The sequence below is a fragment of the Malania oleifera genome, chromosome 11, assembly GCF_029873635.1.
Source record: "Malania oleifera isolate guangnan ecotype guangnan chromosome 11, ASM2987363v1, whole genome shotgun sequence".
Lineage (NCBI taxonomy): Eukaryota > Viridiplantae > Streptophyta > Magnoliopsida > Santalales > Ximeniaceae > Malania > Malania oleifera.
In genome coordinates, this window is record NC_080427.1 from 40,476,527 (window position 1) to 40,548,615 (window position 72,089).

The following is a 72,089-nucleotide window of genomic DNA, read 5'->3' on the forward strand; positions in this document are numbered from 1 at the left end:
AAAAGAGAGATCGCCCGTTTCGTAGGGAAGTGCCTAACATGTCAGCAGGTGAAGGTCGAGCACCAAAGGCCAGCGGGATCGTTGCAACCACTTCTTATTCTTAAGTGGAAGTGGGAGCACATTTCCATGAATTTTGTCACAGGATTGCCATCAGCACTTCACAGACAGAATGCGATTTGGGTAGTGGTTGACAGATTAATGAGGACTGCCCATTTCATCCCGATTAAAGTCAGTTATTTCATGGATAAGCTGGTAGAACTTTATGTTCAGGAGATAATCAAGTTTCAGGGGGTGCCGGTGTCGATTGTCTCAGATAGAGATCCACTATTTACTTCTCGATTCTGGAAAAGTCTTTAGGAAACGTTGGAATCTCAACTTACGTTCAGTACTACATTTCACCCATAAACTGATTGTCAATCAGAGAGGACCATCCATATTTTAGAGGATATGCTGAGGGCTTGTGTATTGGATTTCAGTGGAAGTTGGATCAAATATTTGCCTTTAGTTGAGTTCGCCTACAACAACAGTTACCAAGCTAGTATCAGGATAACATCGTGTGAGGCACTGTATGGCCAGAGATATCGATCTCCATTGTACTGAAAATGAGGTTGGTGAGTGACATATTTTGGGGCTAGATCTAGTCTAGTAGACCTTAGAGAAGGTCAAGCTTATCAGAGAACAGATTAAAGTAGCTCAGAGTCGGCAGAAGAGCTACGCAGATACACACGGGAGCTAGAATTCGAGGTAGGTGATGCTGTATTTTTTAGGATTGCTTCGATGAAAGGAGTGATGAGGTTTGGTAGGAAGGGCAAGCCGAGCCCTAGGTACGTCGGACCGTTCGGAATTCTAGAGAGAGTCGGTTCGGGGGCGTACATGATAGCATTACCTCCCGCATTATCTTGGATTCACAACTTGTTCCACATGTCCATGCTTAGAAGGTATGTTCCAGATCATTTGTAGTGACTCGAATAATTATAATATTTAAATAATAATAGAGAGGGACGAAATAAAAAAGGCTCGTCGACGAGGGTGTGTTTCGTCAATAAGAAAATACCGAGAGAGGGTTTTGGGTGATTTTGAATTTCATCAGCGAGGAGAGAGTTCATCGACGAGTTGTCTTTATGACCTCGTCGACGAGGTGACATGGCTCGTCGATGAGGACCACAATTTAAATAGTGTTAAACACAATTTTTTAGCTTAATTTAGCCACAGAAACTTTCTCTCTCTCACTCCCTTTGGTTTCCCTCTCTTCCCTCTCAATTTCTGGGCTGGATTTCCGCCGGTTCGACAATCTGAAGCCACCACGACACTCCGAGGAGAGTTCTCTTCAAATCTACTGGAGTGGATCATCGGTAGGGCTGAGTTGGAAATCATCCCAAATTTAAGGTAAGACTTTCTACTCAGTATTTGACTTATTGAAAGTTGTAGGAAGTGTAGTACGCGTAGAAATATTGAACTTTAGTTTTGGGAAATGTCATTTTCAGGGTTTTGAGTGTGGAACACTGCGGGTGTGAGACTATTTTCTTAGGGGGCTTTTTTCAGGAATTAGGTAAGGGAATAAACTAAGTTAGTTATTTTATGAAATTGTATGTATGTTATTACAACATCTGATTTTAGAAAAATAAATATATTTATATATGCTTTATGTTTGGGAAATTCAGCTGTAAAATATGATATCTTTAAATATGTATAAAACCTGTTTCGTGTGGCATGAGTAGAATTTATAATGAAATACTATTTTCTAGGAATATGAAAAAGATATGAATATTGTATAATGAAAAATCGGCGTACGGGCCGAGTTATGAATATGTTTGCCGGCGTACGGGCCGAGCTATGGATATGTTTACCGACGTACGGGCCGAGTTATGGATATGTTTGCCGGCGTACGAGCCAAGCAATGGATATGTTTGCTGGCGTACGGGCCGAGCTATGGATACAATTTGCCAGCGTACGGGTTGAGTTATGGTAAAATATGAAATACTGACGTATGGGCCGATGATTTTCATGATATACGTATATATGCAAAATGATATGATGATATTGATTTGGTAATTAATGGTATGAAATATTCATGTATCACAGTTTCATTATATGCTATATGTTATCAGAACCTGGTTGGTTTGGTTTAGCACTTGCACGGTTCCGATGCTATGTGTTCATGATTTATCATGATATTTGTGTTAACGCTGTTGTACGGAGTGACGTGAGGTTGGATGGTTGATGTGGTTTTAAGAAGTGTAAGCACCCTTGGTGTACAGACCAAGTCTGGCAGACCTATCAGACTTACAGACTGTACTATTGACTTGGAAGTGGTTGGCCAACCATTGTCAGGTCCCGCCTTCGGGCCACTCAACCGAGTCATGTGGGGGTAATACATGACAACAGCCAGCTAACCTACCAAGGTTGTTTTCGTATTATATTTATATGAGATGAATTATGCTTATGAAAATTATGTATGTTCTTCCATGATATGAGAATATATGTTTCCTAAATATGATATAGACAGTTATATTGATATGTTTATGTATGATTTTATATAGAACACGGAAATATTCATGTTGCCACATACTAGTATTAGTTTATTTCCCTTACTGAGAGGTGTCTCACCCCGAATTATATGAACTTTTCAGGAGCCCCTGATAGGAGAGCAGATAATGTTCCTTTGAGATAGTACTGTTGATCTACCCTCTCTAAAGGGTAAGTTTTGGTGGGGACGGTTAAATTTTGTAGGGATTGTCCCTTGGACTTTCTTTTTGGGATGTATATACTTAAATACAATGGATGTAGTAACTCTGGTATCGAAAATGGATGGTTTTGTGTTTATGATATTATGATTTTATGTTTCTTGCTGCTTAATCTTCCGCATTGTGTTTCTAATATATCCCTAGTACCCATGAGTTCAGGTAGATTATGATCTGCTGGATTTATTATATTGATTTGTATTATTTAATAAAAAATGTAGTAACCCGGGAGAAATAATGGTATTTAAATAATAAAAAGAAAGGGAAATGGAAACAAGAACAGAAGGAGGCAGTCGACTTCATCGACGAATGCAACGTTGCATTTTGGATGGGATAACTGAAATTATGAATAGCTTCCCAAGAGGGGAGGGGGCGTGAATTGGCATTTTAAAACTTTCTTCTTAGTTCTTTTTAAAGTCCTTAACTTCTTTTTATATTTAACCAATTCTTGACTTATTTGTTTAATTCTTTAATCAATCAAGAACTTAGTTCTTTTATCCAATCAATAACACAATTAAACAACCAATCAATTAAACACAATCTTCAATCCAAACAATCAATTTATTTGTCAAGCACAAGATAAACAGTAAACAACCAAACCAAGATATAAAGTATTCAGCACTTTGGTAATATAAGATCTTGAGATAGTTTGTTTGTTTATATAAGCCCTGTGGTTATGAATTTGAAAACCTTGTAAAGAATGTAATATAATATTCAACAATCCTTTCACAAACATAATAAAGCTTTTTGTTGTTAGCCCTATATATAAATTTGAATCAAGCCCTCTATATATGGATTTGCTTAATATGATGTTCAATACAACATTCAATCACTCTTTCCAAATATTCAAAACTCAAATAAACTTTCAGTTAATTTATCTTTGAGTGTTTAACCAAGAAACGTACTCCCATATGGTTTCCACAAGATATGGTTTAACCAACGTACTCCCTTTTGATTTCCGCAACCCAAATCAAAATTAAACTTTAAGGTTTACTTGATTTCCAAATATACGTAGTTTATATGATTCTCAAATTTAAACCATCCACGCAATTTAAATATGTACTCAAAATAAAGAATAGGGAAAGAGAGAGTGAGACCGGGATTTTTACGAGGTTCGGCTTATACCTAGCTTACGTCCTCGCCTTTGGTAAACCACCAAAGGATTTACTAAACCTGTTACTTTAACAGGAAGAACCAACCTTTACCTTGGGTAAGGCTAGAGCCCGCCTTCTCCAAACGATATCCCCTCGTCCGATCACTCCTTAACTAGGCTAGAGCCCGCCTCTCTGAGCAATATCCCCTTGCTTAGCCAACGATCCAAAAAACCCTTGGAATCGTCAATCTACAAGATACAAATCAAATAGATGCGTACAAAGAACTTGCTCCTCAAAGAGCTGGTTAGTACAACAATTATAGCACAACTAATATACTTCAAAGTAAATCACAATATGGAAATTAACTTGAAGCTCAAGGAAGTATATCACCGATTAATTCTTTCAATGATTGAAAGATTTAGAATTTGTAGTACAATTCCGGTGGAAGAAGATCAACAAAATCTCAGTTGAATTCGTGCACAATATGTGAGCTTGAGAGCAAGAGAGAGCCTTAAGAATTTGAGAGCAATTTGAGAGAGACTTTGAATTTTTTTCAGAATTTGAATTCTTGGTACCTTGATTCAATGATATTTGAGGCTTATTTATAGACTTTAAAAACTGTATAACTTGATCCCAAAGTGTGTTGAAGTATCCTCCAAGTTTCCATAAATTTTGAGCCACAAACAACCTCATTTAAAAATTTGACCGTTATGAGAAAATTCATAACAGCCGTGTGACAGATGACTGTCCATTTTGGGCAGTCATCTATCCAATTAAAAAAAAGGGGCAGAAAGGTGGCAGTTGTCTGTACAAACCCACATTGATGCCTCAAAGTACGCTGGCAGTAGACTATCCAGTTCTTGACAGTCGTCTGTCATGCTGTCAGCTTCAAGCACCTTTCAGGTTTTTGGTCATAACCTTTTATATATAACTCCAAATTTGATGATCTTGGTTTCAAATGAAAGATAAGAGAAAATACTAAAACTTTCATGTTGAATACATGTTAAAATAAGGATTTTTTGATGGACAAAAATGCACATCAATGCAGATATAGAAAAATGGACAGCATTTGAGAAATCCTCTTTTTGGTGCTTTTCATTCCAAAACTGATTCTAACCTTTTTAAAACAATTTTTGACCTTATAAAAATATTTTCCAAGTATGTTCAAAGGTATCTAGGTCCAAAAAATTAACCTAAGAGTTTCATGCATCCATATTGAAATTCTTTGAAGTACTTACATGAAATTTCCTAGACTCTTTCAAATTTTCAATCCTTGAATTCCTTGAGGTCTTTATGCTTGCTTCATCTTTCTTTGAGCTTTCCATGTTGATCACTTTGGCTTTCATTCTTGAAGCTTTTTCTTTAATATCAATGCTCTCATGATCTTCAAGTTTTAATCTTTAAATCCATGCTTCAAGCTTGATATAATCATCCTTATCTGAGGTACAAGCTCTCATGAACTCTTTAACCTTGCATTCTTCATTTAGTCCTGAAAATACGTTAATTAACATAGCATGTTAAGATCCACTTGTTTCTTAGCATCAAAATAGGATATTAAGCCTTGTAAGGCCAACAATAACCCCAAGAAATTCTCCAGGCCTCATCGACGAACACAGGGGATTCGTCGACGAGGGTATAAGAGGAGCTCGTCGACAAGGACAGAATTTGCTGATGAGAAAATATCGAGCAAGGGTTTGAGGGATTCTGAATTTCATCGACGAGTCTTCTTCATGACCTCGTCAGCGAGATGACGTGGCTCGTCGACGAAGGTCACAGTTTAAATAAGCCTAAAACCCTTTTTTGGCCGAAATTTTCTACGCAGAATATCTCTCTCTCTCATCCTTCAAATTCTCCTCCTTCTCTCTAAGATCTCGGGCCGATTTTCTGTCGGTTCGATGATCTGAAACCACCACGACGCTCCGAGGAAAGTTCTTTGCAAGTCTGCCGGAGTGGATCGTCGGTGGGGCTGAGTTGGAAACCATCCCAAATCCAGGGTAAGACTTTCTACTCAGTATTTGGTTTTTTGACAGTTGTAGGAAGTGTAGTATGCGTAGAAATACTGAACTTTAGTTATGAGGAATATTGTTTTCAGGGTGTTGAGCGGGGAACTTTGCGGGTGCAGGAGTATTTCTCTTAGGGGCTTTTTAGGACTCAGGTAAGGGGATAAACTAAGCTAGTTCTTTTATGAAAATGTATGTATATTATTACAGCATTTGATTTCAGGAAAATAAATATATTTATATATGATTTATATTTGGAAAATACTACTGAAAATGATGGTATGTTAAATATACGAAAAACCTGTTTCGTGTGGCATGAGTTGAAATTGATATGAAATACTGTTTTTTGGAAATGTGTTAATGATACAAATTTTTATAATGGAAAACTGGCATACGGGCTGAGATTTTGATATATTTGCTTGCGTACGGGCTGAGCTATGTGTATGATTTGCCGGTGTACGAGCCGAGCTATGGAAACGATTTGCCAGCGTATGGGTTGTGCTATGGATATGATTTGTTGGTGTATGGGCCGAGCTATGGAAATGATTTGCCAGCATACGGGTTGTTCTATGGATATGATTTGTTGGTGTATGAGCCGAGTTATGGTAAAATGTGAAATACCGGCGTACGGGCCAATGATTTTTATGATATATGTATATATGCAAAATGATATGATTGATTTGATAAGTAATGATATGAAATACTCATGTATCACAATTTCAGTATATGTTATATGATATTAGAACCTGGTTGGCTTGGTTTAGGCTAGCACTTGCACGGTACTGTTGCTATGTGTCCATGGTCATCATGACTATGATATTTGTGTTAACACCGCTGTATGGAGTGGTGTGAGATTGGATGGTCGATGTGGTTTTTTGAAGAAGTGTGTGAGCACCCCTGGTGTACAGACCAAGTTTGGCAGACCCATCAGACTTACAGACTATACTTTTGATTTGACAGTGGTCAGCCAACCATTGTCAGGTCTCGCCTTCAGGCCCCACAATCCAATCATGTGGGGGTAATACATGACAACAGATAGCTAACCTACTAGGAATGTTTTTGTATTATATTTTATGAGATGAAATATGATTATGAAAATGCAGTATGTTCTACCATACTATGATGATATATACGTTTTCCTAGATATGACCTGATAGTTTACTAAATATGGTTCTATATGATATATGTATAACATGGAATACTCATGCTAGTATTAGTTTATTTCCCTTACTAAGAGGTGTCTCACCCCGAATTTCATAAACATTTCAGGAGTCCCTGATAGGAGAGCGGGTAAAGCCCCGCTGATCTAGTACGGTTGATCCGCCCTTCTAGAATGGTAAGTGTTTTGATAGGGTCAGATGTATTTTGTGGGATGACCCTAATATATCTTTTGGGTTGTGTACTGTGTGTATATAAATACAGTGGTTATAGTAACTCTGGTATTGTGATGTATAGTATAATGAGATGTATATGATTTCATGTTTCCTGCTACATAGGCTTCCGCATTGTGTTTCTGATGTATCCCTGGTACCCACGGGTCTAGATGGATTATGATCTGTTGAGTTTTGTGATATTGATTTTATTATATATAAAAAAAAGGTGAAAATTAAGCAGGTCATCACAAAAAAAAAAATATATGGAAATTAAGCAAGTCGTTACATCCTTCGCATGTGATCCATTATGAGTCATTGGAGTTCGGGGACACGTTAGCATATGAGGAGAAACCAATTCAAATCCTAGACTATAGAGAGCAAGAACTACGTACGAATAGGATTCCACTAGTAAAGGTATTGTGGCGTAATCACGCAATAGAGGAGGTTTCATGGGAACTAGAGTTAGAGATACGTTATAAGTACCCATAGTTATTCAGAAACGCTCAGAGCTAGACAGGTAGACAGAACGGTAAAAAAGTGGTATGTATGTATTATAGTTATAGTAAGTTTGTTTACGGTTTAGAGTATATTTGGTCTTCGGGAGAGTTTTGTTTGGATATTATAATCTCCCGAGACGTTATGTGTAACAACGGTATTCTTCCGCCATAAGTGAGGGCAGAGAATAAATTTGGGACGGGGCTGCTATATGGATGGACGCCGACTCTTTCTAGAGTCATAGCAATGGTGGTTTAGATGATGTGATAGAAAACAGTTAGCAAATTTCAAGGACAAAATTTTTATAAGGAGGGGAGATTGTAGAGACCCGAACTAGGAAAATAAGGAAATTAAATAAGAATAAAGGAAAAAGGAGATTTCAGTAGGCTTCGTCAATGAGGTCTATGTTCTCGTCGATGAAGGCCCTTATGTGGTTCGTTGTTGAACTTCAGAGCATTTTCGACGAAGAGATGCAGAACGACCAAAAATATCAGGCTTAGGGTTCATCGACGAAGCCCTTCTTTCATCGACGAACGACCTTTTGTAGTTCATTGACGAATGCCCCATTTTGTCGACGAAGCTGACCGAGTCAAAGGTCTATAAATAGATTTTCAATTGCTTCTTCATTTAGAAATGGAAATATCTCTCTCCCTCTCTCTCTAACCAGCGCCCACACTCTCTCTCTCTCTTGACCTTTCGCCGATAGTTGCCTGTTTCGACGATCGGAAGTTACCACAAGGATTAGGTAGCGAATATCTACAACTCTAGTGGAGTGGATTCTTGATCTTGGGGAAAAGGTAGGGTTCGATTTTTGAGCGGCTCAGGTCATTTTTCAGGAAATAGGTAAGGGGATTATATTATGTTAGTTATGTTTATGAGTTCTAATCGAATGGAATGTTAAAAAGGTTTATATATATATAGTTATGACTTTTTTAAGGTTTTTGGGCCTTGGGTTCGGTTAACCAACTTTATTTTTGAAACCAACAGTGTGAATTTAAATATGATACTTTGAAAGTATAGTATTGGACTTTATGAACATTTTCATTGGTTGGGAAATTGTTATTTCAAACCATAAGCTTGTTTTAAAATCAACCAAAGACGGTAGGGTTGATCATCTCCATTTTCCCTATATTTAGCTATATGTCTATATTCAATAGAATAACAATCTGGAGATATTCATACCCCAGTTTTAGCAGTAGTATTTACTTTCTCAAGCAGATGATCTATTTATGAGTTACCAATGAAAAATTGTGTGGCATGAGTATAATTTTAATTGGCATTAAATGAGCAGGTTTTGTGTAATACTGAAATGTAACGGTTATAAGCCGAGATATGAGATATGATGGCTATTTTCCAAGAGATGAGATATGAAGGCTAAATGCCGAGTTTATGAAATGCCGATTTTACCAAACCAATTATGACAGATATTGTAATGACCTGAAAAATAATGGTATTTAAATAATAAAGAGAGAGAGAAATGGAATCAGTAACAGAAGGAGGCAGTAGACTTCGTCGACGAACGCGTTGCATTTTGAGGAAATAATAATTTCAGGAAAACTACCAGGCTTTGTCGATGAATACAGGGATTCATTGACGAAGGTCTTCACGATTTCGTCAACGAGATCCTATTTCGTCGACGAGAAAATACCGAGCGAGGATTTTGGGCTACTTTAAGTTTCTTCGACGAATGGTAAGGTTCATCGACGAATTTTCTTAAGGACTCGTCGACGAGATGATGTGGCTCGTCAACGAATCCGACAGTATAAATAGCCCTAAACTGATTTTTATCGCAGAATTTCAACCGAAACCCTCTCTTTCTCTCTCCTCTGCGGCTCCTCCACCTTCTTCCTTCGATTTCGGCCCCGCCAGTCACCAAATCGATGATCCGAAGCCACCACGATGCTCCCGGCAAAGTTCTCTATAAGTTTGCTAGGACAGATTATTGGTGGGATCGAGTTGGAATTCATCCCAAATCCAGGGTAAGGTCTTTTATTCAGTTTTTGGCTTCCTGACAGTTGTAGGAAATGATGTAGGCCAGAAAATATTGATTTTTTGTTCTGAGATTTATGGTTTTCAGGGTGTTTAGTGGATAACCCTACGCGTATTGGACCCGTTATAGTAGGGGATTTTTAGCAGAAAACAGGTAAGGGAAATATGCTATGCTAGGTTATATGAATATGTTTTCAGTATGAAATTATAAATGTTTCACCAGAGTATTGTTCTACAACAGAAATTTATGCAGTTTATCAAATATGATTAATATGTTTAAAAATTACTGTGTGGCTTGAGAATATAGATATAGTATAGAAACATGATTTACAGTATTTTCAGAGATGTGTTTTACAGAATATATAGACAGTGAATGTATTTTACAGTAATTACAGAAATACCATGATTATACAGTTTTACAGTACCATGACATATAGAATTACAGTTAATTACAGAAACACAGTTGATATAGAGATATAGTTTTCCATAGCGTCATGATTTATACAGTTATTACAGAATCATGGTAAAACAGATAATTGTATATAGAGGTGTATTATATAGTATTAGACCCTGTTGGACCATACAGTTACAGAGCATGGTACCATAGCTATATACAGTTTATAGAGTGCAACCACCTATTCAGATAATACGTGGTATAAAGGTCGACTGCATAGAGCCCACGAGTGGACAGACTCCCCATCAGATATGGGTTGAGGAGGGATGATAAGACTATGGAGTATAGTGATTTATTCTTAGTTGGCCAGCTAGGGTAAATCCCACCTACGGGCCGCACAACCCTATCATGAGGGTTAAATCATGACACACAGTTATCCACAGAGAAGTTTACAGTTATTATTATGTTAATACAGCTTTACAGAAACAGAAGATATATACATATATTAGCAGTATTTTGAATAGAAACCTAAAGTACAGAAATGCTAAGCAACAGGAAAAGATGAAGACTATATTTCTAGTATTGTGCTTTACAGATTCGGTGATATATGATTATATGAAAAAAAATTTGCATAATATGGTAGCTCATTTGCCACACACTAGTAATAGCATATTTTGTCTTACTGAGCTTTGGCTCATCCCAGTGTTGAATTATTTTTCAAGTGAGCCAGTTGGGCAAGCGGACCAGGCTTGCAGGTAGAAAGAGTACAGTACTGCCCTGTCAGAGAGAGTGAGTGTATTTTAGGAATATTTTTGTATACCCCTCATCGGTTCAGGATATTGGGGGAACAATGATATGTGTATATTTTGGGAAACATGTTAGTACTCTGGTATGATATTGTATACATTTTTATATCAATATGTTTATTTGATTTCCGCTTCTTGTTGCTTAGGTTAATGATTGAGTTCAATCCATTATGGTATCAGAGTGTGTTAAATATCATAGTACAAAAAAAAAATCCAGTTAAATAGCAGGTCGTTACAGATATGATACTCCGGTTTTTACCGAGTCAGTATCTAGCAAATGTTTTCACATAATTATGTACAGCTTATGTTACATACAGTTTTATGAAATGAATTATGATTATAGTTTTATACGATGTGAATTGTCATATATGATAGTAGAGCCCCGTTGTTATGTTCTCATGGTAAGAGCATGGTATCGTAGCTATATGTATGTAGGGGTGCAACCACACGTCTCAGATAAAGTGTGGATGGGAAAGGCGATTAGTAGCCTGGGTAAAGTACTCTCCAATGCAGAAAAATCGGGGCCCTGTACGATGTAGTAATTTAGAATGACTCAGCCTTCGGGCAGCCTTTGAGCACAAAGAGAGTAGGCACCATCGTATTACTTTATGTTTGACTTAGTATTAGTCGGCTGGCTATTTGCTAGGTCCAGCCTTCAAGCCGCACAACCCGTCATGGGGGGAAGCATGTTGCGCGTGTATGTGATGGCATAACGACGCTAGTACTACAGACCAGGTTGTATCTTCTAGGCATATATGGGCATATTTACTATAGAAAGGGTTATATTGAGCCAGCAGTATGTTAGTATGAAAGTATGTATTTTTAGATCTACAGAGTAATACAAATTTTAAAATGTTAATTAAATGTATTTAATTGTTAGCAATATATGTACACATAAAATCTCATGCTAGTCACGCACTAATGATAATATAATCCGTCTTACTGAGAGGTGTCTCACCCTAACATACAAATGTTGTTTCAGGTCCTCTGAGGGATTGAGACTAGCATTCTGCCGGGCTAAGTTGAGATAGTAGACAGTCCTTGCCAGAGCTGGTGAGATATTAGACAGTGTCTATTTTTTTTGGGGATTGTAATAGTAGATTATGTCTTAGTTATGTATGTATGTATGTATGTTGAGAAACAGTTAGAAACTATGGTAAGTTTGTAAGAGGATGTTTATATTTCCGTTGTGTATGTTTATGCAGAACAACATGGAACACCTGTATTTCCCTTGTTTGGGCGGGTTGTATATGTATGGTATCAGAGAGGCGTATGTTATGTATGTTTAGTAACACTCCAGACCCACCTAGAGGGTTGGGGCATTACACTCACTTTCATTGAGATAACAAACATGTGCACCTCAATTAGTATGTCATCATCAACACTCCTCTAATTAATCTCTCCATGATTGTATAATCTTATGAACGTGTGTGCAAAAAAAAAAAAAAAATTATATGTAGTTTTAAGATTAAATACATCAATAATGGGAGATGTAAATGTATACCCCAACCCCGAAGGATCTGGGATATTTACTTTTTACCATTGAATTATAACGGAAGTAAATAAACTCGATTATTATTAAAACAGAGTGCTAAGTAACCATATTACAATCATTGATTCCAAAAGAAGAAAAATTACACAAGCATAATCATATGATATCATACTAATATTTCTAATCAAATTTTATTTTTCTATCCCCACCCACATGCTTGTTATGCCTGATTTCCGATATGCCCTTCAGAGTTATCTGAAATGTAAAATATGATTGGGGTGAAACGACGCTCAGTAAGTAAATAAGATTATTATTAGTGTGTGACCAAAATGAGCTTTTAAAATTTCGTAAAACAATATTTAATACTATAACTTTAAAACTGCTTCTAAAATAAATGTAAATAAAAAAACTTCTGCATAAAATTTTTACCATCAACTGTAACAGTAAAATTTAATAACCATATACTATAACTGTTAAATTAAACTTTTAACTTTAAAATTGTAAAAATATTTAATTTTATATATATATATATATATATTTGTTTATATATTTCTTTTAGATAATCATTTAGGCACAAGAATGGTCATTTTCATATAAACATATACTTTTCCTTTAAATAATTAATAACTCTGTACATGTAATTAAATATGTATAAACATATATTGTAAAAACCGCCCTTAGGCCTATTAGTCATAAGTCATGTTTATCCCCATGACTAAGTTTTGTGGTCTAAAAACTGGACTTAACTGGCTGACCGACCAAACTAAATCAATGTACATAATCATTAAGTGAGATTTTTCTTATTAAGTCTTGGTTTGTAACCAAGTGTGCAATTAGGAGAAATCCATTACCAAATATAACCACTTTGTAAATAGTGTGGATGCACTCTGTAAATAGTGTGGATGCACTCTGATCCGTTCAAATTTTAAACTGTGGTACCGACCATCTATAATTTTGAACTTCCTTTGCCATAAGGGGTTTTAAAACCATCTTATTATAATTTATGTAATTTAAAATAATATCATGAACATCTCATCTTTACTCATATTTTCATGAAACATGCAACGTAGAAATAAACTCATGCCACACAATTTTTATATTAAAAATATTTTTTTTAATAGAAAGAAATGCTGAAAATTTTTCGAGTGTATTAGAACATTTATTAACCCAAAAATAAATGCAAGTATATTAAAGATAAAATTGGTATAATTAAATATGCTTAAAATTAAACTCAATGGAATTTTATGAAACTAACTAACACAATCGAAATTTACTTACAAAAAAAAAAAACTCGAATATAAATTTTAAATAAAAATCTAACATAATCAAATTTACTTATCTCTTCCTTTATCTTGTACTACGAACACAATGAATATCTCTAAAAAAATGAAATCAGAAAGAGTGGGTGAGTGAGAATTTACTTATAATAAAAATTCTTTCTCTACCACTAATTCTTTCACTCACTAATCCTTCTTTTCCTTTGAAATTTTTTTGTGAAAAATGAAGGTTGAGAGCTTCCTATTTATAGGAAAATTTTGGGGCAGAAAATGAAATTTGTAAAAGTATGGGGAGAGGGGTTAAGTTATAATTTTTAAAAAATTAAAGAATGGGCATGTGATGGGTATAGGTTAAGTATGAGATGGGGATGAGGATCATGTGGGGAAAATGGGAGTGCTTGCCGATACTCTCATTTAATTAATTTTTAAATTAATTAATTCATTAAGTTTTTTTAATTTTTTAAAAATCATTATTATTATCATTGTCATTATTTTAAGCTATGTTTTATTTTTATTTAAAAAAAAAAAAAATTAAATTCGAATTTTGAAAACTCATGTGGGCCCCACATGGTCTTATGGACCCTACACAATTTGAGACCCAAGTGGGTCCTACGTAACTCCAATAGTCCTCATACGATTTTATGAGCCTTACACAGTTTCAAGATTTATGTGGACCCCCACACGGCTTCAAGACTTATGCCCCCACACGATCTTGTGGGTCCCGCATAGGATACCTATACTATTATTATTTTATTATATATTTCTACAAATTATGTGAGTCAAAACATTATTTTGTGCACATATTTATGTATACAAATAGTGTCTACCCTGTTTATCTTATGAAATTCCATTTTGACCAAGCTGGCCTCCAAGGAACAACTGAGCCGCAATGGTCTCTGAGCACTCGTTTAGATAAGGTCTTTCCTTAGACATCAAACATGGAATCAAGGATCTTAACAGATAAACACTTTCCTTTTGATACTAACTAAATGACCATTATTATTATTCTACACATTTTTTTTTTTTGGTTGTTACAGTAAAGGTGATAGCAAAGCACATAATCCAAGAAAATGTATATTTTTTTTCTTGTTTAAGCCAATGATAATTAAAATAATTAATAATAAAATGAGAAGTAATAACCATCAATCAATACAAAATTAGTCACTCACACATGAAATTTTGCAGAGCGAAAGAAAAATTATGAACAAAGCATTGATTTCAATCTTTGATTATATATTATTATAGAATTATAATGTAGGATTATAGTGAGTCCTTTCGTAGATAAAAGTAGATGTAGACATTAATCCTAATGAGCAAGAGGTATAAATTCTTGGCACCAAATCTAAAGAGAATTATTAGTTATTAGGTGGAATTAAATTTGAATGAGGTATGGATAGGTCTCGCCCAAATATAGATGTTGGTGGTTGTGGTAGTTACAAAACTTACTCGATAAGGGAGCTTCAAATGACAATAGTATTGTCATTTGAAGTTTTTATCTCAATTTTTTCTTTTTTTTTTAAAAAAAAGTTAAAAAAGTATACAGAGGACCTCCCTCTTCACGTGTCCATGTGCATGTTTTCTTAATTATATACTTACTGAAAATGAATCACTCTTTGATATTAATAAATGTTGGATCAATTTGTCACATGTCTAATATTAAGAATACATGCACACGTACACATGGAGGGAAGGTCCCCTCTATAATTTCTTAGTAAAAGTTGGATTTATTATGTTTAGTAAATAACTTTTTCAACTTTTAAAAATTAATTTTTAACTTTTTTGAGAAATTTTTAAAAGTTGGGAATTTAAAACTTTTAAAAGCAAAAAATTGACTTTTTGTTGGAAGATGATTTTATTCCATAAATGTCCCTAATAATTTTTTAAAATTACAATTACCCACTTATCTCTTTCGCTCGCACTTTTTTCCATCTTTTTTCAAAACTCAAATAAAAAACTTAGGGCCCGTATTGATAATGATATTGTCGCAACGTCCCGGCGCGCGGGGTGCCTCGGGGTGGCGAAATAAAAATGTGATTTTAATTTTCAGGAAAAACAAGGAATTGTCGGAGTCGCCACTAACCTTTTAGTGTGGTTAGAACACATGATGACTACCTTATTAAGGGTAGAATGGATCTACGTTACCAGAGTTAGGGTCGGGAGTTCGGTTATGCGAGGAGAAGGTACGAGCACCCTCTACACGCCCGTTTTTATGAATGGTACCTAATTAATTTGGAATTATCCCTAAGTTAGCTTATAAAGTCTTTAAAATTACTCCTATAGTGAATTTACTAATACACATGCAAAATGAATAAATAAATAATACGAAAATATACGTAATATATAAATATATACATATGCTCTCAGAACTAAAGGTACGTGAAACTCGAAAGCTCATACCCTCGGACAAAAATCAAGAGAATATTTTATGAAAATAGCTCCTAGATTTATTAAAAAATTTATAAAATTTTGCTAAATATTAAATAATGCTTTCAAAACTTTCTGGGGTTTTTAAAGATAATAAATGTGAAAGATAAATAATAATAATAGGCTAAAACATGGACGCAATTTTAAAATACCACAATATTCATAATAATAAATATCTACTAAAATATTACAACTACCATAATACGTAAAAAAAAAAAATACCATAATACTATATATACTAAGATACCAAAAATATTATAACAAATAATACCATATATAAACATAATAAAATACCATAATAATATAATATAGTAACATAATGCCAAAGTACTAAAGTTACCAAAATACATAATACTGTGTATATTAAAATACTAAAAATATCATAATAATAAATATGTAATATAATAATAAACATAAATACCATAATAATATAACAATAACATAAAAAAAATATTTATCTCAACCTAATAATAAACATAAATGATATAATATAAACACAACAATAAACAAGAAATCCTAATAATGATATCGATGTGATGATAAATATAAACCTAGAAATGACATAATAATAAATAAAACATGATAATATAAACATCAAAATAAATATAAACACAAAGTCCTAATATCATAACAAAGATCATAGTAAACATAAACAATATAATATAAACATCACAATAAACTAAACATAATAGAAAAATGATAAATGAAATAAAGATAATAATAAAGAGCAACAGTCATGTACTCCCTGGAGTGCTCTAAAATTGATGAACTTAGGAAGAGGGAGACCCCTGTGGTGAAGAAGTTCCTCATCAAATTCCCGAATAGCAAAAATTAGTTCCTTCAACCATAAAACACAATTTCACCAGCACCCATAATCAATCCATCTAAAAAAAAACGTTTCCTTGGCCTGAAACTCAAAAGCAAACAACGAACATATAATAAGCATCAGAAGAGGGCAAAGCAAACTCATGAAATCATCAATAAATTACGTGAGATCCTGAAGATGGAAATTTTAACATTAACAGTGTGTCAGAGGAAGGAAGGAAAAGTAAAAAGAGTGAAGGAGAGTGGTGGCTGGTGTGTGTTGTCGTGTGTGTGACTGTGCGTTTTGTGGGGCGGAGTCTCTGTTGCAGCCAAGGGAGGAGCTGATGGTGAGGTTGTTGTGGTGCTCAAGTGGCTGCTGCTGAGAGGCCTGGGAACAGGGGGTGGCTCACGGTACGTGGCCAGAGCAGTGGGAATGGAGTTGCAGGAAATCGTGGCGGTGGTCTGGTGTTGCAGCAGCAGAGAGCACGACCGGCCAGAGCAGGGGGTTCAGCAGGGGCTGGTGGCTCGGGTCTCGACTGGTAGCAGACATGGTGGTTGCTGGAGGAGGTCGTGCAGCAAAGCAAGGGAGGGTTTCATGATTTGGGCGTTGCTCGTGAATCTTTGGGTGACTGCGGAGCTGGAGCCAGAGTAGTAGAGTTGTGTTGTGGTTCCTGGCGGCTGGTATGGAGATGGTGGTGGTTGTATGACTGGGAGAAAGGCGGCCGGTGATGGTGGTGTTTGCTCAGCTGGGAGTAAGGTGGTCGAGGTTATGGTGGCTGTTAGCTGAGAACAAGAGTAAGAAGAGAGGGCTGCAGTTGCACGAGGGAGAGTGATGGAGGGATAAGGAGAGGGAACATCGAGAGAGAGGGAGGGAGCCAAAGGGAACAGCGAGATGGAGGCTACCTTTGCGCCCAGAGAGACTAGTTTTTTTTTTTTTGTGTTGTTCTTTTTTGTTTGCGCCTCTCCCCCAAAGTATGCGAGCCTAAAGCCTCTTTTATAGGCTCCCCCCAAACCCTAATACTACTACTACTACTACTACTACTACTACTAATAATAATAATAATAATAATAATAATTGTAATAATAATAAGGTAATAAAAATATTAAAAAATACTAAGAATAATAATAGTAGGAATGATAATAATAATAATAATAATAAAACTAACAAAAATAACAATAAAAACAACAATAATAATAATTATGGTAATAATAAAAATAATAATAATAGTAATAAAAAATAGCGATAATAATAATAATAATAATAATAATAATAATAATAATAATAAATATGTCCAAAATAATAATAGTAAAGTAATACTAATAATACTACTAGTAATAAATAATAATAAATAATAGAAATAATTATAAGAAAGTAATAAAGATAATAAAAATACTAATAATAATAATAAGACTAAAAAATAATTAAAATACTAATAATAATAATAATAAAAAAAAAAAGGTAATAACAATAATAATATAATGAGAGGGGACCCTTGTTCTATTTGGCTAGGGCAATAATAGGGTGTTTACAGATATTATTTTACACAAATTTTTTTTTTATAAACAATTAAATTGTCATTTTAAATCATATTATTCGTATTATGCTAATTTCCAAAATTTATGTTATTAATATAATTATGAATAAATATAGTTTTTGATAAATAATTTTACAAGAAACACTCATAAATTGTCACACCTATTTTATTCATTTCAAACATTTCAGTCAGCTTATAACTTGTTTGCTAAACCCTCTGTATCAATTTTTTCCCTTTTTCATTAGCTCCTTTTCCACAAAATAGCCAAACAATTTTTGTACTTATTTAAAAAGTTATATTTCATGAATTCCTTTTAAAAAGTTATAAAAGAAATCAAATTAAGTCTTAGTAAGTTTAAGGCTTCACTTTTGTTATGCATGCTATGCAACGACCTGCTATTTATTCAACATTTTTTTTTAATATAATAAATATCATCTGTCTGAAATACTGAAAATAACATCCTAGGCTCAATGAGCACTGAGGAAACTCCGTTTGTCATACATAACTAAGTAGCGGTACATAAAACTAGGAACTGCTAAATACAATACAATATACCAAAAAACTATACTCCTCTACAATATATTTACAATACAAAATAACCAGTGATGTCACAAAAATCTGATAACTATCCCATAACACGGTTATCTCAAAAATACCTACCCTTCCTACAAAGGCAGCTCAAGTCAATCTCTACTCGCGAGCCTGATCTGCTCACCTAACTGGATCTCCGAAAAAATGGTAAGTCACTAGGATGAGACAACGCTCAGTAAGTGGAAATATGTTATTACTAGTGTGTGGCGGCTGAGTTAGACAATTAAAATACTGAAATAATACTGTAATATGAGAAAAATGATAAACTGTACAGAATAAATCTATCTATCATGTAATCTTTAAAATATGATTGTGTATCTGAGTTTACTATCTGAAGGTACTGCTAGTATAATAATATAAATCGCTGCTGTGTGATATATTTGTACATAGGAACTTCTGCTATACCCTGGAATCTGTATATCATGATATATCCCCTCATGATAGGGTTGTGCGGCCCGTAGGCTGGACTTACTCTGGTCGGCCCTCCAGGTAAGTCAATCTCTATCATCCGCCAATCTGTGATGATCTATGTAGATCCTGGCCCACTGCAATCACTCTGAACTATCTCAAACGTCTATCATCGTCTAACCGGTTACCTCAACCCAGCATGCTAGGGAGACTGCAAATCTCTCCTAGCACGGTTAGACGGAATCCACAAGCTATCTAAGTCATGTGGTTGCACGTGTCTGAAACTAGCAACGGTCCCGTGCTTTGCTGTAATTATATCTGTCTGTAATTTCCACATGGATTTGATGTCGTGTAATACTGCATACATATATATATATATAATATATACTCATCTTGTTGCTTTTAACATGATTTCAAAAACAACCATAACACTATATTTCTGAGCTATATTATCTGAGATATATGACTGAAATATATATATATATATATATATATATATTTTTTTTTCTATCTATATCATCTATGCTTTCTGTCTGAACTATCTGTAATATCTGTATAAAATATCTATATAAAATATCTGAATATTCTGTATATGATATCTGTGTGCTCTGTATATAATATATGTATGCTCTATATATAATCTCTATATGCATTGTATATAATATGTATACTCTGTATATCTGCTGTAGCATCTTGACGCTATCATTATATAATCTGTTTGAGTGTTATGGTCTAGAAATCATGTTTTTTTCTAAAACTAGTGTAAGTCTCATTCATTTATAATATTCTGAAATATTTGAATATTTGTATATCTGTAACACTATAAAATCTATATATACATGGTACTGTAATAAACTCATGCCACACATTTGAATAAACGCAGTCTCATGCTCAACTTCTATAATTTTGCTATAAAAATAATATTCATAATTCTCTGAAAAATAATTTGATATACTTGCTTGAAACACTCATTCATAATCTTCTGTATACATAATAAAAATTGCTAGCATAGCATATTTCCATTACCTTAATTCTGAAAAGTCCCTATTAAATTCTGGCCCTATACCCGCAGGGTTCCTAACTCAACATCTTGAAAACAATATCCCTCGGAACAAAATATCAGTATTTTCTTACCTACAAAATTTCTCATAACTACAAAGAAGGCATAATCTGAATAAAATACCTTACCCTGGATTTGGGATGAATTTCAAATTAACTTTCCCCACGATCTGCTTCGGCAGACTTGCAGAGAACTTTGCCAGGAGTGTTGTGGTGGCCTCGGATCTTCAATTCGGGGAGAAATGGGGCCAAGATCAAAGAGAGAAGGGGAGGGAGTCGTAGGAGAGAGAGAGAGAAAAAGGGTTTGGTGCGCTGAAATTTGATTAAAATTCGAGTTTCAGCTATTTATAGGGTTGGATTCGTTGACGAAACACGTCACCTCGTCGATGAGTCCTTCAATAATTTGGTCGACGAACTCCCTCCCTCGTCGATGAATTTCAGACCGTCCCAAAAACCCTTCTCGGTATCTTCTCGTCGACGAGGCGTGGCTTCGTCGACGAGGTCCCCTTATGCACTCGTTGACGAATTCCCTGTGTTTGTCGACGAGAGACCCTGTGTAAGAATCCTGGGTTATTCCATCCAAAGTGTAATTCGCGTTCGTCGACGAAGCCTACTGCCCCCTTCTGTTACTATTTCCATTTCCCCTCCCTCTTTATTATTTAAATACCAATATTTTTTTTTCGGGTCGTTACATTCTCCCCTCCTTATAAAATTTCATCCTCGAAATTTACTATATGTATCTCCATTTATCATCCCATAAAGGAAAATGGTCTACTTATTTTATTACTTGCCCTCACTTATGACGGAGGAATACCATGGTTTCATACTATGTTTTGTAAGATTACATTTATAAAACTAACTACTACTTTTATCTATTTAATACATGTACCAGCAAAAGAAACACTATCTAGATACTATACTTTACCTAATTCTCTCTACACCTCTTGAAACCATTGCGGGTATCTCTGTGTGATCTGTTCCTCGAGTTCCCAAGAAACTTCCTCTATAGCGTGATTCTTCCACAAAACTTTTACTAACTGAATTTATTTTGTACGTAATTCTTGTGTCTTTTTGTCTAATATCTGTACTGGTACTTCTTCATAAGCTAATAAATCCTTAAGCTCTATCTCTGCATAGCTAATGATGTGGGACGGGTCTAGGACGTATTTTCTTAAAATGGTAACATGAAACACGTCGTGTATTCTGGATAAAACTAGTGGCAAAGCTAGCCTGTAGGCAACTGACCCTATTCTTTTTGTTATCTCAAAATGGCCAATATACCTAGGGCTCAAGTTGCCCTTCTTCCCAAATCTCATAATCCCTCTCATAGGAGCTACTTTCAAAAATACCCGATCCCCCACTTTAAATTCTAACTCTCAGCGGTGAGTGTCTGCATAACTTTTCTACTAACTCTAGCCGGTACTGATTCTTTCTTTAATTAGTCAGACCTTGTCACAAGCTTGCCGAATGATCTCTGGACCCCAAACTCGCCTCTCTTCTACCTCATCCCATAAGAGAGGAGAACGACATCTCCTACCATACAGTGCCTTGTATGGAGCCATGCCGATACTAGACTGATATCTGTTATTATAGGTAAATTCAACTGGTGGTAGAAATTGAGTCCAACTACCCCCAAAATCTAGCACGCACGCACGAAGCATATCTTCTAAGGTCTAAATTGTCCTCTCAGTTTGACCATATGTCTGAGGATGGAAAGCTATACTAAATGCTAACTGTGTACTCATAGCCTCCTAAAAGCTTTTCCAGAATCGTGAAGTAAACTGAGGATCCTAGTCTGAAACTATGGATACTGGTACACCAAGGACGCGAACTATCTCCTGAACATATATCTCTGCCAGTCTGTCCATAGAATAACTGACTTTAATAGGGATAAAATGGGCAGTCTTCGTCAAACGATCAACAACTATCCTCTACCAACTATATGTTAAGTTTCTCCAAATCCATCAGCATCGAGTGCTGAATCTCCATGGCTGCTAGTGCTGGTCCCACTGATTTTCTGCTCAGTGCATCTTGTGACGACTTGCTTAATTTCCACATATATTTTTTTTATATTACAAAATCACAAAACTCAACTCAGCCGATTATAATCCACCTGGACCCATGGGTACCAGGGATACATCAGAACACATAACGGAAGCCTAAGCAGCAGGAAACATACAATCACAATATTATAAATACGAAAACATCCATCACATCACCATAAATACCAGAGTCACTATATCCACTGTATTTCAGTATATACATCCCAAAAACAAGATCTAGGGACATTTCCCACAAAATCCAACAGTCCCCACTAAAACTGACCCTTTAAAGAGGGCAAACAAACAACACTAGATTAGCGAGGCTTTTCCCGCTCTCTTATCTGGGGTTCTTGAAAAGTTTATAAAATTTTGGGGTCAGACACCTCTCAGTAAGGGAAATAAACTAATACCAGTGTGTGGCAACATAAGTATTCCGTGTTATACATATACCATACAGAACATATTCAATAACTGTTATGTCAAATCTGGGAAAACATATATATCATCAAAACATGACAGAACATACTACATTTTCATAAACATATATTATCTCATATAATAATAATACAAAAACATTCCTAGTAGGTTAGCTGACTGTTGTCATGTATTACCCCCACATAACTGGGTTGTGTGGCCCAAAGGCGAGACCTGACAATGGTTGGCCGACCACTGCCAAGTCAAAAGTATAGTCTGTAAGTCTGATGGGTCTGCCAGACCTGGTCCGTACACCAGGGGCGCTCACACACTTCTTATAAACCACATTGACCATCTAATGTCACACCACTCCGTACAGTGGCATTAACAAAAATATCATGATCATGATGACCATGGACACATAACAACAGTACCGTGCAAGTGCTAGCTTAGACCAAGCCAACCAGGTTCTGATATCATATAACATATACTGAAACTGTGATACATGAATATCTCATATCATTAATTATTAGATCAATCATATCATTTTGCATATATATGTATATCATGAAAAATCATTGGTCCGTACGCCGGTATTTCAAATTTTACCATAGCTCGGCCCGTACACTGGCAAATCATAGCACAATCATACACATAGTTCAGCCCGTACACCGGCAAATCAGACACATAGCTCGGCCTGTACGCTGACAAATATATCAAAATCTCGGCCCATACGCCGATTTTCCATTATAAAAATCCGTATCATTCACACATTCCCAAAAAACAGTATTTCATAACAATTTTTACTCATGCCACACTAACAAGTTTTTTGCATATTCAACATACCATCATTTTCAACAGTATTATTCCAAATATAAATCATATATAAATATATTTATTTCCTGAAATCAAATGCTATAACAATATACATATTTTCATAAAATACTAGCTTAGTTTATCCCCTTACCTGATTCTTGAAAAGCCCCTAAGAAAATTTGTCCCGCACCCGCAGGGTTCCCTACTCAACATCCTGAAAATAACATTCCCCAGAACTAAAGTTCAGTATTTCTACGCGTACTACGCTTTCTATTCAAGAATTCAAATATTGAGTAGAAAGTCTTACCCTGGATTTGAGATGTCTTCCAACTCGGCCCCACTAACGATCCACTTCGGCAGATTTGGAGAGAACTTTTCCAAGAGCGTCATTGGGGCTTCAGATCATCGAACCAGCGAAAATTCGGCCCAAAATCGAAAAGAGAAGGAGAGGGAACCGAATGGGAGAGAAAAAGAGGGTTCTGTGCTGAATTTCCATAAAAAGTCCAAGTTTTTCACTATTTACAGGGCTGGATTCGTTGACAAGCCACGTCATCTCGTCGATGAGTCCTTTAATAATTTCGTTGACGAAACCCACTCCTCGTCGACAAAATTTAGACTGTCCAGAACCTCTCTCGGTATCTTCTTGTCGACAAATCCTATCCTCGTCGACAAGCTCTTGTTATACCCTCCTTGACAAGTCCCCTGTATTCGTCGATGAGGAGCTAAAAAATTCCTCGGGATTATCCTTTCCAAAATGCAACATCGTCGACTGCCTCCTTCTATTTTCGATTTCCATTTTCCTTTCTTTTTTTACTATTTAAATACCATTATTCTTCAGGTCGTTACACATCTGCTACTACATTCGCTTTTCCTAGCTGGTAATTAATAGTACAATCATAATCTTTAATAAGCTCTAACCACCTTCTTTATCTCATATTCAATTCTCTCTGAGTGAAGAAATATTTCAGACTCTTGTGATTTATAAAAAATTTGCATTTCCCACCATACAGATAATGCCTCCAGATTTTAAGAGCGTACACCACTGCGGCTAACTCCAAATCATGCATAGGGTAATTCTTCTCATATTCTTTAAGCTGTCTAGAAGCATATGCAATAACCCTGCCGTGCTGCATCAATACGCACCCAAACCCTTTCAGGGATGCATCACTATATATTACAAACCTATCATCTCCTGATGGAATAGCCAACATTGGAGATGTAACCAACCTTTGCTTCAACTCCTGGAAGCTCCGCTCATAGTTATCACTCCATTCAAACCTTACATTTTTCCTCGTAAATCGCGTCAACGGACTTGACAAATTGGAAAATCCCTCTTCAAAGCATCGGTAATAGCCTACCAATCCCATAAAACTCCGAACCTCTTGAACATTTCTAGGCCTCACCCAATTAACCACTGCCTCTATCTTACTCGGATCAACAGATACACCCGCCTCAGAGATTACATGGCCAAGAAAAGAAACTTGTTTCAGCTAGAATTCACATTTCTTGAACTTCGCATAACACTTTCTCTCTCTCAATGTCTGCAATATCAGCCTCAAATGATGCTCGTGCTCCTCAAAACTTCTCCAATAGACTAGTATATCATCAATAAATACAACTACGAACTGGTCTAAGTACTGATGGAACAATCGGTTCATTAAATCCATAAATACCGCTGGTGCATTAGTCAATCCAAATGGCATCACCGACAATTCGTAATGCCCATATCTCGTACGAAACGCCGTTTTCGAGATGTCCTCTGCTCTCACTTTCACCTAATGGTAACCCGACCGCAGGTCAATTTTAGAATAAACCTGGGTCCATTGGAGCTGATCAAACAAATCGTCGATCCTGGGAAGAGGATATTTATTCTTAACTGTTAATTTATTTGTTTCTCTGTAATCTATACACATCCTCATGGTCCCATTTTTTTTTTCACAAATAAGATTGGTGCTCCCCAGGGCGACACACTAGGCCTGATGAATCCTTTATCCAGTAATTCTTGCAATTGATCCTTCAGTTCTTTTAATTCAGCTGGGGCCATCCGATAAGGAGCTTTAGATACTGGCGCTGACCCCGGTAGAAGATCCACAGTAAACTTAACTTCACGGTCTAGTGTCAAACCAGGTAATTACTCTGGGAATACATCTCAGAAATCTCTAACTACAGGGACATCAGGTTGTTTCAGTTCTTCTTTCGGCGATTCCTTAATGTAAGCAAAAAATCCCTGGGAGCCTTCTTGGATCAATTTTCTCACCTGAACAGCTGGCGCAAGCTGTGGCGAAGAACATACCCGGGAACCAAGAAATCTATATTCTGGCTCGCCTGGAGGTCTGAAAAACACTTCTTTCAAATGACAGTCAATACTAGCATGATTATCTACCAACCAATCCATACCCAAAATGATGTCAAATCCCTGCATATCTAATATCACCAAATCAGCTGGCAATATCCTTTCCTGAATAGTTAGTGGAAATCTCCTAAGTACCCTTCTACATTTCACCACTAAGTCGACGTGGCAACAACCAACCCAATATCTAGAAATTGTGCCTCATACCCTGTTAACTTAGCATATACCGCAGAAACAAAAGAGTGGGTGGCACCTGTATCAAATAAAACAATAGTTATAAATGAGAAAGCAGTAAGGGTACCTGTAACTACGTCTCCAGTTGCATCAGCATCACCTGACGTCAACGTGTACACTCTCACCGGTGCCGTATTCCTCTACTGTCCTCCACGGGGCACTTGATAAACACCTCGGTATGGTCTGGGAGCTGGTGCCTGAGCTGTCAATCCCTGACACCACCAAGATCTGTGCCCGTGTCTCCCACATCGATAGCAAACGTCCTCACTCATCTTGCATTCACCTGGATGTCTGCGGCCACATCTAATATAGACAGGAACAGCCTGTCCTGTAACGACCTCAATTTCTTAATATAAAATGTAACATAATAAATGGAAAAGTCAATCCAAACCCGTGGGTAGTGGGAATAGCTTGACATAAATGCAGAAACCTAAGCAGTAGCAAACACAAAATCTAATCATCCAACCATAAAGCATAATACTAGAGTTTACTACAACATCATAAAATTGTATTTATATACATCCTCATAAACATCAAAATAAATTTAGGATCAGACAAAAAATAATTCCGACCCTAGTACAAAATCTTACCCTCCTAACGGGGTAATATCACTAACACAACGGCGGCTGCAACCTGCCGGTCACTCAGGGTCTCCTGAAAAATTAATTAATGTTGGGGGTGAGACACATCTCAGTAAGGGAAAATAAACTAAATACAGGTGTGTGGTAACATGAATATTTAGTGTAATTATACATATACAATACGTTTCATATATTCGTAAGTGTTCATCATCTCATATTGAATAATCATATGCTTTCATATTTTCTAATAAGTCATATCTATCACGACCTGCCCATTTTTCACATTTTTTTTTATAATAATACCAACGTCATACATCCCCGCTCAGCAGGTCACCATCCACCTGGACCCATGGGTACTAGGGATTTAACAGAATATATAGTAGAAGCCTAAGCAGCAGAAAGCATATAATCATATACATCTCACCGTAACATGCATTACAATATACCAAAGTCACTATACCACTGTATTTCTCTATATATACATCCCAAAATCATATCTAGGGACATTTCCCCCAAAATCTAACTGTCCCTACAAAAACTTACCCTTCGCAGAGGGCAGATAAACAACACTAGCTCAGCGGGGCTTTTCCCACTCTCCTATCTGGGGTTCCTGAAAAGTTTATAAGATTTAGGGGTGAGACACCTCTCGGTAAGGGAAATAAACTAATACTAGTGTGTGACAACATGAGTATTCTATGTTCTACATATACCATACATAACATATTCAATACTGTTCTATCAAATCTGGGAAAGCATGTATATATCAAATCATGGCAGAAAATAAAGCATTTTCATAAACATATCTCATCTCATATAGTAATAATAACATAAAAACAATCCTGGTAGGTTAGTTGGTTGTTGTCATGTATTACCCCCACATGACTGGGTTGTGTGGCCTGAAGGCAGGACCTGACAATGGTTGGCCGACCACTACCAAGTCAAACAGCAGTCTGTAGGTCTGATGGGTCTGCCAGACCTGGTCCGTAGACCAGGGGCGATCACAGTACACTTCTTTAATAACCACATTGACCATCCAATCTCACATCACTTCGTACAGCGGGGTTAACACAAATATCATGATCACGAAGACCATGGACACATAGTAATGGTACCGTGCAAGTGTTAGCCTAGACCAAGCCAACCAGGTTCTGATATCATATAACATATTCTAAAATGGTGATACACGGATATCTCATATCATTAATTTTCACATCAATCATATCATTTTGCATATATACGTGTATCATGAAAATCATCGGCCCGTATGCCGATATTACACATTTTATCATAGCTCAGCCCTTACGCCGGTAAAACATAGTGCAACCCGTACACTGGCAAAGATTGCAGAGCATAGATTGCAGAGCACGGTAGTCCTCCGCCATAAGTGAGGGTAAGCAATAAAATAAGTAGACCGTTTTTCCTAATTAAGGGATGACGAGTTATATGAACAGGTTTAGAGCACGTCACCTGACGTGCTCTGCAATCTATGCTGGTAAAATTAGCTGCTAGCCAATTCATGCCAAATATAACATCGAACCCGTGCATGTCTAACACTATCAGATTAACAAATAAAATCTTTCCTTGAATATCAACTGGACAATCCTGGAGCACCCTACTACATCCCACTATCGACCCAGTCGGTGTAGATACCAATAATTCAACATCTAATGACTGTGTTTCAACCCCACATAATTTAACACACCCCGAGGATACAAACGAGTGTGTAGCTCCTGAATCAAATAATACAATAACTTTAAAAGAAAGCATAATGACCATACCTGTCACCACGTCACCTAACGTCTCAGCCTCACTTGGCGTCAGAGTAAACACCCTAACTGGTGTCGTATACCTCTGCTGGCCGCCACGTGGCTCCTGATAACCTCCTTGATATGATCTAGGAGCTGAAACTACATCTGGTGGGGTAGGGTAGTCTCGTACCATGTGCCCCGATAAACCGCAGCGATAGCACACCGGAACTGCATTTAGTGGGGTAGGACAATCTCGCACTATATGCCCCGATCTACTGCAACGATAGCACTCTACACCACCAGCTCGACACTCTCCCCAGTGCCTCCTACCACAAGTCTGACATACTGGAGGACCCTTCCCTATCTGCACCTCACGTCCTTCCGTCTCCTGTCTCCGTCCTCTACCATGATTTCCTCTCCTCCACTGGCCCTATCTATTACCCTGTTGGTAGCCGGTAGATGCAGATCTCCTCCTCTGTCCCTGTTCCTCTACATCAAAATGCTCACCAATCTCTGCCAAGGCCACCCTGTTGACTAACTCAGCAAAGTCTTGGATCCGCAGCACCACCACCTGCTTGAATATGCTTCGTCTCAAGCCTCTCTCAAATTGCCTCACCTTCTTCACCTCATTCGAAACAATATATGGGGCGAAACGAGAGAGCTCGATGAAACGTACTGCGTACTGCTGGACGGATAGCTGTCCTTGCTTTAAACTCAGGAACTCTTCTACTTTAGCCTCCCTGACAGTGGCTGAAAAATATCTATCAAAAAATAACTCCTTAAACCGGTCCTATGTCATGGCTATAGGAGTCGCCCTTTGCTGCTCCAGCAGTCTCACCGCTGTCCACCACCTCTCAGCCTCTCCCGTCAATCTATAGGTGCAAAAAGGACCTTCTGTTCCTCAGTACACTGCAATACAACCAAGATTTTCTCGGTCTCCTGCATCTAGTTCTAAGCGGCTACAGGATCAACTCCGCCTGAGAACGCTGGAGGATTCATCTTCGTGAACTTCTTTATAGTGCACCCATGGCCTGTAGATGGACCACTCTGCTCCCTCGAACTCCTAGCGATCTCAGTTATAACCTGCTGAGCCACACTACGTAATACAGCGTCAGAGTCGGTCCCAGCTGCACCTGATGGTCCTGCTCCATCACTTCCACTCGCATGGGCACTATTTCCTTCCGGATCCATCCTAAAAACAACAAACGCAACTCAGAAATCCTATCCTTCTATTTTACCCACCAATCCTTACCACTTATCTCAACATTTCTAACTCATTCTTAACCCCTAATCCTACATTCTAGGAACACAACCCGACAATAGCTTACTATGGTTTTCTTGAAATTGTCACCCCAGGAAAAACACAGAAACTACCACGGAAGTCCTGCTTCCAGACTATAGAACAAAACCTCAAATCATTTCCTAAACTCTGGTATTGTTCCTGCTGCATTTTAAAGTCTACAGAACCTAGCAACCTAGGCTCTGATACCATTTGTAACGCCCCAACTTGGGTCTGTCAGGGAGCACTGCGTCTCTCCTCTTTCACCTGGACCAGACAATAGGGGGCGGGCCTTATCGGACTAATGACTGGCCCGACAAACCAATGCATGTCATTTTCAGTGTGTTTTTGTCCTCACTCACACACTTCCTAAGAAAACTTTCCAGGTGGTCACCCATCCCAAGATTGCTCCAAACCAAGTACGCTTAACTAAGAAGTTCTTATGGGAAGGCTCCTGTAAAGAAAGGTGCACCTTGTTGATATGGGTAGTAACATCTAGACTTAAAAGAGCAGATGTAACGAACCGAATAAAAATGATATTTAAATAATAAAGAAAGGGAAATGGAAGCCGGAAATAGAAGGAAGCAGTCGCGTTTGTCGACAACATTGAACTTTGGAAGGAATAACGGAAAGGGGATCAGTAGAGTTTTGTCGACGAAAGCTTAAGAAAATTCGTCGACGAATCCCTGTATTCGTCGACGAAGAAATATCGAGAGGGGGGTTTTGAACCAACTGAATTTCGTCAACGAGGAGTGGACCTCATCGATGAATTTAATGAAGGACTCGTCGATGAGGTGACGTGTCTCGTCGACGAATCCTCTGTTCTATAAATATGGAAATCTGAATTTTTAACTTCTAAAAGAAGCCAACTCTCTCCTCTCTCTCCCCTCTTCGGTTTTCTCTCTTTCTCTCTCTTCGATTTTGGGCTCATTTCTTGCTGGATCAAAGATTTGAGGCTACCACGACGCTCCTGGCAAAGTTCTCTCCAAATCTGCTGAAGTGAATCATTGGTGAAAGTTAGGTGGAAACCATTCCAAATCCAGGGTAAGGCCTTTTACTCAATATTTGGATTTGTGACAGTTGAGAAAAGTGTTATACGTTTAGAAATATTGAACTTTAATACTGAGAGTTTTCATTTCCAGGGGTGTTGAATTAGGAACGTAAGAAATCATCCTTAAGTTGAGGTAAGAATTTTAAGCCGAATTTGACTTAGTGGTAGTTATAGAAAATGTTGTACGTACAAAAATACTGAACTTTAATACTGGGAGTTTACATTTTTAGGGTGTTGAGTTGGGGACCCTGCGGGTGCGAGGTAGAATTTTATTAGGGGCTTTCCAGGAATCAGGTAAGGGGATAAACTAAGCTAGTTCTTTTTGAGAAAATGTATGTATATATATAGTATTTGATTCTGGAAGTTAATATGTTTATATATATATATGAGTTATATTTGGGAAAATACTGTTTAAATAATGTTATGTTGAATATGTGGAAAATATGTTTAGTGTGGCATGAGTATAAAACGTTGGAAATACTGTTTTCTGGAAATGTGAATGATACGGATTTTTATGATGGAAAATCGGCGTACGGGCCGAGGTTTTATATATTTGCTAGCGTACGGGCTGTGCTATGTGACTGTGATTTGTCAGCGTACGGGCTGTGCTATGTTTTCCAGCGTACAGGTCGTGCAATGTGACTGTGATTTGCCAGCTTACGGACTGTGCTATGTTTGCTGGCGTATGGGCCGTGCTATATGACTGTGATTTGCCAGTGTACGGGCTGTGCTATGTTTTGCCAGCGTACGGGCCGAGCTATGATAAAATGTGTAATATCGGCGTACGGGCTGATGATTTTCATGATACACGTATATATGCAAAATGATATGATTGATGTGAAAATTAATGATATGAGATATCCATGTATCACCGTTTTAGAATATGTTATATGATATCATAACCTGGTTGGCTTGGTCTAGGCTAACACTTGCACGGTACCGTTGCTATGTGTCTATGGTCTTCGTGATCATGATATTTGTGTTAACGCAGCTGTACGGAGTGGTGTGAGATTGTATGGTCGATGTGGTTATTAAAGAAGTGTGCTGTGATCGCCCCTGGTGTACGGACCAGGTCTGGCAGACCCATCAGACCTACAGACTACTGTTTGACTTGGCAGTGGTCGGCCAACCATTGTCACGTCCTGCCTTCGGACCACACAACCCAGTCATGTGGGGGTAATACATGACAACAGCCAGCTAACCTACTAGGATTGTTTTTATGTTATTATTACTATATGAGATGAGATATGTTTATGAAAATGCTATATGTTCTGCCATGATTTGGTATATACATGTTTTCCCAGATTTGATAAAACAGTATTGAATATGTTATACATGGTATATGTAGAACACAGAATACTCATGTTGTCACACACTAGTATTAGTTTATTTCCCTTACTGAGAGGTGTCTCACCCCTAAATCTTATAAACTTTTCAGGAGCCCCAGATAGGAGAGCGGGAAAAGCCCCGCGGAGCTAGTGTTGTTTATCTGCCCTCTGCGAAGGGTAAGTTTTTGTAGGGACAATTAGATTTTGGGGGAAATGTCCCTAGATATGATTTTGGGATGTATATATAAAGAAATACAGTGGTATAGTGACTCTAGTATATTGTAATGCATGTTACGGTGAGATGTATATGATTATATGCTTTCTTCTGCTTAGGCTTGTGCTATATATTCTGTTAAATCCCTGGTACCCACGGGTCCTGGTGGATGGTGACCTGCTGAGCGGGGATGTATGACATTGATATTATTATAAAAAAAAAATGTGGAAAATGGGCAGGTCGTGACAGCTTGGTATCAGAGTCAATACCCAGCCGGAAGTGTGATGAGATTCACGTCGCCTAGGTTTGGAAATGTGGGTTTGCAACGAGGACGTTGCATTCTATAAGTGGAGGAGAATGTGATACCCCACAGATGAAAGGCTTAAAAAAATGACTAGTTGTTACTACCCATATCAACAACGTGCGCCTTTCTTTTCGGAAGTCTTCCTATAAGAACTTCATAGTTAAGCGTGCTTGGTTTGGAGCAATCTTGGGATGGGTGACCACCTAGGAAGTTTTCTCAGGAAGTGTGTAAGTGAGGATAAAAACACACTGAAAATGACATGTGTTGGTTTGTGGGGCCAGTCATTAGTCCGATAAGGCCCGCCCCCTATTATCTGGTCTAGGTGGAGGAGGAGAGACCCAGTGCTCCCTGACAGACCCAGGTTGGGGCGTTACAATATCATACATAAATACATCTGTTATAACTGATAATACTGAAAACATACCCAGGATGAATAGCTAGCTAATGTCATGTATTACCCCCCATGACGGGTTGTGCGGCCCAAAGGCGGGACCTGACAACGGCTGACCGACTATTGTCGAGTTAAAAATATGTTTATAAGTACGATGGGCCTGCCACACCCTGGTCTGGACTGCCAGGTGGACGTCTACAACTCTACACTGAAAGCCACATCGACTATCCATCTCCCACCCCCTTGTGGGGTGGTTAGCACAAGTCTGAACATAGATATCTTATCTATATAGCTACGGTACCGAACTCCTGAAACTGAACTAAACTAACATCCGAATTCTAATAACATATAATACGTGATATTATAACATTTTTCATAATTACGGCCTTGTGCCGAACATTTCATAATTACGGCCTTGCACCGAACATTTCATAAATACGGGCTTGTGCCGAATATTTCATAGATACGGCCTTGTGCTGAAATCATACATAAATATGGCCATGTATCGAACATTTCATAGATACGGCCTTGCTCCGAAATTATGCATAAATACATCATTTTGAAAATAATCATTTAATTATATATTTGTCAGAATCATAATGTACTGTATACTTTCATAACTTCTCAAATCATACTGTATTCATATCATCATCATATCATAATATTTTTCCACGTAAAATAGTATTCATGCCACACATTTGCTGTATAAAACCATACATTGCATTTTAAAATCTTACTTTCTGGCATATCATACATATATATACATTTCAACATATAAGCAGTATTTTTTTCAAACGTACATTTTCTTCATAATCTATATATATAATACATGCTTTTCAGAAAATAACTTTTCTCATAAATAATAATAATTTGCATGAAAATGACTGCTTTAGTTTATTCCCTTACCTGACTACTGAGAAAGCCCCTAAAATATCTTGGTCTACCCCCCGTAGGATTTCCTGATCAATACCCTGAAATTGAAAACTCTCAGTATTAAACTTCAGTATTTTCACGTGTACATCATTCCTTATAACTACCATAAGACCAAATTTGGCTTAAAAAATCTTACTTCAACTCAGGGATGATTTTCAACTTACTTTCACCAACGATCCGCTCCGGCAGATTTGGAAAGAACTTCCCCAGGAGAGTCGTGGTGGCTTCAAATTGTCAATCCGGCGTAAATTTAGCCCAAAATCAAAGAAAGAGAGAGAGAGAGAGAGAGAGAGAGTGAGAGAGAGAGGAGAGAGAGAGAGAGAGAGAGAGAGAGAGAGAGAGGAGAGAGAGAGAGAGAGAGAGAGAGAGAGAGAGAGAGAGCCAAAGGGGGGGAGAGAGAGAGGGTGAATGTTGCTAAATTAGGAAGTTAAAACTTAGATTTTTGATATTTATAGGATTGGATTCGTCGACGAGCCACATCATTCGTCAACGAGTCCTTCAATAATTTTGTTGACGAAATCCACACCTCGTCGACGAAATTCAGTCAACTCGAAACCTCTCTCGGTATTTTCTCGTCGACGAACCTTGTCTTCATCAACGAAGTCAACTTCCTCATTTAAATCTTGTTATTATTTGGGTTGTCACATGTCCACCATGAAAACCACCACAGCCCGTCAACTTTCTCCGATCACCTCCATAGTGATCTCCTCTCCATGGCCCTCGGCTAGAGCTCGCCTGTAAATCCTGAGGCGCAGACCTCTTCCTCTTACCTTGAGCGGCAGCGCTCCTTTGCATACCACTCTCAATAACAGCAGCTCTTTCCACCACCTCAGCAAATGTCTGAGCTCAAAAGCCAATAACTTGCTCAAATAAACACTGCTTCAATCCCTCTTCAAACTTTCTAGCCTTTTTCTCTTCGTCTAGTGCTAAATGTGGGGCGAAACGGTATAACTTAAGAAATCGTGCAGCATACTATGTCACCGTCATCAACCCCGGAGTCAGATGTAGAAACTCTGCTACCTTTGCGCTTCAAACGATAGCTGGGAAATATCGCTCGAAAAACAAATCCTTGAATCGACTCCATGACACTGCCATTGGATCCGGCCTTTGCTCCTCAATCATACGCGCTGATCTCCACCATCGCTTTGCCTCTCCTATCAGTTTAAACATCATAAACGCCACTTTCTACTTGTCTGTACACGCCAGTACTGCTAAAATCTCCTCGACATCCTGAACCCAATTCTCAGCCACAATCGGGTCAGGTCCTCTAGCAAAGGAAGGAGGTCTCATTCGCGTAAATTGCTCGATCGTGCAGCCACGCCCTCCTCCACTCCCCGCCATCTTAGTCATCACCTGCTGAGTGACGTTGCGCAATATGACATCTGTATCTCCACCTCCCATACTGGAGGGTTCTAATCTGTCACCTCCAGCATTTGTACCACTGCTACCCGGATCCATCCTTGAAAATACACAAAACACTATTTTAAAATCCTATACAGATCTACTTTACTCCATCCAACTAAAACCTTAAATTCACTGTTAACTATTTCCCTTGTTCCTACCCCAAAAATCCAATCCTACGACTTAAACACACCAATCGTCGATATTTTACTATGATTTTCCTGAAATCGTCATCCTAGGAAAAACATAGAAACCACCACGATAATCCTGTATTTAGACCACAGAACACAACCTCAAATTCTTTTCCTATATTCTAGTATTGTATCCGCTGCATTCTAGAATCTATAGAACCTAGCAACCTAGGCTTTAATACCTAACTGTAACGACCTGCTATTTATTCAACATTTTTTTTAATATAATAAATGTCATCTGTCTGAAATACTGAAAATAACATCCCAGGCTCAATGAGCACTGAGGAAACTCTGTCTGCTATACATAACTAAGCTGCGGTACATAAAACTGGGAACTGCTAAATACAATACAGTATACCAGAAAACTATACTGCTCTATAATATATTTACAATACAAAATACCCAGTGACGTCACTAAAATGTGATAACTATCCCATAACATAGTTATCTCAAAAAAACCTACCCTTCTTACAAGGGCAGCTCAAGTCAATCTCAACTCGCGAGCTTGATCTGCTCGCCTAACTGGATCTCCTAAAAAAGGGTAAGTCACTGGGATGAGATAACGCCCAGTAAGTGGAAATATGTTATCACTAGTGTGTGGCAGCTGAGTTAGATAATTAAAATACTGAAATAATACTGTAATCTGAGAAAAATGATAAACTGTATAGAATAAATCTATCTATCATGTAATCTTTAAAATATGACTGTGTATCTGAGTTTACTATCTGAAGGTACTACTAGTATAATAATATAAATCGCTGCTGTGTGATATATTTGTACATAGGAACTTCTACTATACCCTGGAATCTGTATATCATGATATATCCCCTCATGATAGGGTTGTGCGGCCCGTAAGCTAGACTTACTCTGGTCCGCCCTCCAGGTAAGTCAATCTCTATCATCCGCCAATCTGTGATGATCTATGTAGATCCTGGCCCACTGCAATCACTCTGAACTATCTCAAACCTCTGTCATCGTCTAACCGGTTACCTCAACCCAGCATGCTAAGGAGACTGCAAATCTCTCCTAGCATGGTTAGACGGAATCCACAAGCTATCTAAGTCATGTGGTTGCACGTGTTTGAAACTAGCAACGGTCCCGTGCTTTGCTGTAATTATATCTGTCTGTAATTTTCACAAGGATCTGATATCGTGTAGTACTATATACATATATATAATATATACTCATCTTACTGTTTTTAACATGATTTCAAAAACAACTATAACACTATATTTCTGAACTATATTATCTGAGATATCTGACTGAAATATATATATATATATATATATATTTTTTCTATCTGTATCATCTGTGCTTTCTATCTAAATTATCTGTAATATCTGTATAAAATATCTGTATATAATATCTGAATATTCTGTATATGATATCTGTGTGCTCTGTATATAATATATGTATGCTCTATATATAATCTCTATATGCTCTGTATATAATCTGTATACTCTGTATATCTGGTGTAGCATCTTGATGCTATCACTATATAATTTGTTTGAGTGTTATGGTCTAGAAATCATGTTTTTCTCTAAAACTACTATAAGTCTCATTCATTTAAAATATTCTGAAATATTTGAATATTTGTATATCTGTAACACTATAAAATCTATTTATACATGGTACTGTAATAAACTCATGCCACACATTTGAATAAACGTAGTCTCATGCTCAACTTCTATAATTCTGCTATAAAAATAATATTCATAATTCTTTAGAAAACAATCTGCTATACATGCTTGTAACACTCATTCATAATCTTCTGTTTACATAATAAAAATTGTTAGTATAGCATATTTCTCTTACCTTAATTCTAAAAAGTCCCTATTAAATTCTAGTCGTATACCTGCAGGGTTCCTAACTCAACATCCTGAAAACAATATCCCTCAGAAAAAAATATCAGTATTTCCTTACCTATAACATTTCTTATAATTACAAAGAAGGCATAATCTAAATAAAATATCTTACCCTAAATTTGGGATGAATTTCAAATCAACTTTCCCCACGATCTGCTCCAGCAGACTTGTAGAGAACTTCGTCAAGAGCGTCGTGGTAGCCTCGGATCTTCAATTCGGGGAGAAATGGGGCCAAAATCGAAGAGAGAAGGGGAGGGAGTCGTAGGAGAGAGAGAAAAAAGGGTTTGGTGCGCTAAAATTTAATTAAAATCCGAGTTTCAGCTATTTATAGGGTTGAATTCGTCAACGAGACACATCACCTCGTCGACGAGTTCTTCAATAATTTCGTCGACGAACTTCCTCCCTCGTTGATGAATTTTAGACTGTCCCAAAAACCCTTCTCGGTATCTTCTCGTCGATGAGCCGTGGCTTCGTCGACGAGGTGCCCTTATGCGCTCGTCGACAAATTCCCTATGTTCATCAACGAGGCGCTGTGTAAGAATCCCAGGTTATTCCATCCAAAGTGTAATGTCGTCGATGAACGCGAAGCGTTCGTCGAAGAAGCCTACTGCCCTCTTCTGTTCCTGTTTCCATTTCCCCTCCCTCTTTATTATTTAAATATCAATTTTTTTTTTTCGGGTCGTTACATGCTATCCTACAATAATGCAAACACTTTTGCATTAAAACCTACAACTTTTGTTATGCATGCTATCCTGCAATAATGCAAACACTTTTGCATTAAAACCTGCCAACCAATTCAACAAAATTTTAATGCATATTTAACTCTGAAAGTTGACCTCTTAAATTTTGGTGCAAGAGGTGTAAAGGATGATTTAAAATCAAAGTATGTTATCTCCTGCAAGCTATGTGGATTCTTATTATTCAACTGCCTTTATTATTATTATTATTATTATTATTATTATCATCATCGTGGGAACTCCTACTCATCAACGACCCCCATAGGGGCCCCTCTACCGGCGCCAAACCCATGGGTCGATGACCTTCTCCCATAATGTTCCTCCCTCGAAAATTCGGATACGGTCACAACTTATACATTGCCGAGTCAGACTTTCAACCAACTCGCCTCCTAGAACTCTTCACGTATAGGACACAATTTTGCTGCAACAACTAGGAGTATCAACTGAGTACATCTATCAATATTCAACTGCCCTTTTATCACCACTTGTCAATCGTCATTTCAAATAATCTATGTTAGGAAGAGATTTTTGTCTCTTATAATATCATATAAAAGCATTCACCAGCTAAATGTTTTCTTCTAAATTAAATTACCTTTAAAATATTAATGGTGCGTTTGGAAGTATAAATTTCATATCTTAAATTTGAAGTTACATGAATTTAAATAAATTTTAATAAAATTTTATAATACATTTCATTCAAATCCAATACAAGCATAGGATAAATATTACTCTTAATTACTTAAAACTCCTCATCATTCTAGGTATGATATTTCCTCTCACTTTATATTTTTGTGTGTCAATTATAGGAAACCTCCATATGACTTATAAGAAACAGTTTCTGTTTATACGATTTTGAACCTTCCAATTGACGAGATATTGTATTAGTATTTAGACCCACTAAAGTGATATGAGTCAACTTATATATGTCAAATGATACTTCCTTTTATTTTTATCGATATAAATACTAATATATCATCTTGTAATTGAGGGTTTCGAATCTTATGTGCAAGGACTATTTAGTGCAATTATTAAGTTTTTTTAAATGTTTGTACGCTTAATTATGATATTTTTTTTCTTTTTTTTTCATTAAAGGTTATCCTATCAGAAAAATTAGAAATTATGCACGAGATCTAACTCTCCTTATTGTTTGTGCATCTATTTTTCATATATTAAACATATCACAAAAAGACTTGTAAGAAAAGATTCATACATTTACTTACGTAAGATCAGAACTTAAAAATTACAAATACCACATTAGCACTTATACGGATTCAAGTGAAAGATTCAATTTCAAGTGCTTCCTAATAATATAGATCTAAATATTAATATAATATCTAATGACATGATACATTTCAAATTAATGTATACACTTTAATAAGTTCAAATATTAATGTAAATTAGTAATTCTCAATCATAAAGTGTAAGAACAATTTTTTAATCCCGGCGAAGTTTTGAATTTAAATATAAAATCATATTAAAATATGGATGGTAAACGGCGGAGGAGAAACGGCGCCAGCCGTCATAGACCGACAGTCCACCGCCGGTATTAGTCAACAAATTTTTGGACTGCTGTAATTCTGACCCAGGAACGTGGTGCCTGATCACTAGGGTAAGACACTACTCCTTCGCACAGATTTCCACATTAATGTCCAACTGCTTTTCTCTTTCCTAAAATGCCGAATCACATCATCACCGACGCCGGCGTAGGGCCGACGGCGTCCCCCCACCACGAGGAGGGCCCCTTATTTTTTATTTAATGGAAATTGTGTCGTAAGTATCAAAGAAAGTGACATTTTAGAGTTTTTTTTTTTAACTGATGGAGACATTTATAATAAGAAAAATAGAGGCCAGTGATGATTTTTTTTTTTTTAATCCTAAAATGATGTTGTCTATGGTTAGATAAGTTTATATTTTGTATTTACATAATTATTTTTAAATTTAAAAATTATTTTAACAGTAAACCAATAAAAGTAAGCTTGCAATTATTTTTCTGATGTATCCCATTAACTATTATTTTGATTAAGTAATTTCTTTTTGAATAACTTTCACCAATTTTTTCTATTTAATTAGCAAAATTTAAAATTTATAGAATTATTTATTTATTTATTTATTTATTTATTAGTATATGATAAATTATATTGATCAAAATGGAAATGTATAGAAATCTCTAGGCATACCCAGGGAGAACAATTCTCCCAATCAACAAAAATCCATATAAACTCATCCTAAGCATCCTGGGGCAAAAAGTCATCAAAACTAAATAAACTAGATAAAGCGACAAAGACAAAGTAACTCACAAAAAATGCATTAAAACAGAGTACCTTTAAAAACACTAGCTTTCACTGGAAAGAAAACCATGCTGTAAAAAAAAAAAAAAAAAACACCATTGCCGAAAGGAAGCCCAATCAAAGTAACTCGAGCTTCCACTAGATAGAAAACCATCCGGAGAAAGCCAACTGGAAAGCAGTCGATGGTAAGGAAAACCAACTCCAAAACACATCTTCAAAACCATCTTTAAAATGAGAAGATCAAGAAAAACTTTGAAGAAACTCAAACCTCCACCGAAGAGAAAACCATCAAAAGTTGCAGCATTTAACACAAACACCCTATCTCCTGAATAAAAAACTGTGTAGATGAAAATTTCCCGATGACCCAAACATAGAAACAGCAAACATCAACCATCTTCAGATTGAGAAGCTTTAGGACAAACTACACCATCAATTACAACAATAGATTTACTGAATATTCAACAATCTCGAGGATAACAACGCAAAGAGCCTCCCACAACCAACTTAGCTACTGTTGCAAAAAACTGGCCATAGAGAGCACCTCAAATCCAAAAAATTAAAAACAATTACTGTAAGAAACCAGATGCTACACTCCCAGACCAACATTAGGAGTTTAGAGTTAACAATTTCCACCAAATTCATAAACATAAAAAGCCCCAAATTTAAGAGGAAAACCTTAAATCTAGACATAATTGCAACTGAAAACAGGATTATCACATCAAAAAACAAGAAGACTGAAAATGTTGCGAAGTGGATCTACGAGCAACAATTGCACATGAGCAAAATACACGACCACAATGCAATACTAGATTTACGTGGTTTGGTCCACTATGACCTACGTCCACGGGAGCACACACAATCCATTATAACCGGGAGAATTACAAGGAGGAGGAGGAGGAGACTACTGCCCTCAACTGCACTCTCTATCTCTCTCTACAAAGATTCACTTTGTCTCACACAACACTTTATTTGTTGCACAACACACCACACAACTTAGCACACTACACACCTCTCTACAACAACATAGCTCTCGACCCACAACATAACACTGCAACCCACATAGATTTATACACAGATTGGGGGGGTGGGGGGGGGGAGGGGGAGTTAAACAGAGGTGGCTGCAATTCAATATGGTAGGTAGAGTTTGGTGGCTGTTGATTTCTAGCGTCAACAACTGCGACTGGGTGGTGCGGCTGCTGACTCCAATATGAGCCACACCCTAACAATCTCCACCTTGGTGAATATCAACTCCCAAGTCCAAAACACCACCTTGATACGAACTCAATCAAGGCAAACCGAACTCGTCTGAACCATGCAAAGAGTACCGCCTTCTTCATCGGCAAACCGAACTCGTTTGTTCGTTTCTAACGACGTGTAGCTATCATCATCTGAGGTTAAACCACCAACCACTGTGGTTCCCATCTACTGATACAACCCACGAGACTCTTTCCTAGTAAATATTATTGAGTTACGTCGGGTCACCTCTATAGCTCCACTTGCAACAGAAATTTGACAACCCTTAGAATCCAACCGAATAAGGGAGATCAAATTTCTTCGTATCCTTGGAACAAAGTTTACGTCATCCAAAATACGAACCGCTCTGTCAGGCGTCTTCAGCTTCACAGACCCAATCCCTCTGACATCGCATGAAGACCCATCATCGAGTAATATTGTCACGACCTGCTCATTTTTCACATTTTTTTATATATAATAATATCAACATCAAACATCACGACTCAGTAGGTCACCATCCACCTGGACCCGTGGGTACCAGGGATATAACAAAACATACAGCAGAAGCCTACGTAGCAGAAAGTATAAAATTATATACATCTCATTATAATGTGCCCAATACATACTAGAGTACTACAACCCCTGACTCTCAGTATATACAACCCAAAAAAAATAAATCTAGGGACAATTCCCTTAAAATTTATCTGTCCTTACCAAAACTTACCCTTCGCAGAGGGCAGATAAACAACATTAATTCTGCGGGGCTTTTCCCGCTCTCCTATCCGGGGCTCTTGAAAAGTTAATGAAATTCAAGGGTGAGACACCTCTCAGTAAGGGAAATAAACTAATACTAGTGTGTGGCAACATGAGTAATTCGTGTCCAACATATATCATATATAACACATTTAGTACTGTTTCATCAAATCTGGGAAACCATATATATATATATATATATATATAAATCAGCACGGCAGAACATACTGCATTTTCATAACATATCTCAACTCATGTCATAATAATAATAACATAAAATAATCTTGGTAGGTTAGCTGGCTGTTGTCATGTATTACCCTCACATGATTGGGTTGTGTGGCCCGAAGGCGAGACCTGACAATGGTTGGCCGACCACTGTCAAGTCGATAGTCTAGTCTGTAGGTTCGATGGGTCTACCCAGACTGGTCCGTACACTAGGGGCGATAACAGCACACTCCTCAAACATAACCACATTGACCATCTAATCTCACACCACTCCGTACAGCGGCGTTAACACAGATATCATGATCACGAGGACCATGGACACATAGCAACAATACCGTGCAAGTGCTAGCCTAAACCAAGCCTACCAGGTTCTGATATCATATACATATACTGAAACCGTGATACTTAAATATCTCATATCATTCATTTTCACATATATACGTGTATCATGAAAATCATTGGCTTGTACGTCGGTATTACACATTTTAACATAGCACGGCCCGTACGCTGGCAAATCACATAGCACAACTCGTATGCTGGCAAACCATATAGCACGGCCCGTACACCGGCAAATCACATAGCACAGCCCGTACGCTGGCAAATCACATAGCACGGCCCGTACGTCGGCAAATCACATAGCACAGCCCGTACGCCGGCAAATCACATCCACATATATATATATATATATATAAACATCTCGGCCCGTACGCCGGTTTTCCATCATAAAAATCTATATCATCCACATTCCTAGAAAACAACATTTCACAACATTTTTACTCATGCCACAGTAGATTTTCCCCATATTCATTGTATTTTGCAAATATAAGACATATATATATAATCATATACATTTCCCATAAATCAAATGATAACTACATATATATAAGCATTTTCCAAAACAGTACTAGCTTAGTTTATCCCCTTACCTAATTCCTGGAAAGCCTCTAATAAAACTGCCCCGCACCCGCAGGGTTCCTAACTCAACATCCTGAAAATAAAAAATCCCATAATTAAAACTCAGTATTTCGAAGCGTACAATATTTTTCTCAACTGCCAAAAACCCAAATATTGGGTAGAAAGTTTTCACCCAAAAGCATTCAAGTTTAATACCTGAGGGGTTTCCTAACCAATACTCCAAAACAGAAAACCCCCAGTATTAAACTTCAATATTTTCATGAGCACAACATTTCTTATAACTAGCGCAAGACCAAATATGGCTTAAAAAGTCTTACCTCAACTCTGGGATGATTTCCAACTAGCTTTCTCCCACGATCCGCTCCAGCAGATTTGGAGAGAACTCCGCCAGAAGCGTCGTGGTGACTTCGGATCCTTGATCCGACGTAAAAATAGCCCAAAAACGAAGAGAGAGAGAGAGAGAGTGAGCCGAAGGGGAGAGAGAGAAGAGAGAGAGAGGTTTCTTAAAAAATGAAATAATTCCCAAATTTTCGTATATATAAAACAGGGGATTTTGTTGATGAGCCCATTCTTCGTCGACGAGTTCTTCACAAATTTCGTCGATGAGGCCCTGTATTCGTCGACGAAATTCAGGCTGCTCGGTATTTTCTTATCGATGAAGCCCTGTGTTCTTCAAAGCCTTCGTCGACGAATCCCCTGTATTCGTCGACGAAGCCCTGCTGACCCCCTTTCCTTTAGTCCTTCCAAAGTTCAATGTCGTCGACGAAGTCGACGGCTTCGTTCTGTTTCCGGTTTCCATATCCCTTTTCTTTCATTATTTAATTACCATTTTATTCGGGTCGTTACAAATACCGTACCATGAGCTTCTTTGAAATAATGGAAAAATTCTTTCTTAAAACAAACATGAACTGAACTCCCAGAGTCCAAAACTCATCCATCATCGTTTGGACTGCAGCGAACATTCATGTTCTTTCTTATCAATTTTTGGCACTCCCTCTTCATATAGCCGTACTTCTTGCAGTATCGACACTGCATATTATTTTGTCGATGTAAGCTGCTTGCCATTACAAGGACCTCATCATTAACATGCCATGTGGCATGCTCCGATACATTGACACCATCCTGTGTCTTATTTTCTTCTTCGTATTGTTTTTGATCTTCACAGTCCCTTTTGAAGTGCCCCTTTTTATCACAATAGTAGCATACAACCTTGCTCGTATCTCGTCCTCTTAATTTTGAACACCATTCTTTACCTCCGAGCTTTCGATCTTTGCTTCTTCCTTGTCTCTCACTATTAGCCACCAAAGCATGCTTATGAGAAGTCACAATCGACTTTCTTAACGTCTTATAATCTTGAAGTGATGCCATCACATCATCCAACTTCAAGGTATCCTTCCCCACGAGTAATGCAGTTATCAAACCATCAAACGAAATTGGTAAAGACGACAAAAGTAGAAGCACCTTATCCTCTTCATCAATTTTCATGCCGAGGCTCAATAACTGGGTCAAAATCTTGTTGTAATCGTTTATGTGATGAAAAAGACTACTTCCCTCGTTCATTCGGAGTTGATAAAGTTTCTTCTTTAGAAAAAACTTATTATGAAGGGACTTCGACATATACCTTTGCTCCAATTTCTTCCAGAGCTCCATTGGTGAGGTTTCATCTAACATTGAATATTTGAATTCATTTGCTAGACACAATCGGATTGTGTTGGTCGTATTTATCTCCAATTCGGTCCAATCATCATCTTTGAAATCATCTGGCTTCTTCTCGATCAACAACTTGATCAAGCCTTATTGAACCAAAATATCCTTCACCGTGCTTTGCCACAAGATGAAGTTGTTTTGCCCATCAAACTTCTCCACCTCAAATTTTGAAGTGCCAGCACCTTCCATTCTACTTTGAATCTCACAAAACGAACACCGCCAATGGCTTCGGAACGGCCAAAAACCCGAGAAATGGTTCAAGTCGTTCGACAAATTGACCCAAAATGGTTCTGAAATGCCCGGTCAAACTTCAGGTCAAATCGGTTAAACACCAGTCAACTCTCCGTCAAATTTAACGGAATATTCCCTCTTTTAACAAAATATTCCTGACACCGTTAACGATCACTGACGCCGTTACTTGACACCGTCTACTGACGTAGCACCGTGGGCCCACCTATGAATGTGGCACTAGGGCCCACCTGCAAACATGTCCTATGGGGCCCACCGTGGGTCCTAGCTATTGACGTGGCATGTTCTCTTTTGACGTGCCTCGTTGACTCAGAGCCGACGCAGTAGCTGACATTAGCATCTTCAACCTCCAAACGCTCCCTGGACGTTCACCGGAGCGTGGGAGTGCGTGATCCCACCTTCTGATCCTTTTCCGGCGCATGAGGGCGTGTGAACCCACCTTCCGATGAACTACTAGTGCGTGCAGGTGCGTGGCAACGCGGTTTTTTTGTCAGGGGTGCGTGCGGTCTCTTTAGAGCTCTGTTTGAGCTTCTAATACAACCGTTGGCTTCATCTCAACGAGAGGAACGTTTGGTGGCCTCAAAACTGAGTTTTGATCTATTGAGTAGAGGCTCCAATCTGAGACCTATGTGACCTATGTCCACGGGAGCACACACAATCCACTATAACCGTGAAAATTACAAGGAGGAGGAGGAAGATACTACCCTCAACTCCACTCTCTCTCTCTCTCTCTCTCTCTCTCTCTCTCTCTCTCTCTCTCTACAAAAATTCACTTTGCCTCACACAACACTCTATACCTCGCACAGCATAGCACACAACTCAGCACACCGCACACCTCTTTACAACAACACAGCTCTCAGCCCACAACATAACAATGCAACCCAAATATATTTATACAAGGATTGGGGGGGGGGGGGGAGTCAAACAGAGGTGGTTGAAATTCAACATGGTAGGCAGAGTTTGGTGGCTATTGGTTTCCATCGTCAATGATGGCAACTGGGTGGTGCAACTGTCGACTCCAATACGAGCCACACCCTAACAGAAAACACAAGCTATTGAACTACTTTAGGAACTACAGAAAATTCAGAGCAATACACACTGAAGATAGAGTCGAAGACTTGGTTAGAGTCCATCATTTCCAACAATCCAAAACCATAAGTGAAACCAAACTACAGAACATATGCAACTCTGCCCAAGAGACCTTGTAACTCTCAAGAATTACTCCAAGGCTATAACATCCTCAAAATTCTTTCCATTTTTTTTCTTTTTTTATATATATGTATATCTACATCCACACTTAAGCAGCGGAACACAAATCACATCACCATATCTATATGTAAATACTATACAATACCAGAATCCAGTATACATCTACTATAGCCATACAAAACAAATCCCTCCTGCATCTTCTATCCCAAAAATACAAAACTCTGTCAAAACTCACCCTATAACCAGGGTAATCAAAATACTCTCTATCTGCGAGCCTAATCTGCTCGCTCAGCTATCTCACCTGAAAAATGGTAATGTAATGGGGTGAGTTGACGCTCAGTAAGTGGAAATATGCTATTACTAGTGTGTGACAACTAAGTTAAGAATACTGTTTAAATAACAATTGAACTGTGGTATAATAATAAATCTGTAAAGCATATCTTTCTTTTCACAATTTAAAATATAACTGTATCATCAGTGTTTTCTACTTTTCATACCACTAATATCATACTATACTCATCATATAATGTAAAGCTGTATACACATACATTACTGTACTTTATCCCTGGAACTCTATATGTCATGATTTGACCCCTCATGACAGGGTTGTGCGGCCCGTAGGCGGGACTTTATCTGGCAGCTTTCCAAATAAGTCAATATACTCTACACTACCTTAGCCTGGCCAAACTGCATCCACTCCTAGGCCTGAGACTGGCTACTACCTCGTCAAATCGGACCCGTCCACCCAGTGAACTGGGGAGCTGCAAACTCTCTGAGCATGACTGACGGTACCCACACACTATCTGAGATATGTGGTTGCACTCTATCTATATCTAGCAACGGTACCGTGCTCTGTATTCTTTATCTGTATCTGTCTGTATTCTTTTCTTAGGGATTTGATACTACATATATATACATATATACTCTTTTACTGTTTTCATCATATTTCCAAAATTACCATAACGCTATCTTTCTGTACTGTAAATACTGCAATCTCTGTATACTGTATCTGTAGCATCTTGATGCTATCTCTGTATATTTGTCTGTATACTCTATCTATATACTCTGTCTGTATACTCTGTATGTTATGGTAATAGGAAACATGACATACAGTAAAGGCTATATATACTGTTCTGTATAAAACTGTAATATATACTGATCTGAGTAAAGTCGTTTACATGTATATGTATATTTCTCTGTATAATTTCTGTGAATATATAACTATATCTGTATATTCTGTATAACTCCATATGCTGGGAAAAACTATGTAAACTGTATATACTGTCTATATCTGTGTATTCAGTATAGTATGATATATTATAAAAGCCTGCTACCTCCTTCCGTTTCTGTTTCCATTTCCCTCTCTCTTAATATTTAAATATCATTATTTTTTGGGTCGTTACATTCTCCCCTCCTTATAAAATTTCGTCCTTGAAATTTACTATCTGTATCTCCATCTATACACTCCATCATTCTGTGAAGGAAAATGGGTCTACTTATTTTATTTCCTGCCCTCACTTGTGGTGGAGGAATACCGTGGTTACATTTATGTTCTACGAAATTACACATATAAAACTAAAAACTATCTACTAACTAAAATCAATACATGTACCTACAAAAGAAACACTATCTAGATACTATACTTTACTTGATTACCTATATACTTCTTGGAACAACTGCGGGTATCTTTGTCTGATCTGCTCCTCGAGTTCCTAGGAAGCTTCCTCTATGGCGTGATTCCTCCACAAAACTTTAACTAAATGTATTTATTTAGTGCGTAAAGTCTGAACCTTTCTGTCCAAAATCTGTACTGGTACTTCTTCATATGCCAATGAATCTTTAAGCTCTATCTCTGCATAGCTAATGATGTGGGATGGGTCTGGGACGTATTTCCTTAACATGGCAACATGAAACACGTCATGAATTCGATCCAAAACTGGCGGCAAAGCTAGCCTATAGGCAACTGACCCTATTCGCTCAAGTATCTCAAAAGGGCCAATATACCTAGGGCTCAACTTTCCCTTCTTTCCGAACCTCATAACTCTTTTCAGAGGAACTATCTTTAAAAATACTCGATCTCCCACATCAAATTCTAATTCTCGGCGGCGAGTATCTTCGTAGCTTTTCTTCCGACTCTGTGCTATACTAATTCTTTCTTTAATTAGTCGGATCTTGTCACAAACCTGCTATATTACCTCTGGACCCAAAACTCGCATTTCACCTACTTCATCCCAGAAAAGAGGAGAACGACATCTCCTGCCATACAATACCTCGTATGGACCCATGTCGATACTAGCCTGATAGCTATTATTGTAAGCAAACTCAACTAACGACATAAACTAAATCCAACTACCTCCAAAATCAAGCACACAAGCACGAAGCATATCTTTTAGTGTCTGAATCGTCCTCTTAGTCTGACCATTTGTCTAAGGCTGAAAAGTAGTGCTAAAAGCTAACTGCGTACCCATAGCTTCCTGAAAACATTTCCAGAATCTTGAAGTAAAGCGAGGATCTCGGTCAGAGACTATGGATATCGGCACCCCATGGACGCGACCTATCTCCTGAACATATATCTCTGCCAATCTGTCCATGGAATAATCAATTTTAATAGGGATGAAATGAGCGATTTTTATCAGACGATCTACAACCACCCAAATCACATTCAGTCCCTGTCGCACTGGTGGTAACCCCATAACGAAGTCCATTGAAATGTGGTCCCATTTCCATTCTAGAATGAACAGTGGCTACAACTGTCCTGCCGGTCTTTGGTGCTCAACTTTAACCTGCTGAAACGTCAAGCATTGCTGAACAAATTCGGCTATCTCCCTCTTCATTCCACTCCACCAGAAATACTCTTGCAGGTCCTTGTACATTTTAGTACTGTCAGGATGAACTGTGTATAGGGATCTGTGAGCCTCCTCCAGTATAGTTCTCCTGATCTCAGTATCTGTAGGAACACATAGCCTAGTACAGAATCGCAGAGCTCCATCATATGATATGCTGAACTCCTCTCCCCAACCATCCCGCACTCTAGCCATCACCTCTGCCAACTCCACATCATCGCTCTCAGCTGTTTTAATCCTATTGTATAGTGTAGGCTGAACTAATAGACTGGAAATAACTGTCTGATGACTCTTCTCTACCAATTCTATACTGAGCCTCTCCAAATCCATCAGAATTGCGTGCTGGATCTCCATAGTCGCCAGTATGGGTCCCCCTAATTTCCTGCTCAGAGTATCTGCCACTACATTCGCTTTTCCTGAGTGGTAACTAATCGTGCAATCATAGTCTTTAATAAGCTCTAGCCACCTTCTTTGTCTCATATTCAACTCTTTCTGGGTGAAGAAATACTTCAAGCTTTTGTGATCCGTGAAAATCTCACACTTTCCACCATATAGGTAGGGCTTCCAGGTTTTAAATACATACACCATCGCAACAAGCTCTAAATCATGGACAGGATAATTATTCTCATATTCTTTAAACTGCCTAAATGCATATGCAATAACCCTGCTATGCTGCATCAACATGCATCCAAGAAAATCGTCCTCCCCTAATGGAATAACTAATACTGGAGCTGAAACTAATCGCTGCTTTAACTTTTGAAAACTCTGCTCACAGTCATCAGTCTATTCAAATTTTATATTTTTCCTCGTAAGTCGTGTTAATGGACCTGATAGTCTGGAGAAACCATCCACAAAGCGTCGGTAATAACCTGCTAATCCCAAAAAAATCATGACTTCCTGAACATTTCCCAGCCTTTCCTAATTCACCACTGCCTCTATTTTACTCAAATCAACTGATACACTTGCTTCTGAGATCACATGGCCGAGAAAAGTAACTTGCCTTAACTAGAACTCACATTTCTTGAATTTGGCATATAATTTCCTTTCCCTTAATACCTGCAACACCAGTCTCAAATGAAGCTCGTGCTCCTCAAAACTTCTTAAATAGACCAGTATATTATCGATGAACACAACTACAAACTGATCTAAATATTGATGAAACACTCGATTCATTAGATCCATAAATACTGCTGGTGCATTAGTAAACCCAAATGGCATCACTAAGAACTCGTAATGCCCATACCTGGTACGAAATGCGGTCTTCGAAATATCTTCAGCTTTAACTTTTACCTGATGGTAGCTTGACCGCAAATCAATTTTAAAGTAAACCTGGGTCCCTTGGAGCTGATCAAATAAATCATCGATCCTAGGGAGAGGATATTTATTCTTGATTGTCAGTTTGTTTATCTCCCTATAATCAATGCATAATCTCATGGTTCCATATTTCTTTTTCACGAACAGAACTGGTGCAACCCAGGGCGACACACTGGGCCTGATAAAACCCTTATCGAGTAATTCTTGTAGCTGATCTTTCAGTTCTTTCAACTCTACTAGAGCCATACGGTACAGTGCTTTAGATACTGGTGCAGATCCCGGCAACAAGTCTATAGTGAACTTAATCTCATGATCTGGTGGCAAACCAGACAATTCTTCTAGAAATACATTTGGAAATTCTCTTACTACTAGTATGTCAGCTTATCCCAATTCTTCTTTTGGAAATTCTTTTATGTATGCGACATACCCTTGGCAACCACCCTGTAGAAGTCTCCTCACCTGAATAGCCGACACTAGCTGTGGTGAGGCACGCACATGTGAACCCGTAAATCTAAATTCTGGCTCACCCGGAGGTCTGAAAATTACTTCTTTCTGATGACAATCAATACTAGCGTGATAAATAGCTAACCAATCCATACCCAGTATCACATCAAATCCCTGCATATCCAGGACCACAAGATCGGCTAAAAGCACTCTCTCCTGAATATTTACTGGAAAATTTCGAAGTACCCTTCTGCATCTAACCACAGATCTCATCGGCGTACCCACAGATAGTTCTATCTCTAATGGTTGTGTCTCTATTCCAGAAATTTTCACATGCCCCGTCGATATAAAAGAATAAGTGGCACATGTATCAAACAAAACAATAATTTTATATGGTAAAGTAGTAAGAGTACCTGTGACCATGTTTCCAGCCGTCTCAGTGTCTCCTGGTGTCAACGCATAGACCCTCGCCAGTGCAGTGTTCCTTTGCTATCCACCGCGAGGTGTCTGATATCCTCCCTGAAATGGTCTGGGAGCCTGTACGTAATTCGATGGCATCTGACACTATTGAGCTATATGACCAGCCTCCCGCATCGATAACAAACATTTTCCCCCAGTCGGCACTCACCAGGATGTCTCCGTTCGCATCTAAGACAAATGGCAGGAAGCTGTCCGCCCTGAAATCTACTATGCTCTACCATCTGCCTCTGGCCTCCACCAGATCTACCTCCTCTCCAAGGGTCTCGGCTGGGACCCGTCTGAAAACTCGAGGGCATAGTCCTCTTCCTCTGACTCTGTGTCTCCGTCTCTCTAGATAGAATCTCCTCTGCTATAGTCTCCCTGTCAACCAATTCTGCAAAATCCTGGATCCTCAGCACCGCCACCTGTCTGTAAATGTCTCGCCTCAGGTTCCTCTCGAACATTCTGGCCTTCTTCACTTCATCGGGGACAATATATGGGCATAAATGCGAGAGCTCGATAAATCTCACTGCATACTGCTAGATAGTCAGTGATTCCTGGGATAGACTCAGAAACTCCTGTACTCGAGCTTCTCTAACTAAGGCAGGGTAATATCTATCAAAGAACACATCCCTAAAATGAGCCCAGGTCATCGGGACTGGTATAGCCCTCTGCTCTTCCAACAACCTGGTGGCTGCCCACTATCTCTCGGCCTCCCTCTCTAGCCTATACGTAGCATATAAAACTCTCTGCTCGTTGGTGCAATGAAGTACTGTCAGGATCTTCTCTACCTCATGCACCTAATTCTCAGCAACTGCAGGGTCAATCGCTCCAAAAAAAGCTGGCTGATTCATCTTCATGAATTTCTCTATAGTGCATCCCTGAATGGGAGATGGTCCTCCCTGCACTCTAGAACTCCGCGCTATCTCAGCCATGACTTGCTGAGCCACACTACGTAGCACAGCATCTAAATCCCCACCTGCTACGCCAGAAGGACCAGCACCATCATCTCCACTAGCGTGAGCGCTATTGCCTCCTAGGTCCATCCTGCAAACATGTAGAATAAATACCGTTTCAAAATTCTATTTCCCTAGAGACCCAACTTATTTAACTAAACTCCAAATTCTCTATTAACCATCCATCTTGATCCTAATCTCAAAATCCACTCCTGCAACCTAAACACGTGACTCGTCGATAGTTTACTATGGTTTTCTTGGAATCGTCACCCCAGGAAAAACACAGAAACAATCACGAAGTCCCGTATCCAAATCACAGAACAAAACCTCAAATCTTTTTCCTATATTCTGGTATTATTTTCCGCTGCACTCTAGAGTCTACAGAACCTAGCAACCTAGGCTCTAATACCAAAATGTAACATCCTCAAAATTCTTACCATTTTTTTTATTTTTTATATATATGTATATCTACATCCATACTTAAGCAGCAGAACACAAATCACATCACCATATCTATGTGTAAATACTATACAATACCAAAATCCAGTATACATCTACTATAGTCATACAAAACAAATCCCTCCAGCATCATCTATCCCAAAAATACAAAACTCTGTCAAAACTCACCCTATAACTAGGGTAATCAAAATACTCTTTATCCGCGAGCCTGATCTGCTCGCCTAGCTATCTCACCTGAAAAATGGTAATGTAATGGGGTGAGTTGACGCTCAGTAAGTGGAAATATGCTATACTAGTGTGTGGCAACTAAGTTAAGAATACTTTTTAAATAACAACTGAACTGTGGTACAATAATAAATCTGTAAAACATATCTTTCTTTTCACAATTTAAAATATAACTGTATCATCAGTGTTTTCTACTTTTCATACTGCTAATATCATACTATACTCATCATATAATGTAAAGCTATATACGTATACATAATTGTACTTTATCCCTGGAACTCTATATGTCATGATTTGTGTGATGACCAAAATATATATATATATATATATATAGATATATATATGATTAAAGCACAATAATAATAAAATAATAAAAATGGTCATTAAGTTAATATCAATACAAAAGTGTTTTTCTGTAGAATCCTTGATTCCATGTTTAATGCCTAAGAAAGACCTTGTCTAAGCGAGTGCTCAGAGACCATTGCGGCTCAGTCGCTCCCTGGAGGTCGGCCTGGTCAAAATGGAATTTCATAGGATAAAACAAGGTAGACACTGTTTATATACGTAAATAAGTACATAAAATAATGTTTTGACTGACATAATCTGTAGAAATATATGATAAAATAATAATAATTTAGGTATCCTATGCGGGGCCCACAAGACTGTAAGGGGCTCACATGAGTCCCGAAGCCATGTAGAGGTTTACACGAGTCTCGAAGCTATGTAGGATGCATAGAATCGTATGAAGATTATTCGAGTTACATAAGATCCATTTGGGTCTCAAAGTTGTGTGGGACCACAATATCATATGGGGCCCATATGAGTTTTCAAAATTCAAATTTAATTATTTTTTAAAAATAAATAATAAAATAAATAAATACTAAAAATAGTTTAAAAGTAATAACAATGATAATAATAATGATTAAGAAAAATAATAAAATAATAAAATAAATAATTAACTAATTGATTAATTAATTAGGTAAGTAATTAATTAAAAATTTATATAATGGGAATGGTGGCAAGCACTCCCACATGGCCTCCATCCCCATCCCATACTCAACCCATATCTTACCCATCCCTTGCCCATTCTTTAATTTTAAAAAATTATAATTTCACCCATCTTCCCACACTTTTATAAATTCCATTTCTTCCCCAAAATTTTCCTATAAATAGGAAGCTCTTAACCTTCATTTTTCACAACAATTTTTCCAAGGAAGAGAAGGATTAGTGAGTGAAAGAATTTGTGGTGGAGAGAGAATTTTGAGTAAGTTCTCACTCACCCACTCTTTCCGATCTCATTTCTTAAAGATAGTTATTGTGTTCATAGCACACGATAAAAGAAGAAGGTAAGTAAATTTGATTATGTTAGTTTCCCTTTTTATTTAAAATTCATACCCGAGTTTATTTTTGTAAGTAAATTTCAATTATGTTACTTAGTTCCATAAAATTTCCATGAGTTTAATTTTACGTATATTTAATTATACCAGTTCTATCTTTAATATACTTGCATTTATTTTTGAGTTAAGAAATGTTCTAATCTCCTCGGGTAAATTTTCAGCATTTCTTTCTATTCAAAAAAAAAAAAATTATATATATTTTTAACACAAAAATTGTGTGGCATGAGTTTATTTATACGTTGCATTTTTTTATGAAAATATGAGTAAAGATGAGATTTTCACGATGTTATTTTAAATTGCATAAATTATAATAAGATGATTTAAAACCCCTTATGGCAACGAAAGTTCAAAGTTACAGATGCTTGGTACCGCAGTTTAAAGTTTAAACGGATAAGAGTGCACCCACACTGTTTACTGAGTGGTTATTTATGTTAGTGAATTTCTCCTAAGTGCATACCTGATTCCGGACCAGGACTTAATAAGGAAAATCTCACTTAAAGTTTACGTACGTTGATTTAGTTTGGTCGGCCAGCGAGTTAAGTCCAGTCTTCGGACCGCACAACCTAGTCATGAGGGTAAACATGACTTACGACAAACAGGCCTAAGGGTGGTTTTTACAATATATGTTTATACATATTTAATTATGTGTATAAAGTTATTGATGATTTGAAGGAAAAATATAAGTTTACATGAAAAGGATCATTCTAGTGCTTAAATGACGATCTACGGAAAACGTATAAGGAAAAGTATATGTATGTTTATCATTAAATATTTTCACAGTTTTAAAGTTAAAAGTTTAATTTAACAGTTATAGTATATGATTATAAAATTTTACTGTTGTAATTGATGGTAAAAGTTATATGTAGTAATTTTTAAATTTATATTTATTCTAAAAGCAGTCTTGAAGTTATAGTATTAAACATTATTTTACGAAATTTTTTAAAAGTTAATTTTGGCCATACACTAATAATAATCTTATTTACTTACTGAGCGTCGTCTCATTCCAATCATATTTTTATTTCGGATAACTCTGAAGAGTACGTTGGAAATCAAGCTTAGCAAGCATACGAGTGGGGGTAGAAAAATAAAGATTGTTTAGAAATATTAGCATGATGCCAGATATTTATGCTTATGTAATTTTTCTTCTTTTGAAATAAATGAATGTAATATGGATAATTAATGCTCTGGTTTAATACTAATTGAGTTTATTTGCTTCTGCTGTAAATCAGCAGTAAAAAGTAAATATCCCAGACCCTTTCGGGGTTGGGGTGTTACAATTTGACCCCTCATGACAGGGTTGTGCGGCCCATAGGCGGGACTTCATCTGGTCAGTCCTCCAGATAAGTCAATATACTCTACACTACCTCAGCCCAGCCAAACTGCATCAACTCTTAGACTCGGGACTGGCTACTACCTCGTCAAATTGGCCCCCTCCACCTAGTGAATTGGGGAGCTGCATACTTTCCGAGCACGGCTGACGGTACCCACACACTATCTGAGATATGTTGTTGCGCTCTATCTATATCTAGCAATGGTACCGTACTCTATATTCTCTACCTGTATCTGTCTGTATTCTTTCCTCAGAGATATGAATATATATATATACACATATATACTCTTTTACTGTTTTCATCATATTTCCAAAATTACCGTAACGCTATCTTTCTGTACTATAAATACTGCAATCTCTGTATATTGTATCTGTAACATCTTGATGCTATCTCTGTATATTTGTCTGTATACTCTATCTATATACTCTGTCTGTATACTCTGTATGTTATGGTAATAGGAAACATGACATACTGTAAAGGCTATATATACTGTTCTGTATAAAACTGTAATATATACTGATCTGAGTAAAGTTGTTTACATGTATATGTATATTTCTCTGTATAATTTCTACGAATATATAGCTATATCTGTATATTCTGTATAACTCCATATACTGGGAAAAACTACGTAAACTGTATATACTGTCTATATCTATGTATTCAGTATAGTATGATATATTATAAAAGTCATAAAAGTTCTTCATCACATGAAAATCTACTCAGGCCACACAAGTATTTAAACTCACATTCTGTAAAAAATGTACAATAAACTGGTATATATATATATATATATATATATATATATATGTGTGTGTGTGTGTGTGTGTGTGTGTGTGTGTGTGTTTGTGTGTGTCTATGAAATCTCTTATATCATTTTAAAACTCCTAACATAACATATTTCCCTTACCTTAACTCTGAAAAGCCCCTATAAAATTTTGGTTCTATACCCGCAGGGTTCCTAACTCAACATCCTGAAAACAAGATTCCCCAGAATAAAATATCAGTATTTTCTTACCTACATCATTTCTCATAACTACAAGGAAGGCATAATCTTAACAAAATACCTTACCCTGTATTTGGGACGAGATCCAAACCAACTCCACCAACGATCAGCTCCAGCAGACTTGCAGAGAACTTCGCTAGGAGCGTCGTGGTGGCTTCATATCGTCGATCCGGCGTAAAATGGGTCCGGAATCGAAGAAAGAAGGGGAGGGATTCGTAGGAGAGAGAGAGAGAGAGAGAGAGAGAGAGAGAGAGAGAGAGAGAGAGAGAGAGAGAGAGCGAGAGAGAGAAGGGTTCTATGCTGATTTTTCATAAAAAATCCAGGTTTTCACTATTTATAGAGTCGAATTCGTCGACGAGACACGTCACCTCGTCGACGAGTTATTTAATAATTTCATCGACGAACTTCCTCCGTCGTTGAGGTATTTCAGTCTATCCCAAAAACCCTTCTTGGTATCTTCTCGTCGACGAGTCGAAGCTTCGTTGACGAGGTCCCCTTGTGCACTCGTCGACGAATTCCCTGTGTTCGTCGACGAATCCTGCTACCTCCTTCCGTTTCTGTTTCCATTTCCCTTTCTCTTAATATTTAAATATCATTATTTTTCGGTTCATTACAAAGCCACTTGGTTCCCACATTTTAACAAACACAAGGAATTTGTCAAACACTATTTTGTATGTATGATTTTTAATCACTCTTATTATAGCCTCTGAGGGAGTATTCTTTTCTTCAAACTTCTTCTTATTTCTAAAATGCCATAAATAATACACATTTGCAGCCAAACAAACTTTTTTAGCTACTGTTTGAAAACCCGTGCCTCTTGCTTCCTTATGTAGCCATTTAAGAGTAGTTTTTACAGTTGTTGGAGACCATATGAGACCCAACCAACTCCTCAAGTGTTTCCAGATTGCAGCTGTAAGTCTACACTTAAAAAAAAAGTGATTTATTGTCTCCTCATCAGTGTTGCAAAAACAACAAGCTTTATTTATCCCTTCTAAGTAAGCATCGTCAGATGTGGTCAGCTTACCCTTTCCACATAACCAAAGAATGAAAGAGTGCTTAGGAGTGCACCCATTCATCCATATCACATTATACCAAGGCATATTTCTTCCTTTCTATCTCCAGAACTAATAAGCTTTTGAGCATGATATTTGATCATCAACTAGCCATTGTCTTAATTGATTATCTGCTTCTATATGGCCCCTGCAAAGCTGTAACATGGAATTTTTAATTTCAATGATCATTTTAAGCAAAGGCGAATCCACATGTCTAGAAGATGCCTCCCAAATAATACAACCCTTCAAGTAAACCTGATTGACCCATTTCACCCATATAATGTCCTCCTTTTCTTGAATGTTCCATAAGTCTTTTATAATAAGAGCCCTGTTCCAAGTTTTAATGTAATGCCCCAAAAAATATCTGCTGAAATAATAATAATAATATTCATAATAATAAATCATCGTGACATCTCTGATACCATACTTTTATATTCCCATTTTTATTTTATTTTTTTCATTTTAATCATAACACATATATACATGATAATATAAATAATACATCTGCCCATTCACTGCCTACGGAAGAAAAAATAAACCTATCCATAGCTGTACATACTAGAGTTCTACCTCTTAACCATCACTATACCATCTCCTCAAACAGAACTATAATCCAAAACTCTAAACATTTATATATACAGATCCAGACTAACACTTACTCTATCTGTAATGTCTACACCCTATCCCTGAGCTCCTAGGCCTGGTTACCTGAAAATCCTGAAATGTTGAAATATTAACGGGGTGAGATACCTCTCAGTAAAACGGAATCAATTAGTGTCAGTGTGTGGCAATGAGATTATATATACGTTTGTTTCATCTCTTAATTAACTTAAATGAAATAGCAATTTTGACTATACTTATGCCTATACAATTTCATAGCAAATATTCTTTTTCAGTTCATAACTCGGCTCAAAAGCCCCGTACATATAAATTACAAGTTACATAATCTGTACACATAAATTATTTGCTGAGATTGAGGCATTTCGTACTGCCATCCCTTAATCCAGCCATTCATAATCAGTTCACAATTCGGCTCAATAGCCCTATACATAAATCCACAAGTTACATAATCTACACACATATTAACATTCACTGTATGATTGAGGCATTTCGTACCGCCGTCCCCCAACTAGCTATTCATACATTACACTCGCTGAGTTTGAAGTGTTTTATGTCGCCATCCCTCAAACCAGTCATTCATACCCCTACCTTAGCAAACAACAATATGTTTTGGTGAGCATTTTCGTCGTGTGATTTTATTCGCAAGTTTCGATTATCCTAAGCATAATTTGTGTGTTATCATTGAATATATGTTTCATGGTTTAAAATTATATGTTTCATGTTTTATAATTTGTCTGATTTATGTTTTACGATTTGCGTATAAGGTGAGGGTTTCTAAATGTATTTGTAAGTGGTGGAGGTACAGTATCCAAACATTCACATGAGTACAACATACTATCATGATTTACCCCGCATGATCGGGTTATGCGGCCCGAGGGCTGGACTTAATCATGGCTGGCCTACCAGGTTAAGTCAAATATAACATAATTACGCACGATTGCCCACCCAACCTAGTCCACCCATCCTACTCGCTGCAACACTTCTTGGGCTGGCACACAGTGGGTATCTTACTCATCGCAACACTTCGGGGCTAATTGGCCTCCGACCCAACACTTTTTGAATAGTGTGGTTGCACTGTCGGCTAAACATCCAACCTGGTCCGCCCATCCTACTCGCTACAACACTTCGAGGCTAATCAACCTCTGACCCAACACTTTTTGAATAGTGTGGTTGCACTGTCGGCTAAACACCCAACCTGGTCCACCCATCCTACTCGTCGTAACACTTCTCGAGTCGACACACAGGGGGTTATTGTAATGACCCGAAAAATAATGGTATTTAAATATTAAGAGAGAGGGAAATAGAAACACAAACTAAAGAAGGTAGTAGGCTTCGTCGACGAACACAGGGAATTCGTCGACGAGTGCACAAGGGGACCTCGTCGACGAAGCTTCAACTCGTCGATGAGAAGATACCAAGAAGGGTTTTTGGGATAGACTGAAATTCTTCGACGAGGGAGGATGTTCGTCGACGAAATTATTGAATAACTCGTCGACGAGGTGACGTGTCTCGTCGATGAATTCGGCTTTATAAATAGTGAAAATCCGGATTTTTTATGAAAAATCGGCGCAGAACCCTTCTCTCTCTCTCTCTCTCTCTCTCTCTCTCTCTCTCTCTCTCTCTCTCTCTCTCTTTCTCCTACGACTCTCTCCCCTTCTTTCTTCGATTCCGAGCCCGTTTTACGCCGGATCGACGATATGAAGCCACCACGACGATCCTAACGAAGTTCTTTGCAAGTCTGCTGGAGCTTATCATTGGTGGAGTTGGTTTAGATCTCGTCCCAATCTCAGGATAAGGCATTTTATTCAGTATTTGCCTTTCCCTCAGTTATAAGAAATACAATACAAGAAGAAATACTGATGTTTTATTCTAGGGGATTTGATTTTCAGGGTGTTGAGTGGAGAACTCTACGAGTATAGGGCCAGAATTTAGTAGGGGCTTTTTGGAGTTAAAGTAAGGGAAATATGCTATGCTAGGAATTTTTATAATGTTATCAAAGATTTTACACATATGTGCATACTAGTTTATTACCCAGTTTTACAAAATATGAGTTTTAAATACTTGTGTGGCCTGAGTAGATATTTATGTGATGAAAAACTTATGTACTTTTTACAGTATATCATACTATATCGATTACACAGATATATACAGTATATTATAGATATTTTATCCAGAATAGTATATTATAGCTTTACTCAGATCAATATATATTACAGCTTTGTACAAAACAATATATATAGAGAGTTTATAGTATGCCATGTTTCCTATTACCATAACATACAGAGTATACAGACAGAGCATATAAACAGAGTATACAGAAAGATATATAGAGATAGCATCAAGATGCTATAGATACAGTATACAGATATTACAGTATTTACAGTACAGAAAGATAGCGTTATGGTAATTTTGGAAACATGATAAAAACAGTAAAAGAGTATATATATATATATATATATATATATATATATAGAGTATCAGATCCCTGAGGAAAGAATATAGACAGATATAGAAAAAGAATATAGAGCGCGGTACCATTGCTATATGCAGATAGAGTGCAACCACATATCTCAGATAGTGTGTGGGTACCGTCGACTGTGCTCGGAGAGTATGCAGCTCCCCAGTTCACTAGGTGGAGGGGGCCAGTTTGACGAGGTAGCAGCCAGTCCCGAGCCTAGGAGTGGATGCAGTTTGGCCGGGCTGAGGTAGTGTAGAGTATATTGACTTATCTGGAGGGCCGACCAGATTAAGTCCCACCTACGGGCCACACAACCCTGTTATGAGGAGTCAAATCATGACATACAGAGTTTCAGGGATAAAACACAGTTGTGTATATGTATACAGCTTTACAGTATATGATGAGTATAGTATGATATTAGCAGTATGAAAAGTAGAAAACATAGATGATACAGTTATATTTTAAATTGTAAAAAGAAAGATATGCTTTACAAATTTATTATTGTACTACAGTTCAGTTGTTATTTAAACAATATTCTTAACTTAGTTGTCACACACTAGTAATAGCATATTTCCACTTACTGAGCGTCGACTCACCCTATGACTTTAACATTTTTCAAGTGAGCCAGCTGGGCGAGTGGATCAGGCTCGCGGATAGAGAGTATATTGATTACCCTGGTTTAGAGGGTAAGTTTGTGTAGGGTTTGGTATTTTGGGATTGGTATTTTGGAGAGAGATGTATTATATAGTTATGGTATAGAAATACAAATTTTTGGTATTGTATGATGTGTATGGATGTATGGATTACGTTTTCGCTGCATAGGTATGATTATATTTAGATTCACCCCGGTTCCTTTCGAGACTCGAGTTCCATAGCAAGGGATATCAGAACAGTTAATATATAAATAAATAAAGAGGATGTTACAGTTACACTGTCTGTATAAATTATATTACATTATCATGTCATATCTATCATGTAGAGACTCGAAAAGTAGAAATGATAAGAAAAATAGAAGAAAGGAAAAAAATGGGATGGCGAGGAGAAAACTGGGGCCAGTTTTCTAGAATACTAAGAAAACCATCGACGGTTATATAGTTACAGCAACCGGGTAAAAAGGTAAATTAACAGTGAAATCGGATGGGTTAAAGACAAAATTGGCGACGGTTTTCTAGGAGCCTAAGAAAACCATCGACGGTTTTTGCCAAAGACAGAATATTATAAATGGGCTGCATGTCATTTTCTTTTAGATTTACAAAAACTCTCTCTCTCTCTCTCTCTCTCTCTCTCTCTCTCTCTCTCCTCATTTTCTCACTCTAAACTCGCCCCATCGATGATTAGACTCCGTATTTTAGGCCTAGCGACGATCCTTGTCAATTTGACCGGAGTAGAATTATGTTTTGAGGATCTCAGGCACCACTCCAAGTTGAGGTAAGGGTCTTAAATGTTGGTATTTGATTTATTAAAAGAAGGATATGGGTTTAGAGATATTTAAATGAGTATAATTATGGGGTTAAAGTTTATTGAGCTGGGAAAAATGTTAATTTCAGGGTTTTTGTGCGAACGTCGCAGGCACGGGTTTAGGGTCCCTACAGGCGTTTCCTCAGGGAATGAGGTAAGAGTAATAAATAATTAATGATTTGATATTTCATTAATTTAATAGAGTATGTGGGTCCAGAAAAATGTGAATGTGATGTTATTATGGGGAAATACATAATTTCAGGGTTTTTGAGTTTTGAACGCCGCAGGTGTGAGTATAAAATTTTAGCAAGCCTTTCGATAATCAAGTAAGGGGAATAAATTATGCCAGTTAATTTCAGAAATTTTATCAATTAAAGTATAACATATGCTTATGAGATTTGGATTTTACATCTATTATATGCTTGTGAAAATTCACGAATTTGGGTTACAGGAAAGTTTTACAAATGATATATATTATTTTTATATAGCAGAAAAATATAGTTTTTCCTGTATAGATTATAGTATAAGAATTTTATTTAAAATTGTGTGACATGAGAAATATTAGATATAGTACAGAGATTTAATACAGAGTATATACAACTTTTACAAAACCATGATTATATATAGCCTTTACAGAACCATGATTATATACAACTTTTACAGAGCCATGATTATATATAGTTTTTACAGAACCACAATTATATACAACTTTTACAGAACCATGATATATAGTTATTACAGAGCTATGATTTACAGTTTATACAGATCATGGGTATTACAATTTATTCAGAATAATGGTAAAACAGTAATATATAGACATAGTAATATATAATATCAGATCCTTGATGGACCAGAGTAGATAAAAAAGCATGGTATCGTAGCTATACAGTATAGATAGTGCAACCACACACCTCAGATAGAGTGTGGAACGTTCAGTCGATTGCGCCTAGAGGAGAGATGAAGGCTCCCTAGTAGTCAGGTCCAGGTTGAGGATGCCAATCATACTACAAAGGTTATAGTTTGACTTAGCTAGCTTGGTCGGTTAGTCAGAGTTAAGTCCCGCCCACAGGCCGCACAACCCAAGCATGTGGGTTAATTCATGCATTTAGTTATCCATGCAGGGAAGCTTTCACACTTAGTACTGCCCTAACTACAGGGTAAGTTTTTGAGTTGGGAGTTATATTTTTGGGTATGTCCATAGGACATTGTGTATTTTTTTGGGAGATGTACATGTATACTTTGGGAAATAATGAAACTTTGGTACTGTGAATAAGGTTAAAGTGTTTTTATATTTTTCGCTGCATAGATAATATGTTATATAACAGGTATCCTTGGTACCACTTTGGATCCGAGACGTTATAGTGAATAGTATTATGGGTATCAGAGTAATAGTATTTATTAAGTATATATATATATAAAGAATGGTAACAGATTTTGGGGACGTTACATGTCATATTATAATCGGTAAAATAAAATTCGTCATATCATTACTCTAAATTAAATAATGTCATATCATAACAAGCTACCATATCTACCATACTCCCAATGTTCCCTGAGTTCAGTATAAAACATGCGTTGCTCTATATCATCATAAAATATACTATCAAGCTAACTTATACTGTAACACAATTATTTCTCATGCCCCAAAATTTAGATGATAATTCATATTACAACTTATGCACCATCATATCGTTATTATACTGTACTGATCTCATGCAATACAATTTGGGTATTATTTCATAATATAAAAATATGCCTGGGACAACATTATTTTTCTATTGAATATAATGGTATAACAAACTCTAGGAAAATATAACTATAACAATAATAATCCAAAATTCCTATTTGCCTACCCATTCCGAAATTCACGTATAACATTTCTGTACTTAAAATCTCAGTTTTAAACGGTTTAATCTCAGAAAATAAGCTGACCTAATTTATTTCTCTTACCTTTTTACTGAAGAAATGCATGTAGGGACCCTGAAACAATGTGTGCGGCGTTCGGAGTACAAAACCCTGTAAATATTTTAGTTTAAATAGCTCAATCCTGACATAATTACTATTCTAGCATTCCTAGACTCACACACTCCCATTAACCAGTTAAATTATAAAAAAGACTGACAAATTCATTTTCCTTACCTCAACTTTAGAGTGGAGCCTAGGATCCTCAAACACCCAATCTGCTCTGGTTAAATTGCAGAGAATTGACGCTGGGATCCCGAAATGACGTTCCTCCTTCAATTCGAGCTGATTTCGGGAGAGAGAGAGAGAGAGAGAGAGAGAGAGAGAGAGAGAGAGAGAGAGAGAGAGAGAGAGAGAGAGAGAGGGTTTTTATTTTCTAAACAAATAAGCTGCTGCCCTATTTATAAGCCCCTATTCTAGACAAAATTCTCGACGCTTTTCCTGAAACCATCGACGGTTTGGCTTTTAACCCAACCAACTATTTACCATTTTACCTTTACTGGCCCGTGGTAACTCAAAATCATCGACGGTTTTCTGAGCTCATCCAAAACCGTCGACGATTTGGCTTGTGCCAAACCAAATTTCCTCTTTTCTTTATTATTATTATTATTATTATTATTATTATTATTATTATTATTATTATTATTATTATTATTACTATTTTCTGGGTCTCTACAAAGGTCAAAGACACCCAAGCCCCCTTCTTTTGGTAAACAAACATCTTTCCAAGCTACAAAGGGGTTTCTTTCTATCTCCCCATAGAAAACTCTACATAACTTAATGATATAATCCCTAACCAAGTTTGGAATGGGAAAAATTGATAGCCAAAAACAGTCAATTCCCTGTATGACTAAATTTATTAGTTCAAGCTTTCTTGCATAAGAGATGGTTTGTTTCGGCAAGGTTCCAATAAGGCTAGATATCTTATTAATCAATGGTGAGTAGTGTTTAGAGTTAAGTCTGGTTGATGCAAGAGAAATACCCAGATAACGAAAAGGAAATTCCCCTTCAGTAAAACTAGTAATACTCATAATATCATTAAGATCATTACCTTTAATTCCTGCAGCATATATATTTGATTTGAGCCTATTAGCCTCAAGATCGGAACAATACGAAAATTTCTCCAAACAATCAGTGAGAAGTTGGATTGAAGGGATATCCCCCCCTAGAAAATAAAATCAGATCACTAGTGAAAGCAAGGTGTCAGATTTTCAAAGCTCCACATTTAGGATGGTAATGAAATTCAGGCACTTCTTCTAGAGCTTTCAACAATCTTAATAAATATTCCATACATATCAGAAAGGGGATCCCCTTGTCTAAGCCCTTTCTTTCCCTCAAAGAAACAATAATAACTCTCATTTAATGCAATTGAAAAAGTTGTAGTAGTCACACATTGCATGTAGTGACCCTGAGGAATTATAATATTTAAATAATAAAAGGAAGGAAGAAAAGGAAACTAAAAGGGGGTAAAAGTAGGTCTTAAGAAAATACCGAGAAAGGTTTTGGATGATTCTGAATTTCGTCGACGAGGAGAGAGTTCGTTGACGAATTGTCTTCTTGACCTCGTCGACGAGGTGACGTGGCTCGTCGATGAAGGTCAGTGTATAGGTATGTTAAAACAAGAATTTTCAGCAGAAATTTCGTGTGAAACTCATTCTCTCTCTAGATTTTTGTCCCTCCTTTCTTCTCTTTAAGATCTCGGGCCAAATTCTCGCTGATTCGACAATCCGAAACCACCACGACACTCATGGGGAAGTTCTCTGCATATCTACCGAAATAGATCGTTGGTGGGGCTAGCTCGAAATTCATCCCAAATCCAGGGTTAGGCTTTCTACTCAGTATTTGACTATTTGACAGTTGTAGAAAGAGTAGTACATGTAGAAATATTGAAGTTTAGTTCTATGGAATGTCATTTTCAGGGTGTTGATCGTGGAGCCTTGCGGGTATAGGATTGCTTTCTTAGGGGGCTTTTTTCAGGAATCAGGTAAGGGGATAAACTAAACTAGTAATTTTATGAAAATGTATGTATATTATTATAGCATCTGATTTCAGGAAAATAAATATATTTATATATGCTTTATGTTTGGGAAATACTGCTATAAAAGATGATATGTTTAAATATGTATGAAACCTATTTCGTGTGGCATCAGTAGAATTTGTAATGAAATACTGTTTTTTGAGAATATGATAAAGATATGAATTTTTATAATGTGAAAAATCGGCGTACAGGCCGAGATTTTTATATCTTTGTCGGTGTACGGGCTAAGCTATGGATATGTTTGCCGGCGTACGAGCCGAACTATGGATATGATTTACCGGCGTTCAGGCCGATGATTTTCATGATATATGTATAAATATGTAAAATGATGTGATGGTATTGATTTGGCAATGATAGTATGAAATATCCATGTATTACAATTTGATTATATGTTATATGTTATTAGAACCTGGTTGGCTTGGTCTAGGCTAACACTTGCACGGAATCGATACTATGTGTTCATGATTTATCATGATATTTGTGTTAACGCTACTGTACGGAGTAGCGTGAGGTTGGATGGTCGATGTGGTTTTAAGAAGTGTGAGTGCCCCTGGTGTATGGACCAAGTCTGGTAGACCCATCGGACTTACAGACTATAATTTTGACTTGGCTGTGGTGGGCCAACCATTGTCAGGTCTCGCCTTCGGGCCACACAACCCAGTCATGTGGGGGTAATACATGACAACAGTCAGCTAACCTACCAGGGTTGTTTTCGTATTATATTATATGAGATGAATTATGTTTATGGAAATCCTGTATATTCTGCCATGATATGAGAATATATGTTTCCTAGATATGATACAGACAGTTATACTGATATGTTTATGTATGATTTATATAGAACACGGAAATACTCATGTTGCCACATACTAGTATTAGTTTATTTCTCTTACTGAGAGGTGTCTCACTCCTAAATTTCCTAAACATTTCAGGAGCTTCTGATAGGAGAGCGGATAAAGCTCCACTGAGAAAGTACAGTTGGTTTGCCCTCTCTGAAGGGTAAGTTTTGGTAGGGTCAGTTGGATTTTGTGGAAAGTGACCCTAGGACTCTTTTGGGTTATATATACTTAATTACAATGGATGTAGTAACTCTAGTATTGAGATGAATGGTTTTGTATTTATGGTGTTATGATTTTATGTTTCTAGTTGCTTAGGCTTCCGTTATGTGTTTCTATTTTGTCCCTGGTACCCACGGGTCCAAGTGGATTGTGATCTGCTGGATTTATTATATGATTTTTATTATATTATGGAAAAAAAAATATATCGAAATTAAGAAGGTCATTACATTACATAACCCAATCTATCATTTTATAGGATTATTTATTTATTTATTTATTTTTGATTACATAGGAACTCTAGCCACAACAAGCCCTTCGGACCCCCTAGTGCGGCACCAAACCTACGGATTAGTGTCCTCCCCCTAGGTCTCACTAATCAAGTAAAGTCCGGAATGCAGACACGATTTCTGTGCATCAGTTGGACGTTCGGCCAACTTGACCCCCGGGACACATCTCCATTACCATCCATGGTCCCCGCTAGCTTACAGAAAACTCTCACCATTCACGGTCCCCGCTGGCTCACAAAACGAACTCTCACCATCCATGGTCTCCGCTGGCTCATTATAGGATTATTTATTGCTTAAGAGTTAGGAGGTGTACAACTAACTAATTCAATAAATGCTCTAACCTATGTTTGTTCTTTTGAAATCTATTTTGTATTTTAATTTATATGTATTCAAATAAAGTATATATTGAATTTCGTTTAGCTCTTAATAGTAAATTTAAATAAAAAATTTAAAAATCATACTATCAAATACAACTTGAATACTTCGTTGTTATTTTATCTTACTTCGAAACAAACTTGCAACATTTTTTAGGATAATTATTGCAAATATCCATTTTTTGGGATCAATTAACAATTTTTTTTTGGAGGGCAAATTAAGCAACACAACCCATTGAACCATTTTCGAAACTATGCAAGTGATCTCGAGAACGAGTGAAGTGCTTTGCTGTAGAAGCTTCATATGTCCCTTATATACATTTCCCATATTCTGTCAATTTAATTTTGAGATTTTTGCACAACATGCCTCCTAGGTCTTTGATCGAGGTTTAACTCAAATGACATCTTACCTTTTGGGTGTTCGAAAGATTTATTAAAAATTAGAAATTAGAACGAAAGTTAAGCATAATTATTTAAGCTTTTTTTTTTTTTTTTTAAAATGTAAATAAAAATTTAGCTTCTTAAAGCTTGTCATGAATATAAAATTCCATTACACCTAACCCCACTTGGACAAGCATAATGAATGTACTTGCATATTCCAAGAGGAAATAACAATCTATCAAGTGCCTCTATAATGCTTTCAAATAATTTATTAGGACCAAGTAATTTGACTATAAACACTCTTTTAATTTATTACAAGTTTGAATTATTTTATTTGTGTGGTTCCATCTTATCCACCTCATGTTGTTTGCTAGTGGTAGTTGCTATAATATCATGCAAAACTTTAAATCGAGACATTCAATATAAGTCTCACTATTTATTCCTAGAAATCTCTTTTACAAAATTTATTTATTTATTTCAAATGATGGTCTTAGAGATTCAATTTATACTCGATTAATTCATCGAGATAATGGTGTGTTCTTCTCCCCTTCTCCACTTAAATATTAAGTTATTATTTATAATATAAAGTCGTAACTTTCAAAACTCAAACTCTAACAATTTAATCAGGAAAATTTTGAGTTTACTATCTGAGTCATTTCTGAGGGCCATCATTTAGGGAATTTATTATTAAAAATTATAATTGTTAGGTAGGACAAATAAGTTGGAGTGCCACTCTCAAATACGAATAATTCCAAATTAAAAAATTTATATAAATATCATTGTTTTAATATAATAGAAATATATTCTCGAGTGTAACATGCAATAATATCTATTTTGAAATACAAAATATATGGATCTACTTTTTATTTTCTCAATTATTTATTGTATTTCTATTATAAATGAGCCCCAAATATTTAGGTAGCAATTTATTCATAAAATAAAAAATATTTTTTGAAATATTTTGAAATTTTAGAAAAAGTTTATATCATTTTATTAAATTTCAGAAAAAGTGATAGTCTTTTATTTATTTATTTAATTTATTTTTATATATAAATTTTTTTCCATTTTTTTATTTTTTGACAGCTGGCAATGTAAGATCCACGTGGCCCCTTGTGATTGCAGCAGAGAGTAGTAATTCGGTACTGTGCAAGTATGGTTCAACTTCTACACCCACTCTTGCCCTTTTTGGTCAAACAGATTTGATAAATGCGGAGTTGATGGGTGTTTTATTTTTAAATTATGTCTGCGTTTATCTAAATATTCGGAAGAGATTCCCCCTTTTGCATTCCACGTGCAACTGTCCCTTATTTTGAATGTATTAAATAAAACAATTCTTAATTTAAACCTCCCCTAAAAAAAAAAAAAAATTGGATGCCTTGCACGTGCTGTACACATGCTCCATAGTTTTAATAAAAGTATCCAAGGTCTAGGTCTTCGAGGCCAAGACCACTTGTGGAATACCACGGTCAGAAATGGCCGGCGCTCCACTAATTGCTGCTTGCCGCGTGGCAAGCATAACTATGTCTTTTCCTCGTCGCTCCACCTCCGGTGGCCCACCGTTGGGTACGTGGGTGGAGGGGTAATTTGGGAATATCAAAATTGCGGCTTTAAATAGGAGGGCAGGGGAGAGGAAGGAGCACCATAAATCGCAGAAGCAGAGGAAACAGGGGAGAGGCAGCTCAGCTCATCATCTCCAATTTCCCTTCTGGGTATTATATATATTTTCTTTCTCTAATCTCCATTAGCTTTTATTTTTTATTTTTTTTTAAAATGAATTTTATTAAAATAATTTTTTTTCAATGACTAGTGATGAGAATTATGAAATCATCATTTTCTGGTTTGATATCATTATTTTTTTCCTACTATTTTTGATTTGATAGTGAAATAATTTATGCAAAAAATAATGAACTTCTTTTAGATTGGCTTTCATGAAGGCACAGAAACAAGGGTTATTAAAAAAATATGAAATTATATATATAAGAATGATCTTTATTGGGCTTGTCAATTTATGAGGAAATAAAAACCCTTACATTAATAAGTATTAATTTTAATTTTTTTTTGAATTATGCACCAAGCATTCAGGTGAAATTAAATTTTTTTGAATATGAGTTAAAAATATATTTTATATACTGTTGATACAATATAATAAAAACCTTCATATTTTTATAATATATGATTCTGTGCTTTTATTTTTTTTCATATATTTTTATTTTCTTTCACATAGGCTATGAACGGACCTATATGTTTAGAAGAAATTCTTTGTTGACATCCTTTGAATGTATTAGTTTATATCTTCTAATGCTTTCAAGTTACATTTTAAATTTGCCGTAACCCACTACTTGCACGGGAAAAAATGTAAAAAATTAAATATTTATTAATATAGTTGAGTGAATATCTATATATTTATTTTAAGGAGCTATGTGGGAGTAGCCCGACATCACTCTCATCTGAGAGTAGATATGCTAAACCCATACTTCGATCCATTAAAAAAACATTTTATTTTTATTTTTTAAATAGATTAATGAGAGATATTTCCTTTTTAATAAATTTCTAACAGGTTTTTTTTTTTTTAAATTTTTTTCTCTCATAATAGTTTAGTCCACAAAAATGGGCGGCGGCGGCCAGATGTCCCTCCCTCCCAAACCCAAGAACTCCCACGCCGACTACGACGTTCACCAGCGAGTGCCCCACTCAAAGCCGCCGTTCACGCTGAGCCAAATCAAGAAGGCCATCCCGCCGCACTGCTTCAAGCGCTCCCTCATCCGCTCCTTCTCCTACGTCGTCTCCGACCTCGCCGTCGTCTGCCTCCTCGCCTACGTCTCCACTCACTACTTCCACCGCCTCCCCCGGGCGGCCGCCGCCCTCGCCTGGCCCGCCGTCTGGCTCGTCCAGGGCTTCTTCCTCGTCGGCTACTGGTGCCTCGCCCACGAGTGCGGCCACCACGCCTTCAGCGAGTACAAGTGGCTAGACGACGTCGTCGGCTTACTCATCCACTCTTCCATCCTCGTCCCTTACTTCTCCTGGAAGAT

At 37.1% G+C, this 72,089-nt stretch overlaps 1 protein-coding gene across 2 annotated transcripts in view; it reads left to right on the forward strand.

Annotated features, from left to right (window-relative positions):
* The first annotated feature begins 70,692 nt into the window (after positions 1-70,692).
* Positions 70,693-72,089, forward strand: part of LOC131167706 (delta(12)-fatty-acid desaturase FAD2-like) — a 2,409-nt gene continuing 1,012 nt past the window's right edge. The window contains exons 1-2 of one of the 2 annotated variants that reach the window (XM_058126545.1): positions 70,693-70,769; positions 71,654-72,089. The exon at positions 71,654-72,089 is cut by the window's right edge and continues 1,012 nt beyond it. In XM_058126545.1, the coding sequence (XP_057982528.1) occupies positions 71,668-72,089 (422 nt within the window). In that variant the 5' untranslated portion in view covers positions 70,693-70,769; positions 71,654-71,667. The remainder of the gene's footprint in view (positions 70,770-71,653) is intronic. The other variant, XM_058126546.1, reaches the window with a different exon arrangement.